This window comes from Salvelinus alpinus, chromosome 22 (genome assembly GCF_045679555.1).
Source record: "Salvelinus alpinus chromosome 22, SLU_Salpinus.1, whole genome shotgun sequence".
NCBI lineage: Eukaryota > Metazoa > Chordata > Actinopteri > Salmoniformes > Salmonidae > Salvelinus > Salvelinus alpinus.
Window position 1 is genome coordinate 32,456,063 of NC_092107.1, and position 72,089 is coordinate 32,528,151.

The 72,089-nt window shown below is 44.3% G+C and overlaps 1 protein-coding gene across 2 annotated transcripts; it reads left to right on the forward strand.

Annotated features, from left to right (window-relative positions):
* The first annotated feature begins 11,600 nt into the window (after window positions 1-11,600).
* LOC139549439 (galactose-3-O-sulfotransferase 2-like) lies at window positions 11,601-28,386 on the forward strand. 2 transcript variants are annotated; one of them, XR_011669879.1, is made up of 5 exons: window positions 11,601-11,843; window positions 20,981-21,091; window positions 21,840-22,644; window positions 22,797-27,282; window positions 27,319-28,386. XR_011669879.1 is itself a non-coding variant. In XM_071359935.1 (4 exons), exons 1-4 carry the CDS (start codon window positions 11,770-11,772, stop codon window positions 23,829-23,831), a joined length of 2,025 nt encoding a protein of 674 aa, XP_071216036.1. In that variant the 5' UTR covers window positions 11,601-11,769; the 3' UTR covers window positions 23,832-28,386. The 2 variants fall into 2 exon arrangements, 1 of the variants encoding a protein (XP_071216036.1); XM_071359935.1 differs by having other exon boundaries at window positions 22,797-28,386.
* The last annotated feature ends 43,703 nt before the right edge of the window (window positions 28,387-72,089 follow it).

Sequence of the window (72,089 nt, forward strand, 5' to 3'; positions counted from 1 at the left end):
AGGACTCTGGTACACACCAGGTGGAGGGTGACACCGGTACCTACAGTAGCTAGCTAGGAGGACTCTGGTACACACCAGGTGGAGGGTGACACCGGTACCTACAGTAGCTAGCTAGGAGGACTCTGGTACACACCAGGTGGGGGGCGACACCGGTACCTACAGTAGCTAGCTAGGAGGACTCTGGTACACACCAGGTGGAGGGTGACACCGGTACCTACAGTAGCTAGCTAGGAGGACTCTGGTACACACCAGGTGGGGGGTGACACCGGTACCTACAGTAGCTAGCTAGGAGGACTCTGGTACACACCAGGTGGAGGCTGACACCGGTACCTACAGTAGCTAGCTAGGAGGACTCTGGTACACACCAGGTGGGGGGCGACACCGGTACCTACAGTAGCTAGCTAGGAGGACTCTGGTACACACCAGGTGGGGGGCGACACCGGTACCTACAGTAGCTAGCTAGGAGGACTCTGGTACACACCAGTTGGAGGGTGACACCGGTACCTACAGTAGCTAGCTAGGAGGACTCTGGTACACACCAGGTGGGGGGCGACACCGGTACCTACAGTAGCTAGCTAGGAGGACTCTGATACACACCAGTTGGAGGGTGACACCGGTACCTACAGTAGCTAGCTAGGAGGACTCTGGTACACACCAGGTGGGGGGCGACACCGGTACCTACAGTAGCTAGCTAGGAGGACTCTGATACACACCAGTTGGAGGGTGACACCGGTACCTACAGTAGCTAGCTAGGAGGACTCTGGTACACACCAGGTGGGGGGCGACACCGGTACCTACAGTAGCTAGCTAGGAGGACTCTGGTACACACCAGTTGGAGGGTGACACCGGTACCTACAGTAGCTAGCTAGGAGGACTCTGGTACACACCAGGTGGTGGGCGACACCGGTACCTACAGTAGCTAGCTAGGAGGACTCTGGTACACACCAGGTGGGGGGCGACACCGGTACCTACAGTAGCTAGCTAGGAGGACTCTGGTACACACCAGGTGGTGGGCGACACCGGTACCTACAGTAGCTAGCTAGGAGGACTCTGGTACACACCAGGTGGTGGGCGACACCGGTACCTACAGTAGCTAGCTAGGAGGACTCTGGTACACACCAGGTGGGGGGCGACACCGGTACCTACAGTAGCTAGCTAGGAGGACTCTGGTACACACCAGGTGGTGGGCGACACCGGTGCCTACAGTAGCTAGCTAGGAGGACTCTGGTACACACCAGGTGGGGGGCGACACCGGTACCTACAGTAGCTAGCTAGGAGGACTCTGGTACACACCAGGTGGGGGGCGACTCCGGTACCTACAGTAGCTAGCTAGGAGGACTCTGGTACACACCAGGTGGTGTGCGACACCGGTGCCTACAGTAGCTAGCTAGGACACTAGTAGACAGTGTCCTTCACCCCCCAAAAAATCCGATGATACTTTAATTTCCCTTTTGACCCACATTTTAATCGCATAGACAATCAGTGGAATCCAGAATATCAAAAATGTCACACAAGTATTAAGATGGCGTGCAGGAACCAATGGGATGCTCAAGAGGGGGGCGTTCCTGCAGATGCAGGAGTATCCCAAATTACGGGCCCAGTCACACTCTATTGATTCCAGGTGCATAAAACCAGAAAGACGTCACAAACCAAGAGTCAATCTTTGAAGGAGATTATTTACGTTTTAGTCATTTAGCAGACAATGTTATCCAGAGCAATTTACAGGAGCAATTAGGGTTTTGTGCCTTGCTCAAGGGTACATTGACCAATTTTTCACCTCGTCAGCACAGGATTCGAACCAGCAACCTTTTTGTTACAGGCCCAACTCTCTTGACCGCTAGGCTACCTGCCGCCGATAATCAATCCCCCATCTATTTTGAAGGCATCCATATGGTAGACTTTGGTAAACTAAATAAATTATATTGTCATCCGTTAAAATGCGAGGGAGTAATGTGTATAAACACTCTTATACTGATGTTTTAGAACATATTTTATTGCAGACATTGATTATCGTTGTTTTGCTACTTGTCTTTCATTGCGTCATAACGTGTAGCTAGCTAGCATGCTAGTTCATTCAGCTAGCGCTACTTCAGTGAGACTAGCTTTTGGCATCCATTTAAACTCAATAAAGACATGTTGTAGTAAAGACCACGCATAAAGTTGTGTACACTCATTGAACTGTCTGTAACGTGTAGATAGTTAATTTAATTAATGTTGACGTGTATGTAGCCTGTATTTGCGCACGTGCATATTGACGCATGTGGCTCATGTTAGAGAGGGGAGGGAAGAAAAACACGAGGTTAGATAGCTAGCAAAGTTCAGCTGGTTATATGCTACCTAGTAGGAATGTTGCTCACATTTTTCCAACAATTGTTTACAGACAGATTATTTCATTTATAATTCATTGTATCACAATTCCAGTGGGTCAGAAGTTTGCATACACTAAGTTGACTGTGTCTTTAAATTTCATGGCGTTAGAAGCTTCTGATAGGCTAATTGACATCATTTGAGTCAATTGGAGGTGTACCTGTGGATGTATTTCAAGGCCTATCTTCAAACTCAATGCCTCTTTGCTTGACATCATGGGAAAATCAAAAGAAATTAGCCAAGACCTCAGAAAAACAACTGTAGACCTCCACAAGTCTGGTTCATCCTTGGGAGCAATTTCCAAATGCCTGAAGGTAACACGTTCATCTGTACAAACAATAGTACGCAAGTATAAACACCATGGGACCATGCAGCCGTCATACCACCCAGGAAGGAGACGCGTTCTGTCTCCTAGAGCTGAAAGTACTTTGGTGCGATAAGTGCAAATCAATCCCAGAACAACAGCAAATTACCTTGTGAAGATGCTCGAGGAAAAAGGGGGAGGCTTGCAAGTTGAAGAACACCATCCCAACCGTGAAGCACGATGGTGGCAGCATCATGTTGTGGGGGTGCTTTGCTGCAGGAGAGACTAGTGCACTTCACAAAATAAATGGCATCATGAGGCAGGAAAATGATGTGGATATATTGAAGCAACATCTCAAGACATCAGTCAGGAAGTTAAAGCTTGGTCGCAAATGGGTCTTCCAAATGGACAATGACCCCAAGCATACTTCCAAAGTTGTGGCGAAATGGCTTAAGGACAACAAAGTCAAGGTACTGGAGTTGCCATCACAAAGTCCTGACCTCAATCTTGCAGAAAATGTGTAGGCAGAACTGAAAAAGCATGTGCGAGAAAGGAGGCCTACAAACCTGACTCAGTTACACCAGCTCTGTCAGGAGGAATGGGTCAAAATTCACCCAACTTATTGTGGGAAGCTTGTGGAAGGCTACCCGAAACGTTTGACCCAAGTTAAATAATTTAAATGCAATGCTTACCAATTGAGTGTATGTTAACTTCTGTCCCACTGGGAATGTGATGAAAGAAATAAAAGCTGAAATAAGTAATTCTCTCTACTATTATTCTGACATTTCAAATTCTTAAAATTAAGTGGTGATCCTAACTGACATAAAACAGGGAATTTTTACTAGGATTGAATGTCAGGAATTGTAAAAAACGGAGTTTAAATGTATTTGGCTAAGGTGTATGTAAAATTCCCGACTTCAACTGTATATATAAATAAGTATGTATATATAAATAGGCTACATGTCCATTACAGTAGTGCTGTGCTACATGTACATTACACTAGCGCTGTGCTTGGTATCGGCAGTGTTTGCAGCACTGTGCTGATTACTTTAATATTCTGCCACTAAATTTGTCCTGTTTTTTTCTCTCTCTCAGACTAACAAATTGGGAAACGTCGGCTTCAGTTCTGCTGCGAATGTTGGAGAATCCGGATCGTGCACATAAAGGCCTGCTTATAAGAGGTCAGTGTTACACAGGGTTGGGGAGTAACGGAATTCAAAAAACGGGAACCGGAATCTGTTACGTTACCGTTACTGCTGTCAGCATCCAAAGCTTATCCAACTTGAATAAACTCTTGGAGGTAAGGATGACAGTAGTGTTGTAATCTACGGCGATACGGATATCACCTATTATTGATATCTATATAGCTCATTGATGTGAATCACACTGCTGCTCTCTCATTTAGCTATTTGCACCTTACGGATTGTGGTTGCTGTGGATGGCCATACACAAATCTAAATGTGTATTTGAACGAAATAATGGTTGAATTCAAGAAGTTTACGCTGCCTACCTGTCATTGTTTTTGAAACCAGTGGACAGCCAGTGAAAAAATTGCTCAATATAATTCAAGCTGATAAAAAAAAGCCTAATGGACACATGCTCAAACTTGCACACTTTTGATAGAGGCAGTGGCAATCTGTAGTTGCTACATCCATTTTTGGACATAAAAATGATACATACAGTACCAGTCAAAAAATTGTCTGATACTGTATAGATCATATGTATATATAGTATATATAAAAACCACACCTACTCATTCCAGGGTATTTCTTTATTTTTACTATTTTCTACATTGTAGAATAATAGTGAAGACATCAAAACTATGAAACGAAAAAAGTGTTAAGCAAATACTTTTATATTTGAGATTCTTCAAATAGTCACCCTTTGCCTTGATGACAGCTTTGCACACTCTTGGCATCCTCTCAACCAGCTTCATGGGGTAGTCACCTGGAATGCATTTCAATTAACTGGTGTGCCTTCTTAAAAGTTCAATTGTGGAATTTCTTTCCTTCTTAATGTATTTTAGCCTTAATTTAGTAACCAAAAAAGTGTAGCACACAACCACTTACTACACACAAGTGGTTGTGGATAGTGGCTTGTTTGCAAAACTTTTGATTCAGGATTGGAAAAGATGAATGCTTGAATGATTTTGACACAAAGTTACTCCTCTGCTTCTTCTTCTCTTAGACTGAAGTTGGAAAATAAGGGCTCCAGTTAAAGTCTCAGCGATTGACTCTTCTGTCTGGAATATCTGCGTCTGTAACAAAACTCTCAAATGAGATAAAGAAGCAGTTGAGACTTAAAGCCAACTTTAGACTTCAATTCATGGAACTTGACCTCGACAGCAGATGTCCAGGTCAAAGGTACTATCAAAGTGATCTCTTTGCCTGATTCTCCCACCCCTTGTAATGCTATTGTACCCTGCTTTGCTGGTGACATTGATTTATTTAGAATTTGAGGCACACTTAACCAGCATGGCTACTACAGCATTCTGCAGTGATACGCCATCCCGTCTGGTTTGCACTTAGAGGGACTATCATTTGTTTTTCAACAGGACAATGACCCAACACAATTCCAGGCATCAATCCAAGATGGTAGCCAATCACTGTCCGTTTGTATGTGTGATCCTTGAGATCAGAGTTTTAAGAGTTGTTATGTTTTAATGACCCTGATCCTGTTTCCTGAAGCAAATAATTTTTATGTGAAGGTGGATGCTATATATAACAACTTATTTTTAGATCTCAGTCTCTATTTTACGAAATGTCTTTGTACAAAGATTTTGGATTGAGAAGGCCTTTATTTTTTTCTACACCTTTCTGGAGTTGGAGCTCGCTGTGTCAGGAGTGTCTGTCTGTGCGCAAGGCCTGCTACCTGCGAGCGCAGGTGCGCACTGAAGACTAACACGGAACCCAAACCGGCTGCGCGCGTGCGCCATCGTGCATACATTTATTTTGTCCCCTCACACCAAACGGGATCACGACATGATCAAAACAATATCAAAACAAACTCTGAACCAATTAAATTATTTGGGGACAGGTCGAAAAGCATTAAACATTTATGGCAATTTAGCTAGTTAGCTTGAACTTGCTAGCTAATTTGTCCTATTTACCTAGCTTTCTGTTGCTAGCTAATTTGTCCTGGGATATAAACATTGACACATAAACACTTTTTTGGTTACTACATGATTACTACATGATTCCATATGTGTTATTTCATGGTTTTGATGTCTTCACTATTATTCTTCAATGTACAAAATAGTAAAAATAAAGAAAAACCCTTGAATGAGTAGGTGTGTCCAAACATTTGACTGTAAGTGTTCAGACCTCTGGCAGATATGACAACCTCTCATCTTCTTGGGTATGACGCTACAAGCTTGGCACACCTGTATTTGGGGAGTTTCTCCCATTGTTCTCTGTAGATCCTCTCATGGACTGTCAGGTTGGATGGGGAGCGTCACTGCACAGCTATTTTCAGGTCTCTTCAGAGATGTTTGATTGGGTTCAAGTCCGGGCTCTGGCTGGGCCACTCAAGGACATTCAGAGACTTGTCCCGAAGCCACTCCTCTGATGTCTTGGCTGTCTGCTTAGGGTTGTTGTTCAGTTAGAAGGTGAACCTTCGCCCCAGTCTGAGGTCCGGTGCGCTCTGGAGCAGGTTTTCATCAAGGATATTATATCTGTACCTAATCTGTAAGTTTTTCCCTCAACCTGACTAGTTTCCCAGTCCCTGCCGCTGAAAAACATCCCCACAGCATGATGCTGACACCACCATTCTTCACCTTAGGGATGGTGCAAGGTTTCCTCCAGACGTGACACTTTGTTCATCAAACCAGAGAATCTTGTTTCTCATGGTCTAAGAGTCCTTTTGGTGGCTTTTGGCAAACTCCACGCGGACTGTTATGTGCCTTCTACTGAGGAGTCGCTTCCGTCTGGCCACTCTACCATAAAAGCCTGATTGGAGGAGTGCTGCAGAGATGGTTGTCCTTCTGGAAGGTTCTCCCATCTCCACAGAGGAACTCTGGAGCTCTGTCAGAGTGACCGTTGGTTTCTTGGTAATCTCCCTGACCAAGGTTCTTCTCGCCCGATTGCTCAGTTTGGCTGGGTGGCTAAATCTAGGAAATGTTGGTGGTTCCAATCTTCTTCCATTTAAGAATGATGGAGGCCACTGTGTTCTTGGTGACCTTCAATGCTGCAGAAATGTTTTGGTACCCTTCCCCAGATCTGCGCCTCGACACAATCCTGTCTCTGAGCTCTATGGACAATTCCTTTGACCTCATGACTTGGTTTTTGCTCTGACATGCACTGTCAACTGTGGGACCTTATATAGACAGGTGTGTGCCTTTCCAAATCATGTCCAATCAATTTAATATACCACAATTTGTAGAAACATCTCAAGGATGATCAATGGAAACACGATGCACCTTTGTTCAATTTCGAGTCTCATAGCAAAGGGTCTGAATACTTATGTAATAAGGTATTTTTGTTTATTTTTAATACATTTGCAAAAACATCTAAAAATCTGTTTTTGCTTTGACATTATGGGGTATTGTGTGTAGACTGATGTTTATTTTTATTTTTATCCATTTTAGAATAAGGCTGTAACGTAACAAAATGTGGAAAAAGTCAAGGGGTCTGAATACTTCCCGATGCACTAAGTGTCTGTTGACAGATGTTGCTCCGGTTTTGTGGTGAAACAAAGGTGTGGTTGAATGTATTCTGCCACTGTGTCTTATTGTCTCGGCCTTAGTTCATATGCGTTCCCTCCGTGATACATAGGCCTAACAGGTTAAGTAATCAGATTGAGTTGGATGAACATAAGTCCAATAGCTAGAAGAGAAAATGTATTCAATTTGGAGATATATGATTCAGTTGTGTTTGATAAACATGTATACATTTAGTCAATCAGACTATTTTTTATTATTATTTCTAAATTTAATACCGTTTCAATAACACAAGTAAGTTAAGTAAATCTCTAATCATCATTTCATGTAAAAATAAATGTTTTCCACTAGGCTTAACTACTATCCCCACCCCAAAAATATATTTGATTGTGTGTAGTAAGTGTGTGTATCTGTGTGCGTGTCTACATGCACACTTGTGGGAGTGCGTAAATCACAAGTTTTAAAGAATCTTTACACAACTTCCAACCAACATATTTGGGTTCTTCCTGCTCCAAATGTTTCATCATGGATTCCAAATAAACTATTCATGTTTGGGTTTGAGTGTGTATTTGACTCAGGTTTCCTTTCTTCTCCAAGAACAAGATAAACCTTGATCACATATCTGTTGTATAATTCACTGGGTACAAACATCCTAGCTAGCTTGGTGCTGTAGTTTCTACAGAACACAGATAAATATGAATCATACCAAACACTGTATGTTCCTGTGTGTGTGTTTTTATATTAGTGTGCATAGAACTGTGCAATTAGTGTGCATAGCACCGTAAGCACCCTTGGGTCATCGTGCTGTGACCCACACAATGCTACACTGCTGATAAGAATCTAAATGAATCTCCAAGCTGAGTTCTGATTACGAGAGCATGAGACCAGGGGCACTTGTTAGCTTGATAGCTAGCATCCATCCACAGCACGCAGCTGAGCATGAAATCTCAAATTACACGGCCTATACATATTGATGACTTCAGGCAATACTTGGAGCCGGGTTTTAGTGAGGCTGGTCAGGTGTTTGTTATAATATCATGCTGATCCCAGACTAGCAATTGGCTGTGGTCCCAAGGGTATTTGAGTGTGAGTTGAACTGTTCCAGGACTTGTTGTCTATAATGTTTGCATATTAAAGCTGACATTATGGAAGCTATAGCCTCTTAGAAAGAAAATGGAGAGCCCTTTTTGTTCCAGGTAGAACCCATTCCACAGCCGAAGAAACCCTTTGGAACCCTTTTTTTTCGAAGAGTGTAGGGAGGACTATACCACATTTCCGGAAGAAAATGTAGCCTGGCTTGAGCGCCAACACTGGTGTCATTATCATGATTTGGAGTCTCTGCTGTATTTCAGACTTCAAATCCCACAATCCCCCAGACACCTCAGCTGGTGATTACATCATACAAAACTCAGTAATGCGCCAGACCAACTCCCCAACAACATGGCAGCTAGCATATTACCCACTGATGGATGACAGTACCTGTGCGTGCGTGCATGTGCTCAACATTTTTGGGGGAATCGACTCCCATTCAACTCATGAGTTGAAATTGAAATTGAATTGGCCACACCCAACAGGATTTAGAATTTGAGTTAGAGTGACAGGAATTAGAATTTGTTCAGTGTAATTCAAAGAAATTCCACGAATCTGACAGTTCACACTTCCAGATACAAAGAATATATCATCTGGAAACAATGTTCATATACTCTTTTGTTTGACTTCTTTTTGAAGGCCTAATGGTCAACTTGAGGGTTAAATGAATGCATTCTTGGAAATGTTGTATTTTTTTACCCATATTTAAGAAAATATAAGTGATTAATGAATATTTGCATACAGGTTTTGTTTTCCTTGATTATTCATTTTAAGAGCTTTTCCAGGAAATCTATTTTTTCATCAATATTTTATATGCATGTATATAATGGCATGTTTGATGTTTTACGTACAAGATGTATATTTGTATAGACTACACCGAATATAGAATAGAAGAGGTATTTTAATTTCACTGAAATTCAATTCTATTTCCTTTCACTCAAATTCTAATTACAGTTCTGTATCCTGTTGACTACTTCAATTCAAATTTAAGAATTTAATAGAATTTGAGGCATTCTCAATTCAATTCTGAATTGAGCACAACCATAGTGTGTGTGTGTGTGTGTGCGTGTGTGTGTGTGTGTGTATGTGTGTGTGTGTGAACGTGCATCCATGTATGCATGCATCGCCTGTCTGTCAGTCCATTCTTTTGTCCATCCATCTGTCTGTCCTTTTCTTGGGTTGTCTGTGCAACAGCGTGCAGCTCAGCTTTCAGGTGCTTCCGAGCTGAAGGACCTCTCTGCTCCATCTCCATCTCAGGTTATATAACACCTGAACCCAGGCCAAACAGCCCAAAATCTTTCCCACAGGTTATATATACAGAGCCTTCAGAAAGTATTCACACTCCTTGACTTTTTCCTAATTTTGATGTGTTACAGCCTGAATTTAAAATTGATAAAATTGCGGGGTTTTTTGTCACTGGCCTACACACAATACCCCATAATGTCAAAGTGGAATTCTGTTTTTCTAAATGTTTAAACATGTATTAAAAATGATAAGCTAAAATGTTTTGAATTAATATGTGTTCAACTCCTTTATTATGGCAAGCCTAAATAAGTTCAGGAGTAAAATTTTGCTTAACAAGTCACAATAAATTGCATGGACTCACTCTGTGTGCAATAATTGTCACGCCCTGACCGTAGATTGCTTTGTATGTTTCTATTTTTTGTTTGGTCAGGGTGTGATGTGGGTGGGCATTCTATGTTTGTATGTCTAGGTTTTGTATTTCTATGTTTTGGCCGGGTATGGTTCTTAATCAGGGACAGCTGTCTTTCGTTGTCTCTGATTGAGAACCATACTTAGGTAGCCTGTTTTCCCACTGTTAGTTGTGGGTGGTTATTTTCTGTTTAGTGTTGGTTGCACCTTGCAGAACTGTTTCGGCTATTATTTTTGTTATTTTGTATTCCGTGTTCAGTCAGTTAAGTGAATAAAGATGAACACGTACCCCGCTGCATTTTGGTCTGACGATTCCTCTTCTTCTTCCGATGAATGCCGTGACAATAATAGTGTTTAACATGAGTTTTGAATGACTACTTCATCTCTGTGCCCCACACATCCAATTATCTGTAAGGTCCTTCAGTCGAGCAGTGAATTTCAAACACATATTCAACCACAAAGTCCAGGGAGGTGCCTCGCAAGAAGGGCACCTATTGGTAGATGGAGGGGGGGGGGGGGAATTAAGCAGACATTGAATATCCCTTTGAGCATGGTGAAGTTATGAATTACTCTTTGGATGGTGTCACAAAAAAGATACCGCCGTCTTTCCTAACTCAGTTGCCGTAGAGGAAGGAAACTGCTCAGGGATTTCACCATGAGCTGAAGCGCAGCAAGACAATGATACAAAACACACAGTCAAGTCTACATGAAAATGACAAAAAAGCATCAAATTTGAAATTTTGGAATGGCCTAGTCAAAATCCAGACGTAATACCAATCAGCATTTTGTTTTTTCAGCAGTTTGTCTGGTGATATATGTTAGTCTTTATCCCTTGGTACAGTATGGTGTCCCATATTAAACAGCTCCCTGACATGTGTGATCAATATACAGTATGCCACTGTCTGTGACTGCGCAAAATTATCACACTCTTTTTTCTGTTACAACCTGTGAAAATAGCTATTTTTAAAGATTTTTAAAGTGTTGATAGCATTTTGGAACAGTGGAGTACATTTCTGAACCTTTTTGTATTTGGTGCCACTTCAAATACAGAGTCTCAGCTGGAAAAATCATTATGGATATTGCAGCTATTATGTTACCAGATTTCTTCCAAAAAGGATGTATTCAGTCAAGCAGTTCTTTGGTATAAGCCTGTTGCGGTAAAGTGTTACTGGGCTATAATAATAAAAACCATCACCTCATAAAGGTAATATGTTCCTAGATATTCCACACAAAAGACTAACCTACTAACACTTACAGTATAATCCGACATGAATGGCATTTTACCCCCCAAAAACACTACAAATCTCATTTAAGGCTGAGCAAGGTTGTGTGTAACCTCAAGGCTAGTAATTGCTTTATCCTTGTGAAGAACAGTGTGACAACTACCTGGCTGGTGACAGAGAGTCACTGCCTTTGTTCTCGATTTCATCCTCCTGCCTCCTCCCCTCGCAGTAACCTCCTCCCTCTCCCCTTTCTCCATCCCTTTCTGACTCCCTCTCTTTGGTTTGTCTGCGCGTCGAGCCAATGAGTCGGCAGCGGGAGGACTTCCGAGTTGAGAGCGGGGGGAACCCTACTCTAAAAGGGGACTAGGGAGTCTGTGGCTCGGGGACCGGGTTATTGGGATAGTGAATTGGGTTGGTCGGAGTTTCATGCAGGACCGGGGTTCCTGGGCACCCCCCTCCTGGTACAGACACTCGAAATGCCACCATCCGCAAGGAAATCGATCAAGGAGCGCGAGCTGTTCTCCCTGACCTCATCCTTACCATGCGCCTCGTAAGTGAATTCATACTGACTTCTTCAGGGCTTTTGTTTTGTTTTACGTTCCTTTAGCGATAGTTCATTGGAAAGCTATTGGTCGGTGATGCTATTGCCCACAATGAATGCCTGTCCATAATAGGCGAAACAGCGATCTACTGATACATTCCGGTATTCATAGGCACGCAGCAAACCAAATCTAACAGTGGTGTGCCATATGATGAGATGCTTGTTTAGATTTGATTTAGAGTCCTTGTTGCTACAGCCGATGCCAACGTGCTCATACTTTGGGAAAATAAGCGTCAGACGCAAATTCTTTCCTTCAATTAAATAGTTATATTGCTCCCATTCACACTGACCACAAACTGTAGACTGGAGAGAAAATAATGCAACGACACTGACACATTTACGCAAATCGGCAGTTAAGAAAGATTATTCTAATGGATTTTGTGAATCTTATATTTTTGGGTTGAGAATTATTTTATTTCCATTCTAATAGAAGTAAGCTGACAAGTTACAACGACAAATAATACAGAATAGATCCAAAAAGCTCATAAATTATTTAACTTTACCATTTAGATGCCGTAGGTGTAAATTGGCGTGTTAGGGCCTTACTGAAATAATAAATAGCTAACTCAGTAAAACGGAGGGGAATCCCTGTGTTCCTAAAACATAATTTTAAAGCCTAAACTGCACTGCGAGCACATTGAAAACACTCAACTTCAATACGAAACAATTTATGTTGAAAAGGTCATTAACGGGAGTGACAGGTAGCCTAGTGGTTAGAGCGTTGGGCCAGTAACCGAAAGGTTGCTAGATCGAATAACAAATTCCTATTTACAATGACAGGCTAGAAACAGTGGGTTAACTGCTTTGTTCAGGGGTAGAATACATATTTTTACCTTGTCAGCTCAGTCTGTCATTGTAAATAAGAATTTGTTATTAACTGACTTGCCTAGTTAAATAAAATAAAAAAACAGGTACAAATCTAAATGATAGGCAGTATCTGATGTGTAATAAAGTGACCCAAAGTTCAATTTCCAATAGTCAAACCCCTCATAGTGTTGAAGAATATGGATGAAAAACAATCCTGAAATTCAGCCTACAGATAAGAACAAGATGGAGAACTTGTAGGATATCAGTACAGCCAAATACAGCTACCGGACCTTACTGCACACAAGGACACAGAATCAACCACTATACATTCTCCTTTTACTGTTACAGATAATAGCTATATTAATATTCACACAAATAGCTACTGCTATGTAATCAAATACAAATATTTTACTCCTATGGAAAGACCTTGAAGTCCTTCTTTAGGGCTGTGTGTAACGATTGTCGTTGGTGGAAGGAGAAGAGGACCAAAGTGCAGCGTGGTACGTATTCATAATAATTTAATAACGAATGAATACTGAACAAAAACAACAAACCGACAAACGAACAGTTCTGTAAGGTGCAAACAAAAACACTAAACAGAAAATAACTACCCACAACCCATAGTGGGAAAACAGGCTACCTAAGTATGATTCTCAATCAGAGACAACGATCGACACCTGCCTCTGATTGAGAACCATACTAGGCCAAACACATAGAAATATAACGACTAGAACAAAACATAGAAAAACAACATAGAATGCCCACCCCAACTCACGCCCTGACCAACTAAAATAAAGACATAAAAAAGGAACTAAGGTCAGAACGTGACACTGTGTGTAACGATACGATAGTAATCAACATCCAAGGAGATTACCACGACTCCCTTTTAACTGGTCAAGTCTGGATCAGGCAGGTAGGAGTTGAGAAATGTTATTAGAGACGTAAATGTGACTTGGGAAAGCATGCAAGCCTGCAATCCTTCATATAGGACTGGGTTCTCAGATCTCCTCACTTCGTTTAGGACCATTTCATCACTTGCAGGGAGAGTGACCAAAAGTTCAACCCCAAGAAAGTTAGAGGGAGGGAGAGTGCCGGCAAATGGTCAGTGCATGTCATAATGTATCTAGGCTATGTGCTTGTGTGAATGTATGCTTCTGTACATGCATGATCATGTCTGAGTGTACGTGTAGTGCCTTAAGTAATATATGGGAGAATCTAATATACTGTAAATGCCTGTGGGAATGTACACTACTGATCAAAGTTTGGGTTCACTTAGAAATGTCCTTGTTTTTGAAAGAAAAGCATATTTTTGGCCCATTAAAATAACATAAAATTGATCAGAAATACAGTGTAGACATTGTTAATGTTGTAAATTACTATTGTAGCTGGAAATGGCAGATTGTTTTTATGGAATATCTACATAGGCGTACAGAGGCCCATTATCAGAAACCATCACGTCCGTGTTCCAATGGCACGTTGTGTTAGCTAATCCAAGTTTATAATTTTAAAAGGCTAATTGATCATTATAAAACCCTTTTGCAATTATGTTAGCACAACTAAAAACCTTTGTCCTGATTAAAGAAGCAATAAAACTGGCCTTCTTTACGTGCCCACACACGTGCATGTGTGTGTACTGTGTATGTGTGTCGGCTAGCATGCAGGAGTGTAGCTGTGCAACAGGTCAGGCCATTTCCTGATGTCTTCATAGCCTGGGAAAACTTGAGACTATTTGGTAGAAGCCCTTATATTCATTCCTCATGTCCATGGGCTTCCATGGCCTCCTGGTTTTTATCTAGCTCTCTGTAGGCTCCTGCTGCTCAGTTTAATACCTTGGCAATATGACTGTTATTACTACTCATATCACAATAGAAGTATTGTCATAGGGTGTGTGTGTGTGTGTATGTGTGTGTGTGTGTGTGTGTGTGTGTGTGTGTGTGTGTGTGTGTGTGTGTGTGTGTGTGTGTGTGTGTGTGTGTGTGTGTGTGTGTGTGTGTGTGTGTGTGTGTGTGTGTATGTGTGTGTGTGTGTGTGTGCGTGTGGAGGAATTGGATAGAGTGCTGATCACACTATAGTCTAGACCTTAGTTTGCATGCAGTGAGTTTGCATACGTCTGCTTATCATGAATGAGTTATCCTTCTCTAAGCTGTGTGTATATTGGTCTGTGCTGATGTGTAGTGATGTAGTTTGATTAGTATCGACTGTGCTGCCCTGTAGGGGTCCTCAGTGAGACGTGGACATCGGTGGTCTTCAGTGACTTACATGTATGTGACTTATGTAGAAATATCATCAAATTTAGTTATTGTATAACAACTTTTGAATAAACTATTCTCTCTCCCTCTCTGTGGAAGGGACTTTGGGGGTGCCACGGTCCTTCAGTTAGACTCAAAGTGTGTGTTTTTATTTAGTGCATTGGAACTGGATGTGACCACAGGGCTGTAGACTGTGCGTCTATGTGTGTGTGTGTTTGTATGGGAGTGTGGTTTGTGTGCAGAGAGAGAGAGAGAGAGAGTGTGTGTGTGTGTGTGTGTGTGTGTGTGTGTGTGTGTGTGTGTGTGTGTGTGTGTGTGTGTGTGTGTGTGTGTGTGTGTGTGTGTGTGTGTGTGTGTGTGTGTGTGTGTGTGTGTGTGTGTGTGTGTGTGTGTGTGTGTGTGTTAGGGGTTGTGAGTGGAGTCAGGCAGAGTATTTGTATCCAAGCCTAGCCCACAGCTAGCGATTGCTTTCCAGGACTCTGTGGCAAAACAATGTGTTCTGATCAGTGCCTTGGCCCAGAACACACATATACTCTCTAGAGTTTGGCAAACTTCAAGAGCCAGTAAACAAAGGGAATGTGTCACTACTAGTTGAACCTAATAAAAGGAGGAGAAGAGACAAAGAGAGAAAGACAGAGAGAGAGAGATGAGAGAGAGAGAGAGAGAGAGAGAGAGAGAGAGAGAGAGAGAGAGAGAGAGAGAGAGAGAGAGAGAGAGAGAGAGAGAGAGAGAGATGGAGAGAGCGAGAGAGAGATGGATGAGAGAGAGAGAGAGAGAGAGAGAGAGAGAGAGAGAGAGAGAGAGAGAGAGAGAGAGAGAGAGAGAGAGAGAGAGAGAGAGAGAGAGAGAGAGAGAGAGAGAGAGAGAGAGATGGAGAGAGCGAGAGAGAGAGATGGATGGAGGGAGCGAGAGAGAGAGAGAGAGAGAGAGAGAGAGAGAGAGAGAGAGAGAGAGAGAGAGAGAGAGAGAGAGAGAGAGAGAGAGAGAGAGAGAGAGAGAGAGAGAGAGAGAGAGAGAGAGATGGATGGATGGAGGGAGATGTGGAGAGAGTGGTTGTCATTACTGTTACTAGTGTCTGGTAAAATGGAAAATTCATTAGGACATATCCTAACCTGATATCTTATTTCAGCTGAAGGCAGAGACAGGAATGTCTTTGGGGTAAAAGGTCACCAGAATGTTTTCTCCGACTTAAGTACAGCAGCTTCCTCCCCTGTAATTACCATGACTTTGGACAGACCTCAATTGCACACTCTCTCTCTCCTGGGAGAATTCCAACAATCTACTGTAATATCCTTTCCTATGTCCTATACCATATGAAAGTCCCATCTACTTCCTGGTTCAAGTTCCGTACTATTTTTAAATGGGCTTCAAGCTTATATCATCAACTTCATGAAAATGGGGTCTTATAAGATAGATATAAAATTATATTTGTGGATTAATATACCTTTACCTATCCAGTGCCTTCAGAAAGTATTCATACCCCTGGACTTATTACACATTTTGTTGTGTTACAGCCTGAATTCAAAATATATTAAAAAAAAAGATTATCACCCATCTACACACAATAACCCATAACGACAAATTGAAAAAATCTTTTTAGATTTATTGGCAAATGTATTGGAAATTACATACAAAAATATATAATTTACTTAATTAAGTATTCACATCCCAAAGTCAATACTTTGTAGAAGAAGCTTTGGGAGCAATTACAGCTGTGAGTCTTTCTGGGTAAATCTCTAAGAGTTTTCCACATCTGGATTGTGCAACGTTTGCCAATTATTCTTTCAAAAGTTATTCAAGCTCTGTCAGATTGGTTGTTGATCATTGCTAGGCAACCATTTTCTGGTCTTGCCGTAGATTTTCAAGTAGGTTTAAGTCAAAACTGTAACTCGGTCACTCAGGAACATTCACTGTCTTCTTGGTAAGCAGCTCCAGTGTCGATTTGGCCTTCTGTTTTAGGTTATTGTCCTGATGAAAAGGTAATTCAGTTCCCAGTATCTGGTAGAAAGCAGACTGAACCAGGTTTTCCTCAAGGATTTTTCAGGACAAAAAAGTGAGTTGCTTTGCCACATTTCTTGCAAAATTACTTTAGTGCCTTGTTGCAAACTGGATGCATGTTTTGGAATATGTTTTATTCGGCACAGGCTTCCTTCTTTTCACTCTGTCAACTAGGTTAGTACTGTGGAGTAACTACAGTGTTGTTGATCCATCCTCAGTTTTCTCCTGTCACAGCCATTAAACTTTGTAACTGTTTTAAAGCCACCATTGGCCTCATAGTGAAATCCCTGAAGAGTTTCCTTCCTCTCCGGAAACTGAGTTAGGAAGGAGACCTGTATCTTTGTAGTGACTGGGTGTATTCATACAGCATCCAAAGTGTAATGAATAACTTCACCATGCTCAAAGGGATATTCAATGCCTGCTTTTTTATTTTTTCCCATCTACCAATAGGTGCTCTTCTTTGCGAGGCATTGGAAAACCACCCTGGTCTTTGTGGTTGAATCTCTGTTTGAATTTCACTGCTCGATTTAGAGACCTTACAGATAATTGTATGTATGTGGTACAGAGATGAGGTATTTGTTCAAAAATCATGTCCATGCCACTTATTATGTGACTTCTTAAGCACATTTTTACTCCTGAACTTATTTAGGCTTGCCATAGTGTTAGAGGAATTTCATAATTAATTTATGTGCTCATTAATTAAAATCACTCTGTCTGTTTCTAAGAATTTGTAAGATCCTTATTAACATAAAATAGACAGGGAACAGTCTTATTAAAAATAGATAATAGTATTTATTCTCGGAGCACGCTCCCATTTAACCACAGTTTATATACAAAATATGACGTCATTGATTACAGAATAAAGCTCCTCCTCTTGACCAAGATAAAACACGTTCGAAAGTTCATTCCAACTCACCAGCGCACACACATGACACACAATATCATTTATTCTCCTGAAGGCTCACTACATTTATTACCACTTTAGCAGACAACTCAAGATAAAGATAATGGAAGACCTAAGAAGTTACTCACTGCCTTATCTAAACATCTCAGGGCTAAGTTGGGTCGGTTCAACCATAGTTTAACGATCCTTTTTGTTTACTTTATAACCCACAGCACATACCTCTCTAACTAAGTTGGAAGGGTGTTTATTATGTTTTAATTACTCCTTGTTCATGCTACATAATCCCTTCCTTATGAATTAACATTATTAATCAGATATAATAATACAGGGTAGAGTTTAAATTAGTTATAGTTTTATCTAAATGTAGAAATTGTTTAGTCATTATTCATAAAATTCCTAACACATAGTAAAATTGTTGAATACTTATTGACTCAAGACATTTTAGCTTTATATTTGTAATTCATTTGTAAAAATGTCAAAAAACCTAATTCCACTTTGACATTGTAGGGGCTCCCGAGTGGCGCAGCGGTCTAAGGCACTGCAGTGCTAGAGGCGTCACTACATACCCTGGTTCGATCCTGGGCTGTATCACAACCGGCCGTGATTGGGAGTACCATAGGGCGGAGCACAATTGGCCCAGCATCGTCCGGGGTAGGCCGTCATTGTAAATAAGAATTTGTTCTTAACTGACTTGCCTGGTTAAATAAATAAAATACTAATTATGGGGTGTTGTGTGTAGGCCAGTGACAAAAAATCTAAATATAATCCATTTCAAAATCAGTTTGTAACACAACAAAATGTGTAAAAGTTAAAACAACCAGCACTTTCATAGTGTTTCACTCCATTATTCATTAATGTTAACGTCATCCCTATTCTGTTTGTGTCGTAGGGGAATTATCCATGCATAGCGGAATGTACACTCACAAAACAGATCAAACGCCAACCAGATTCCCAGACAAACGCAAACCATGTTTGTAGCACAACCACTGGATTAGCATGGACATATTTAGTCAGTGACACAATGTGCAACAGAGCTCAATGTAAAACCACTACAACCAGGGAGGATGGTATGTAGCAGTATACTAAGGGCAAATGTTATACGATATGCCTAGCAACTACTTTCCCTGGTATTTTCATGTTTGTCTCGCTTGCCTTTCCTCCATTTGTGACACGGGGCAATCAGAGTTTGCCCAATAACTGCTTCCAGGGGGGGAACTGAACTAGAGGATAATGGGTCATATGTTGTCTTGTCTAGTAATGGTGGTGGCATGCCTGTTTGAGTCAATCAGCTAGCTTCACAGTGACATCATCATCCCATGTCTTGATGATGCCCCATCAGTGATGGCTGGCTGCCTCTGGTGCTGTGTGCGTCATGCTTTAACCCCGCGGTGGCCAGACTAATGTACTACACTGACAAACAGCTGGGGGCGACTGAGGGACAGTGTAGCGGCAGCATGCACTTATGGACTGTGCTCAGGGACACACACACATGCACATACTCATGCTCACATGCACAAGCAGACACACACACACACACACACACACACACACACACACACACACACACACACACACACACACACACACACACACACACACACACACACACACACACACACACACACACACACACACACACACACACACACACACACACACACACACACACACACACACACACACACACAGAGAGAGACACATCACACACATACAGCTGTACCACACATACAACATGCGTGCACGCGCGCACACACACACACTCAGTAGCAGGTGGATGTGTGAGAGAGAAGATAGGAGGAGCCGGAGATATAGGAGAAGAGGAAAGGAGGGAGAGAGGGAGGGAGAGAGAGAGGGAGGGAGAGAGAGGGAGGGGGAGATAGAGGGAGGGAGAGAGAGGGAGGGGGAGAGAGAGGGAGGGAGAGAGAGGGAGGGGGAGATAGTGAGGGAGGTAGAACTGCTGCTATCTGTCTGGCAATCATTCAGGCGCGAAGGCAGATGTGTTTTTAAGACAAGGTGAGTCTGTTGTTCCAGATGTCTCTGATGTAGTTGTAACACACGCAGAAACACACACACACACACACACACACACACACACACACACACACACACACACACACACACACACACACACACACACACACACACACACACACACACACACACACACACACACACACACACACACACACACACACACACACACACACACACACACACACACACACACACACACACACACACACACACACACACACACAGTATGGCGTACAGGTCCAGAGGGTGTATTTAGGACTGTTGTTTTTCTTCTTCTAATCTAGCCAACGCTAGTTCAATGGGCCGAATCAAACAGGGCAGCTCATTTCTCTGATTAGAACATGAAGCCCACAAACAGATGGGAAAGGACAATGAACGCACCACTACGCCACAGGCGTTCCAATTCAACAGGCTTAGTGACGTTTCCTCTATGGAGTACACACACACACACACACACACACACACACACACACACACACACACACACACACACACACACACACACACACACACACACACACACACACACACACACACACACACACACACACACACACACACTGAAATTGCTTGTACTGTATGTTTTAATAAACAGATCAGATTCACTCTGGAAATCATGCAAATACACACACAGAGGATGTTTAGTACATTGAGTAGCCTTCTGATATGTGAAAACATTGCAAGAGCTTGTGTGAATCACTGTTCCACTCTGCTGTTGGATTGTCTTGTAAATCATTGAGATTCTCGCTTCCCTCTCACACACAACATGTGCACAAACACATGCACTGCAGTCACCCTATTCATGGCCTCTAAGCCTCAAGAAAAAACATCCAACAGTACAGACATAATTTCTGTAGTCTCGCATGGATCAGTACTCATTTTAATACAAACGTTTCATGGTTATGGTTTTAAAATTTGATTTTAAAATGAAGTTACAGCTTTAGAATGAGATTAAAATTGAGTTAAAGACACATAATATCCCTGAGATTCTCTAAATGAGTTTATAGCCATAGAATCAGTCCTGTGTTCTGTAGTATTTCTGTGTCTGATGCTGCAGACTCTAATGTGGTTCCTGTGGTTGACCCCCCCTGCAGGTGGCTGAAGGTACTGCTGTGCAGCCCCCTACGCTATCTATGGATGGTCCTCATGGCCCTCACTGTGCTCTGTGTGGCCATCCAGATCCTAGGAGTCGTCTGGCAGTCCAGGTGAGTCTGGTGCTACTGTACGTACAGATGTAGGATCTCTATTTGATCACCCTGTTGCAGGAAATGTAAAACTTGTAGTATATTTTAGGTTTAAAAAGGCTTCTGAAGTTTGTTATTTCCATTTCTAAATTTTTTACTTGATTTTCCCTTCAGAAAAATGTATCAACCCCTACAAAAATCCATTCATTATAATCCACATGTCCAGTTGCTACAGGATAGTTTTCCTGCTGTAGAAAACTAGCTCAAATTAAGATCCTACATCTGTAGCCATCAGGTCAGATATTCATACTACCTGGATTAATATTACTGGCAGTGAAACCAGAGAGGAAGAGGTAAAGCGAGAGGATTTGCATTTTTTTTGTATGGAGGACTTTGAGAGAATGTTTTGAGGCTTATTTGATTGAATAGAAGTTTCGCAATGTATATTCTGTTACAAATGTGCTGATATAAGTGGATGCACATGGCATTCCGGCAACTTTGAGAAAAACGACTGTGGTTCACATGCGTATCTGCCCTCTCATTGACGACAATGGTCCTACCTGATCGCGTCTGGCTTCAATCATTGAGGACGTGTACTGTATTTCCATTGTTAGACTGGTCACTCGGCTATCTTGTTAATATAATAGATTATCTTTGGTGAAACTAATAAGCTTTTACATTCCACTTCTCTGTTCAGGATAATTGTTTTGTTTTGAAACAGGCTGACAGTGATTGGCTAACTGTAGTCTAACACTCTGTTTGGTTTCAGGAACGATAAGATAATGAGCGAGAAGCTCCTGAATGTGCGGTTTACCATCGAGATCCAGGGAACGCTCCCAACGGAGCAGAGGGACTGGGAAAACTTGCGCTCTTCGCAAGCCCCTGTCGTAGAAGAGGAAGTGAGGTCACAGGAGGAAGGAGCGCCTAAACAACCGGCCAAAGAAAATCAGAAGGTAGCAGAACATCAAGATGGCAGAGATGAGCCAGGAGTGGAGAGGAGACTCCAGGTGCATCACCAACATTTAAAGCTCTCAAACACTTTCAATAAGGTCAAAGACTCCAGGAAAGAGGCAAGGGGTAAAGTTTTAGCAGTAAAGGCAGCCCTGCCCAAAGTCACACTGGGTGATGATGGGTTGCATTTGGGGGTTCCCGGGTCTGTGGTTCTCCAGCTGGGCCACCCAGCTATCAGAGTGGTATCTACCCTGTCTCACAAACCTCTCCAGCTCCCCTTAACCAATCAGCTGAAGAGTAGAAACAGCCTTGCCCCTCTAGGCACCAACTCTGTAGTTGCCGGGGTGATAAGCGAGGTGAAACCGGGTATTGCCACCTCCACCTGTCGGCCGAAGAACCACATCGTCTTTCTAAAGACGCACAAAACGGCCAGCAGCACCATCCTGAACATCTTGTATCGCTATGGCGACAGCCGCAATCTGACCTTCGCCCTTCCGCTGAACATGCACAGCCAGCTGTTCTATCCCTTCTTCTTCGCCTCACACTTTGTGGAGGGAGTTAGGAGCCGCAGTGTCAAAAAGTTCCACATCATGTGCAACCACATGAGGTTCAGACCACCAGAGGTGAGTTCTATCATCATAGCACAGGAGGTTGGTGGCAACTTAATTGGAGAGCAGGCTTGTGATAATGGCTGGAGCCAATAATTGTTAAATGGTGACTAAGGCATCACTAACACATTTTGTTCTTGTTTTGGTCTTTTCCTGTTGTGTCTTAGGTGAGGAAGGTGATGCCCCAGGACACGTTCTACTTCTCCATCCTGAAGAACCCTGTCGCCATGATGGAGTCCATCTTCATCTACTACAAGAGCATCCCCGCCTTCCACAAGGCCCGCAGCCTGGACGACTTCCTCGACAACGGTTGGCGTAGTTACAACACGTCCCTGCCCAACAACCACTACGCCCGTAACATCCTGACCTTTGACTTTGGCTTCGACAACAACGTCGCCACAGAGACGCCCGGAGACCTAGAGACGCGGGCCACCACAGCCATTGGCGCCATCGAGGAGGACTTCCACCTTATCCTCATCTCAGAGTATTTTGACGAATCCATGATCCTGCTCAAGCGCGCCCTCTGCTGGTCTCTGGACGACATTGTGTCCTTCAAGTTGAACAGCCGGAGCGAGCGCGCACGGAACATGCTCTCCCCGCACACCGCTGACAAGATCAGAGCCTGGAACGCCCTTGACTGGCGGCTCTACCTGCACTTTAACGCCACCTTCTGGCGACGCGTGGACACTACGGTGGGGCGTGTGGAGATGAGGCGGGAGGTGACTCGGCTGCAGGAGCAACGTGCCAAACTAGCCAAAATCTGCTTGAAGGATGGTGGTGCAGTGGACCCGTCGCAGGTACAGGATGCAGGGCTGAAGCCCTTCCAGTATGGAGCGGCCATCATCCAGGGCTACAACTTGAACCCTGGGCTAGACGGGCCTACCAAAACACGCTGTCAGAACCTGATCACTCCAGAGCTGCAGTACACAGACACACTTTACACCAAGCAGTTCCCTGAGCTTGCCACTAAGCAGAGACAGGCCGCCAAACTGGTCGCCTCACAACGTCAGCCTGGTCCAGCCAAGGTCAGCCCAAACAAAGCAGCCATGGCTGGGCCGGTGAGGGTGAGGGTGAGGGAGGCCCGACACAGTAGGACAGCCAGGAGTGGACCCAGAAACCCTAATGCCCAGAACCAAAATGACCCCCGCCCAACTGTTCTGTCTAAAATCACTGCAGATAGAAGTGACAGAAACATGCCTTGAGGTGTGGCTCTTTCAACATAGACTATGGGACTAATGGGACAATCCACAGTATCTCATTGGTGCTGAGCACAGGGGTCTTTTTAAGCTGAACAGCCAATGGCTCTGTTTTGTCTGTACAGTGAGGACGTTTCGCTGCACATTATGCTTACTCTGGCTGGCTGCAGTGCACAGGGCCAGTTCGCTGACTTTGGTGGCACTAGGATAAGCTCTAGTGTTTCTACCCAACGATACTCGACCTGTGTGGGTGGAGGGGATGGAGTTGGGGGAGGAAGAGGAAGAGTAGGAAGGAGAGGGAGAGTGCAACTGGGGTGACTGTCCAGCCTTGACTGGTTGATTGGAAGTAGCATCTCATAAACCCTCTCATCTAATCTCTCCCCTTGATCTTGTCACACACTGAGGTTTACAATTTGAACCCTTGGGGTGTACTATAGTTTGAAAAGGAACAATACTTGGTCCTATTGATTAAACTGATTGGGGTTGGGTAAGGCCTGTAGTACAGTAGGCCTATGTACAGTACCAGTCAAAAGTTTGGAGACACCTCCTTATTCCAGAGTTTTTCTTTATTTTTACTATTTTCTACAATGTAGAGTAATAGTGAAGACATCAAAACTATGAAATAACACATAAGGAATCATGTAGTAATCAAAAAAGTGTTAAACAATTTGAGATTCTTCAAAGTAGCCACCCTTTGCCTTGATGACAGCTTTGCACACTCTTGGCATTCTCTCAACCATCTTCATGAGGTAATCACCTGGAATGCATTTCAATTAACAGGTGTGCCTTGTTAAAAGTTAATTTGTGGAATTTCTTTCCTTCTTAATTAATGCTTTTGAGCCAATCAGTTGTGTTGTGGCAAGGTAGGGGTGGTATACAGAAGATATCCCTATTTGGTAAAAGACCAAGTCCATATTATGGCAAGATCAGCTCAAATAAGCAAAGATAAACTATAGTCCATCATTACTTTTAGACATGACGGTCAGTCAATACGGAAAATTTGAAGAAATTTGAAAGTCACTTCAAGTGCAGTTGCAAAAACCATCAAGCACTATGATGAAACTGGCTCTCATGAGGACCGCCACAGGAAAGGAAGACTCAGAGTTATCTCTGCTGCAAAGGATAAGGTCATTAGAGTTAACTGCACCTCAAATTGCAGCCCAAATAAATGCTTCACAGAGTTCAAGTAACAGACATATCTCAACATCAACTGTTCAGAGGAGACTGCATGAATCAGGCATTCATGGTCTAATTACTGCAAAGAAAACTAAAGGACACCAATAATAAGAAGAGACTTGCATGGGCCATGAAACACGAGCAATGGACATTAGACTGGTGGAAATCTGTCTTCTGGTCTGATGAGTCCAAATTAAACATTTTGGTTCCAACCACCGTGTCTTTGTGAGACGCAGAGTAGGTGAACGGATGATCTCTGCATGTGTGGGTCCCACCGTGAAGCATGGAGGAGGACGTGCAATGGTGTGTGGGTGCTTTGCTTGTCAAACTGTCAGTGATTTATTTTGAATTCAAGGCACACTTAACCAGCATGGCTAGCACAGAATTCTGCAGCGATACGCCATCTCATCTGGTTTGCGCTTTGTTTTTCAATAGGACAATGACCCAAAACATACCTCCAGGCTCTGTAAGGGCTATTTGACCAAGGAGAGTGATGGAGTGCTGAATCAGATGACCTGGCTTCCACAATCACCTGACCTCAAAAAAATTTAGATGGTTTGGGATGCGTTGGACCGCAGAGTGAAGTAAAAGCAGCCATCAGGTGCTCAGCATATGTGGGAACTCCTTCAAGACTGTTGGAAAAGCATTCCTCATGAAGCTGGTTTAGAGAATGCCAAAAGTGTGCAAAGAAGTCATCAAAGCAAAGGGTGGTGACTTTGAAGATCTAAAATATATTTTTGTTTAACACTTTTTAGGTTACTACGTGATTCCATATGTGTTATTTCATAGTTTTGATAGTCTTCACTATTATTATACAATGTAGAAAATAGTACAAATAAAGAGAAACCCTTGAATGAGTAAGTTTGTCCAAAATTTTGACTGGTACTGTATCTGTCTGTCTGCTAACACCAAAAGACAAACAGTACCTCCACTTTACTACATCTGGTCTCTCATTTAGACAGGAAACATCTCAGGTCTCATTTCTCTGAGTTTATATAAACTTTACTCAGAGAGAAGGTGGCTCAATTTGGAGGTGAATAAAATACATGATGGTATGTTAAACATGTAGACATCATAGGACGCTGGTGTGGGGAGCTATAGGAGGACAGGCTCATTGTAATTTAGATTTTATTTATGTCACACCCTGATCTGTTTCACCTGTCCTTGTGATTGTCTCCACCCCCCTCCAGGTGTCGCCCATTATCCCCTGTGTATTTATACCTGTGTTCTCTTATTGTCTGTTGCCAGTTTGTCTTGTTTGTGAAGTCAACCAGTGTTTTTGTTCTCAGCTCCTGCTTTTCCCAGTTTCTCTTGTTCTCACCCTCCTGGTTTTGACCCTTGTCTTTCCTGACTCTGAGCCCACCTGCCTGACCACTCTACCTGAGCCTGCCTGCTGACCTGTACCTTTGCCCCACCTCTGGATTGTTTGACCTCTGCCTACCCTGACCCTGAGCTTGCCTGCCGTCCGGTACCGTTGCCCCACCTCTGGTTTACTGACCCCTGCCTGCCTTGACATGTCTATTGCCTGCCCCTGTTGGGTCTTACCTTGATTCCTGATAATTTTTTAGGATCCCCATTAGCCAACGTCAATGGCAACAGATACATTACAGACAAAAGATTTTACAATTTACATGTATTTAAAAACATTGACATGTAGTGTGTGTGTGTGCATCTATCAGTTACACATACTGTATCAGTACATACACACAACAAGTAGGTCACATGGGGGAGAGGCGTTGTGCCGTGAGGTGTTGCTTTATTTGTTTTTTGAAACCAGGTTTTCTGTTCACTTGCTCTATACGAGATGGAAGGGAGTTCCATACACTCATGGCTCTGTATAATACTGTATGTTTACTTAATTTGTTCTGGACCTGGGGACTGTGAAAAGACCCCTGGTGGCATGTCTGGTGTAGAAAATGTGTGTGTCAGTGCTAAATGCCTGGAATGGAATCAATGGAATGGTACCAAACACATGGAAACAACGTGTTTGACTCTGTTGCATTGATTCAATTCCAGTCATTAGAAGGAGCCCGTTCTCCTATAGCTCCTCCCATCAGCCTCTTCTCGTAGACATTTAAGGGAAAGATGTAATAACAGAAATACTATTACAAAATGTTTGACTTAGGAGCTCAACTGTTTCCATACCTACCTAAAGATAGCCAGAGCTTGTAACATTCTGTAATAATAGATTTGTACATTAATTCTCATGCAGATAGCAGAAAGTTCCTAGAATTTCCTCATCCTTTAAGGTTAGAAACTGAGAGAGATTCAGTTACTAAAGGTAATTCAGTAACTGAAAGACATTCAGTTACTAAAGGTAATTCAGTAACTGGGAGAGATTCAGTTACTAAAGGTAATTCAGTAACTGAAAGACATTCAGTTACTAAAGGTAATTCAGTAACTGGGAGAGATTGAGTTACTAAAGGTAATTCAGTAACTGAAAGACATTCAGTTACTAAAGGTAATTCAGTAACTGAAAGACATTCAGTTACTAAAGGTAATTCAGTAACTGAAAGACATTCAGTAGGCCACTGTGGAAAAAGATTCAGTTACTAAAGGTAATTCAGTAACTGAAAGACATTCAGTTACTAAAGGTAATTCAGTAACTGGGAGAGATTCAGTTACTAAAGGTAATTCAGTAACTGAAAGACATTCAGTTACTAAAGGTAATTCAGTAACTGAAAGACATTCAGTAGGCCACTGTGGAAAAAGATTCAGTTACTAAAGGTAATTCAGTAACTGAAAGACATTCAGTTACTAAAGGTAATTCAGTAACTGGGAGAGATTCAGTTACTAAAGGTAATTCAGTAACTGAAAGACATTCAGTTACTAAAGGTAATTCAGTAACTGAAAGACATTCAGTAGGCCACTGTGGAAAAAGATTCAGTTACTAAAGGTAATTCAGTAACTGAAAGACATTCAGTTACTAAAGGTAATTCAGTAACTGGGAGAGATTCAGTTACTAAAGGTAATTCAGTAACTGAAAGACATTCAGTAGGCCACTGTGGAAAAAGATTCAGTTACCAAGACGGAGCAATGGACCTCTCGATTCTCAGAAATGGGAATCAAATTAAAATGTTACATTTCTTAGAAGACCAAATGATTAGTCTCTTTAAATTCAAGTGTGCTTTTAAATCATACTGCACTTTAGTGTGAATATATATAAATGAGGTGTAAAGAAATGATCGTAAAATGGAAATGTAGATTTTGTATGTAGAGATGATTTTGTGATGTGAGTCCTTATCACAATACTTGCCTTTTAAAGTGGTCTGGTATGTACGTTTATTTTTCTCATTGTTGTGAGCGGTGATGTTGCCACTTGGTAAGCACAGATTTCAAATTGAAATGGTCAAATAAAAGGGTCATGAATTATAAATTGTTCTTACTTTTGTGTCTGTTCCCACTTTTGTATGATAAAACAATTTAACCTGATCAGCAGAACAGAATATAGATTGATCTTGGGTATGAGTTGCTGTACAATCGGGCTGTAGTTTGCAGATCAGACAACAGGTGGGAGCCTTGTCCTAATAAATTTACTCTCAGCTTTGCTCAATGACAAACAGCGCATTTGGAAAGTATTCAGACCCCTTCCCTTTCTCCACATTTTGTTACGTTAAAGCCTTATTCTAAAATGGATTAAAAAAAAAATCCACATCAATCTACAATACCAGTGGCCTGCTGGAGGTCATTTTGCAGGGCTCTGGCAGTGCTCCTCCTTGCACAAAGGCGGAGGTAGCGGTCCTGCTGCTGGGTTGTTGCCCTCCTACGGCCTCCTCCGCGTCTCCTGATGTACTGGCCTGTCTCCTGGTAGCGCCTCCATGCTCTGGACACTACGCTGACAGACACAGCAAACCTTCTTGCCACAGCTCGCATTGATGTGCCATCCTGGATGAGCTGCACTACCTGAGCCACTTGTGTGGGTTGTAGACTCCGTCTCATGCTACCACTAGAGTGAAAGCACCGCCAGCATTCAAAAGTGACCAAAACATCAGCCAGGAAGCATAGGAACTGAGAAGTGGTCTGTGGTCACCACCTGCAGAACCAGTCCTTTATTGGGGGTGTCTTGCTAATTGCCTATAATTTCCACCTTTTGTCTATTCCATTTGCACAACAGCATGTGAAATTTATTGTCAATCAGTGTTGCTTCCTAAGTGGACAGTTTGATTTCACAGAAGTGTGATTGACTTGGAGTTACATTGTGTTGTTTAAGTGTTCCCTTTATTTTTTTGAGCAGTGTATATACATCTCTCTCTCTCTCAGCCCTCTTTCTCATCAGTTCTTCAGACAATAGTTATATTTCTAAAGTACATCCACAGCTCCACCTAGTGTTCATTATTAGTATGTGCCGAGACCCAATCTGCAAAGGTTCCGAATAGAAGACCATTTGTTTGTGTCAATGTGTCAATCTGTGACTTGTTTACACTAGAACATGAATGATGGGTGAACATGTGTTTGTATCTGTGTGTGGTTGTTAGTAGGGTTCTGTGTGCTGTATGTGTGCTTATGCAAATTACTTGAGTAGATTTCTAACAGATGTATTATTGTGTGTGTCAGTGTAAGCATGCATGGCAGCAGGCAGGCCTAATCACCAAACCTTGTGGTACAGGAATGGCTTGACAGGACATGTTTAATATTTACTCATCAATCAAATCTGCTATAAAGGGTAGCGGCTTAAGCAAACAGAAACACACAAAGCCAACGTCTGGCCTCACATCTATCACACACCCACAGCAGGGTTTGACAAATAGCCTGTTTGGCATTTAGAGGGAATACATATGTATGTGCGGTCACACCTGAGTGTGCCTGTGAGAAACTGTTGCCAGGCGCGCCGCTAACAAGCCTTGCTATCTCGAGGCAGTCATAAAGTAGCCTCCTGGAATACTGTTCATGACTATGTTAACTATTTAACCAGCAACGAATGACACTCATTTGGTCGACACTACTGCATGAAACCTTTGATACGGACTGACAAAATGGACCACATTTACTAAGGCAAGATTGTCAGCAAAATGTGGCCTAATACGTGTTTTAATATTTACATGTTTCATAATTTGTATTGATTATTGGTTCATACCGTCTTCTGAGGTAGACTCGACTTGGGATGTGTGAGGGTTATAAAGAACACGGGGGTGCCCCGGCATCTTGTGAATTTCGGAAGGGGAGCGGTTCAATTGGGCCATAGTCGGCCCTAGATCTGGGGAAACTTTCCCCGGAGCTATCCTAGCCTTCACCTAGTGCACCACCACTACCTACATCCCCAAGGAAAAGCTTGGTGGCCATTAAGGTGGCCATTTACAGCAATGATGTTACGTGTAGTAGTGCGTTCAAACCAATTAACTGTTTGTTTTTTCTGGTCGACGTATTCGGTGTCACTTAGGATCTGTCAGTGCTTAGTCTTAATGAGGCGTTGAGTTTTAATTTCAAGCAGACAAATGGCATCATTGTTTAATCTGGTTCTTTTGATCATGTTCTTTTTCCTTTTCTAATATTCTGCTCCTAGAAAAGTATAGAACCTAGCGAACAGACAGAGGAAAATCACCATCTACCTGCATGTGTGTGGTTTTACTGCTGGACCAGGATCAGATTTTAAGCTGTTCCAATATCAGGCTTGGCTGCCTCCTCCCATTTGTCCAGCTCTACTCTGCCCTACTCTGTTCTGTTCTCTTAACAGCCTGCTAGCCCTGCTCTGCTCTACTCCGTTCTCTTAATAGCCTGCTAGCCCTGCTCTGCTCCACTCTGTTCTCTTAACAGCCTGCTAGCCCTGCTCTGCTCCACTCTGTTCTCTTAATAGCCTGCTAGCCCTGCTCTGCTCCACTCTGTTCTCTTAACAGCCTGCTAGCCCTGCTCTGCTCCACTCTGTTCTCTTAATAGCCTGCTAGCCCTGCTCTGCTCCACTCTGTTCTCTTAACAGCCTGCTAGCCCTGCTCTGCTCCACTCTGTTCTCTTAATAGCCTGCTAGCCCTGCTCTGCTCCACTCTGTTCTCTTAACGGCCTGCTAGCCCTGCTCTGCTCCACTCTGTTCTCTTAATAGCCTGCTAGCCCTGCTCTGCTCCACTCTGTTCTCTTAATGGCCTGCTAGCCCTGCTCTGCTCCACTCTGTTCTCTTAATAGCCTGCTAGCCCTGCTCTGCTCCACTCTGTTCTCTTAATAGCCTGCTAGCCCTGCTCTGCTCCACTCTGTTCTCTTAACAGCCTGCTAGCCCTGCTCTGCTCCACTCTGTTCTCTTAACAGCCTGCTAGCCCTGCTCTGCTCCACTCTGTTCTCTTAACAGCCTGCTAGCCCTGCTCTGCTCCACTATGTTCTCTTAACAGCCTGCTAGCCCTGCTCTGCTCCACTCTGTTCTCTTAATAGCCTGCTAGCCCTGCTCTGCTCCACTCTGTTCTCTTAATAGCCTGCTAGCCCTGCTCTGCTCCACTCTGTTCTCTTAACAGCTTGCTAGCCCTGCTCTGCTCCACTCTGTTCTCTTAATAGCCTGCTAGCCCTGCTCTGCTCCATTCTGTTCTCTTAATAGCCTGCTAGCCCTGCTCTGCTCCACCCTGTTCTCTTAATAGCCTGCTAGCCCTGCTCTGCTCCACTCTGTTCTCTTAATAGCCTGCTAGCCCTGCTCTGCTCCACTTTGTTCTCTTAATAGCCTGCTAGTCCTGCTCTGCTCCACTCTGTTCTCTTAATAGCCTGCTAGCCCTGCTCTGCTCCACTCTGTTCTCTTAATAGCCTGCTAGCCCTGTGCTATTCCCTCAGTCTCACAACAATCAGACAGCCTCACTCCAAATATCACTCATATCAATGTGAACCAATGTCTCCCTGATACTTTCTGCTCTAACGAGTGTGTGTGTGTCCATCCACAGAGACTTCAGACGTTTCGCAGTGCAGTTCTCGCTGTGCAGTTAGTCTGTAACATGATCAAAATTTACACACAGTATCACTCCAGTACCACCCGGCATACACACACTCTCTGTTTCTCAAACACTCTTTTTCACCACCTTGGTACTGCAGTGCATCAGACCCATTCACTGTGTGACGTGCCTCTAGTTTCTGGTGAATGCAGTATAGTTTATCTAGCTGCCGGTTGGTACACACAGCCATGGTGTCTGTAGGGTTGGACTGCTAAGGATTGATATCAGACAGCTCTCTCTCTAATCTGTGTTTGCTGACCAGGATTACCAGATTAACAAATTCACGCCTCACTGCCCACGTTCAGGCCGTTCTGTCCCTGGCTGTGCCTCGTTGCACCTCACTGCGCCCCCTGCATCCATCCATACCTCTCTCCATTCATCCTTCCCTCTCTCCATCAGTTTGTGCCCAGCCTAGTTGGAGCTGGCAGCTATCTCCAGTGTCGGACCTGAGATATGATACACTGAGCTGGCTTCTGTACTGAATGACCATGTTAGTATGTGAGCAGATGGATGTGTGAGAGAGAAGATCGGAGGAGTGGGAGTGATAGTCAGGGAGGGAGGGAGGTAGAGAGGTAGAACTACTGCTGTCTGTCTGAAAATCATTGAAGCGGGAAGGCAGATGTGTTTTTTAAACGAGGTGAGTCTTGTTCCAGATGTCTCTGATGTAGCTGTAACATACGCAGACACACACACACAAACACATATACATACACACGCACGCACGCACGCACCACACACACACACACACACACCATGCACGCACCACACACACACCACGCACACACACATACACGCACCACACACGCACACACACCACACACACACCACACCACACACACACACATAAATAGCGAAAAGTCCCAACTTGTCAAAATGTTCCTTGTTTTACTATCCTTGTGAGGACTTCTGGTCCCCACAAGGATAGTAAAACCAAACCACACACACACACACTCTCATGCAATGTTTGTACATGTGTGCATTTACTGTTGCAAATGTGTATTACCACCCAGAGACTATGCTACACCCCAGACAGAGAAGCTGTCCTTTGTTGAGCTCACTACCCGGGCTGTTGCCACAACCTGCTGTTTGATGTGTCCTGGTACAGAGCCAGCAATGAGGTAGGAGTATTGGAGCACATCAACCCAACACAGCTTCACCTTCTCTGGGCAGCTCAACCACCGTAACCCCCCCTCTGGACTGGTGGAAGATCTAGAGGGAAGAGCTAGTTGCTGTTTTGCACCAATGCTCCGGATCCTTCTAAGTTCTCTGGGTTCAAATAAAATAAAATAAAATGTTATTTGTCACATACACATGGTTAGCAGATGTTAATGCTAGTGTAGCGAAATGCTTGTGCTTCTAGTTCCGACCATGCAGTAATATCTAACAAGTAATCTAATCTAACAATTTCACAATAACTACCTTATACACACAAGTGTAAAGGAATGAATAAGAATATGTACATAAAAATATTGAATGAGTGATGGCCGAACGGCATAGGCAAGATGCAGTAGATGGTATAGAGTACAGTATATACATATGAGATGAGTGGCAGTGGCTTGGGTGGTTGTTGTCCTTGATGATCTTTTTGGCCTTCCTGTGACATTGGGTGGTGTAGGTGTCCTGGAGGGCAGGTAGTTTGCCCCCGGTGATGCGTTGTGCAGACCTCACTACCCTCTGGAGAGCCTTATGGTTATGGGCAGAGCAGTTGCCGTACCAGGCGGTGATACAGGATGCTCTCGATTGTGCATCTGTAAATGTTTGTGAGTGTTTTGGTGACAAGCTGAATTTCTTCAGCCTCCTGAGGTTGAAGAGGCGCTGCTGCGCCTTCTTCACCACACTGTCTGTGTGGGTGGACCAATTCAGTTTGTCCGTGATGTGTACACCGAGGAACTTAAAACTTTCCACCCTCTCCACTACTGTCTTGTTGATGTGGATAGGTGGCTGCTCCCTCTGCTGTTTCTTGAAGTCCACGATCATCTCCTTTGTTTTGTTGACATTGAGTGTGAGGTTATTTTCCTGACACCACACTCCGAGGGCCCTCACCTCCTCCCTGTAGGCCGTCTCGTCGTTGTTGGTAATCAAGCCTACCACTGTAGTGTCGTCTGCAAACTTGATGATTGAGTTGGAGGCGTGCATGGCCACGCAGTTGTGGGTGAACAGGGAGTACAGGAGAGGGCTGAGAACGCACCCTTGTGGGGCCCCAGTTTTGAGGATCAGCGGGGTGGAGATGTTGTTACCTACCCTCAGCACCTGGGGGCGGCCCGTCAGGAAGTCCAGGACCCAGTTGCACAGGGCTGGGTCGAGACCCTGGGTCTCGAGCTTAATGACGAGTTTGAAGGGTACTATGGTGTTAAATGCTGAGCTCTAGTTGATGAACAGCATTCTTACATAGGTATTCCTCTTGTCCAGATGTTTTAGAGCAGTGTGCAGTGTGATTGCGATTGCGCCGTCTGTGGACCTATTGGGGCGGTAAGCAAATTGGAGGGGGTCTAGGGTGTCAGGGTGGAGGTGATATGGTTCTTGACTAGTCTCTCAAAGCACTTCATGTTGACGGAAGTGAGTGCTACGGGGCGGTAGTCATTTACCTCAGTTACCTCATCTTTCTTGGGAACAGGAACAATGGTGGCCCTCTTGAAGCATGTGGGAACAGCAGACTGGGATAAGGATTAATTGAATGTGTCCGTAAACACACCAGCCAGCTGGTCTGCGCATGCTCTGAGGACGCGGCTGGGGATGCCGTCTGGGCCTGCAGGCCTGCTTTTACTCACGTTGGCTGCAGTGAAGGAGAGCCCGCAGGTTATGGTAGTGGGCCGTGTCAGTGGCACTGTATTGTCCTTAGTCTGTCTGGGAGCAAGACATCGTGGTCCGCGACGGGGCTGGTTTTCTTTTTGTAGTCCGTGATTGACTGTAGACCCTGCCACATACCTCTCGTGTCTGAGCTGTTGAATTGCGACTCTACTTTGTCTCTATACTGACGCTTAGCTTGTTTGATTGCCTTGCGGAGGGAATAGCTACACTGTTTGTATTCGGTCATGTTTCCGGTCACCTTGCCCCGATTAAAAGCAGTGGTTCACGCTTTCAGTTCTGCACGAATGCTGCCATCAATCCACGGTTTCTGGTTGGGGAATGTTTTAATAGACGCTGTGGGTACAACATCACCGATGCACTTGCTAATAAACTCGCTCACCGAATCAGCGTATTCATCAATGTTGTTGTTCGACGCTATGCGGAACATATCCCAGTCCACGTGATCGAAGTAATCTTGAAGAGTGGAATACGATTGGTCGGACCAGCGGTGAACAGACCTGAGCGCGGGTGCTTCCTGTTTTAGTTTCTGTCTATGGGCTGGGAGCATCAAAATGGAGTCGTGGTCAGCTTTTCCGAAAGGAGGGCGGGAGAGGGCCTTATATGCGTCGCGGAAGTTAGAATAACAATGATCTAGGGTTTTGCCAGCCTGGGTCGCGCAATCGATATGCTGATAGAATTTAGGGAGCCTTGTTTTCAGATTAGCCTTGTTAAAATTCCCAGCTACAATAAATGCAGCAGCAGGATATGTGGTTTCCAGTTTACATAGAGTCCAATGAAGTTCTTTCAGGGCCGTCGATATGTCTGCTTGGGGGGGAATATACACGACTGTGATTATGATCGAAGAGAATTTTCTTGGTAGATAATGCGGTCGGCATTTGATTGTGAGGAATTCTAAGTCAGGTGAACCAAGGACTTGAGTATGTTGTTATGGTTCTCTTGGTTCTTGGCACAACTAGCTCAGAGGAATGCAGTGGGCACATTTGCTGAGTATCTCTCAGCCATGCAGCACAAACTGGCCTCAGTGGGCTGGTATGGGAGGTGTGTGTGTATTCGTAAGTAAGAGTTCTGACTACATTCGAGCCAAATGGTTGCAGAGAATAATACATATTTTGTGTATGTGTGACACCTTGTGATAAACTTATCTACAGTAACATATTGATGTGTGTATTCTTGTGTCCAGTTTTGGTCACTTCTATGTGATCCTGTGAGGTCTGGCCCTGGTCGCTAAGAAGTGTGTGGACCAGCACACAGGAGAGATCAGCCACAAGACTGCTGCCTTCCTCAAGACTGGCCGGAGCTCCGGGGTCAGTTTTACTATCACTTTGACCTCTGCATCTCTTTACATTGACCAAAAATGCAAAGCAAAACTATTTTTCCAACCTTATAATATGACATTATTATCACCTTATTGTATTGTTATTGTAACCTGTCTGGAATGGTTCCAAGAGGTGTCCATTTTGAATGGTGCAAGGAGGAATGCCACTGTCATCTGTCACAACGACGTCTCCCTGCTGGGAGACTGTTTCACTCCTTCTTATCACTGTCTCACCAACTGAATGAATGTCTCACTGAATTAATGAATGAATGATTAAATGAATGACTGAATGAATGACTGGCTGAATCTCATTTATTATTATTCTGAACACTTTTTGTCCTCACCTCATTCTGAAGGACTTCAAAGACACATTTGTGAGTGTCGAAGGTAGCAATGAGCCAGAATTCCTTGACTTCCTATGAAAGATTGAGATTTTCAGGGGTTGGCCCCTGGACAAGCTCCCTACCAACAACACAGGGGTGTGTCTGCATGCTTCTTCAGGTGGGTGGATCTGTTCACACAGTTGAACTGTGGGGTTTACAGTCCTTCACACAGTAGGGGGCACTATATTTGTTTAAGAGCTCCTGGTTGGTCATAGTTGCAGACTGGGCAGTGAAACAGGCCGCTTGAAACATTGTTAACCTCTCTGGGATCGCGGCCTGTTAAAATGTAGAGCGCCAGATTTAAAAAAAAATCTATAAAATCAAACTTTATTAAATTACACATATAAGATACCAAATTAAAGCTACACTCGTTGTGAATCCAGCCAACGTGTCAGATTTCAAAAAGGCTTTTCGGCGAAAGCATAAGATGCTATTATCTGATGATAGTGCAATGGCTACACTCTCTTTGTTGACAATTTCAACCATGCCGGCGCTACTCAAAACGCAGAAATAAAATATAAAACATGCATTACCTTTGACGAGAATCTTTTGTTGGCACTCCAATATGTCCCATAAACATCACAAATGGTCCTTTAGTTCGATTAATTCCGTCCATATATATCCAAATTGTCCATTTATTTGGCGCCGTTGTACCAGGAAAAACAGGGTTCAATTTGCGCAAAATCACGACAAAATATCTAAAACATTACTTCTAAACTTTGCCAAAACATTTCAAAGTACTTTTGTAATACAACTTAAGTTATTTGTAAACGTTAATAATCGATCAAATTGAAGACGGGTCAATCTGTTTTCAATACAGGATATCAACAAACTCACGGTACTTTTCAAGTCTTGCTCAACTCTCAAACATAAACACACGACGTCACTCCACTTCCGGGTCAATATCTTTCTCTGTTTACTAAGGAAAAACCTTAACCTTTTTCCATACAATGGCGACATCCAGTGGAAGCAGTAGAAACTGCGTGGATAGTGATTAGAATTCTGGTGTGCCCATGATAACCCATTGAACATACAGGAACTTAACAATAAAAAAGTTAGTCCTCAGGGTTTTGACTGCTATATAAGTTCTGTTATACTTACAGATATGATTCAAACAGTTTTAGAAACTTCAGAGTGTTTTCTATCCAAATCTACTAATAATATGCATATCTTATATTCTGGGGAAGAGTAGCACGAAGTTGAAATTGCGCACACTATTTTTCCCTAAGTGAAAACTCTGCACCCTATCCTCAAGAAGTTTTAAGGTTACCCAGAAGGTCATAAGTATATCATAAGGCTATAGATGGGTCACAAAACACTACAAGACAGTTTCCCAGACACATATTAAGCTATATCCTGGACTAAAAATTATTCTCAATGGAAATTCTCCATTGAAAGCACTTTTTTTATCCAGGACTATGCTTAATCTCTGTCTGGGAAAACATCCCTAAAACGTTGGGAACTATTGTCTTCCGTCTTATTGTCTGAGGGCAGCTGTGCTGGCTGTACTCCGTTTGGCTTTGCTGAGATCATGTAAATGGATACTTTCTACTTCCTCCCAAGGCAACCCTATCACTGATACACACAACAGGTAGCTAACTTACTTAGCTACACAACTGTTTTCCTCAAGTTAATATACAGCCGGGAGGGAAGTATAAAATAATCTTAAACTCCAATGAAGTCTATTTTTTTTTATTTAACTAGTATCCTTAAAGGCTTCTTAGAGTTACGACTCATGAGACTTACGTACGGTTTAGTATTTAATTGTAACTTAGAATTACATTCTCTTATGCACCTGACTTAAACTACCTGAAACTTTCTTAATCATAGTTATATAGGCAGACATAGGAAATAGCTACGGATAGCGGGAAGCAAACCCCCGTCTTGAGTCAATACTGCCATCTATTGGTAAACATAAATATACCAGGTTACTACATTCCCCCCCTTTAAAGCTAATAACCCAATTTAATTCCTTTCTGAGCTATGCTATATTCTTATTTAAATTTTTTCAAAAATGATCTCCTTTAGGATCTGAAAAAGTCTGGCGAACGTCTCTCTCTAATAGAGCGTCTCAGAGGTGGTGTAGCTGGTGCCACCAGATCTTCACCCCTTGATGGTGAAACAAAGTCATTTTGTGGAGACTTCACAGGAGGAGGTTGTCCTGGACTGGTGGTCTCAGGAAGTTGAGCATTGTTGGTCTCAGGTGATTTGTCCAACTGCAACTCTGGGGAACGTTCCAATGTCCTGTCCTGCTCGTTTAAGAATTGATCCAGATCTCCGGATGGAACTGGAATTCGAGCTCGGATCTGATCCACGTGTCTCCTTAGTCTTTGTCCACTTCCGATGATCACAGTATAAGATACTGGTCCTGAGCAATCCTCAATGGTAGCTGGAATCCATGAACTCAGCCACATATTCCCCCACTGATTCGATAGGTTTTCTCATGCGTGAATCAAACTTGAATCATTTGTCCTACCCTCTTAGCTCCTCTACATCAACTGCTAAAGAAGGATGTGGCCTGGAAATGGTCAGAAAGACAGGAAGAAGCTTTTGCAAAGTCAAAGGTGTTACTGCAATCAGCTGAAGTGCTAGTGCACTACTCAGCAGACAGAGATCCCATCCTCATCGCCAAATATGTAGTATCCTTAAAGGCTTCTTAGAGTTACGACTCATGAGACTTACGTACGGTTTAGTATTTAATTGTAACTTAGAATTACATTCTCTTATGCACCCGGCTTAAACTACCTGAAGCTTTCTTAATCATAGTTAAATAGGCAGACATAGGAAATAGCTACGGATAGCGGGAAGCAAACCCCCGTCTTGAGTCAATACTGCCATCTATTGGTAAACATAAATTTACATTTACATTTAAGTCATTTAGCAGACGCTCTTATCCAGAGCGACTTACAAATTGGTGCATTCACCTTATGATATCCAGTGGAACAACCACTTTACAATAGTGCATCTAACTCTTTTAAGGGGGGGGGTTAGAAGGATTACTTTATCCTATCCTAGGTATTCCTTAAAGAGGTGGGGTTTCAGGTGTCTCCGGAAGGTGGTGATTGACTCCGCTGACCTGGCGTCGTGAGGGAGTTTGTTCCACCATTGGGGTGCCAGAGCAGCGAACAGTTTTGACTGGGCTGAGCGGGAACTGTACTTCCTCAGAGGTAGGGAGGCGAGCAGGCCAGAGGTGGATGAACGCAGTGCCCTTGTTTGGGTGTAGGGCCTGATCAGAGCCTGAAGGTACGGAGGTGCCGTTCCCCTCACAGCTCCGTAGGCAAGCACCATGGTCTTGTAGCGGATGCGAGCTTCAACTGGAAGCCAGTGGAGAGAGCGGAGGAGCGGGGTGACGTGAGAGAACTTGGGAAAGTTGAACACCAGACGGGCTGCGGCGTTCTGGATGAGTTGTAGGGGTTTAATGGCACAGGCAGGGAGCCCAGCCAACAGCGAGTTGCAGTAATCCAGACGGGAGATGACAAGTGCCTGGATTAGGACCTGCGCCGCTTCCTGCGTGAGGCAGGGTCGTACTCTGCGAATGTTGTAGAGCATGAACCTACAGGAACGGGTCACCGCCTTGATGTTAGTTGAGAACGACAGGGTGTTGTCCAGGATCACGCCAAGGTTCTTAGCACTCTGGGAGGAGGACACAATGGAGTTGTCAACCGTGATGGCGAGATCATGGAACGGGCAGTCCTTCCCCGGGAGGAAGAGCAGCTCCGTCTTGCCGAGGTTCAGCTTGAGGTGGTGATCCGTCATCCACACTGATATGTCTGCCAGACATGCAGAGATGCGATTCACCACCTGGTTATCAGAGGGGGGAAAGGAGAAGATTAATTGTGTGTCGTCTGCATAGCAATGATAGGAGAGACCATGTGAGGATATGACAGAGCCAAGTGACTTGGTGTATAGCGAGAATAGGAGAGGGCCTAGAACAGAGCCCTGGGGGACACCAGTGGTGAGAGCACGTGGTGCGGAGACAGATTCTCGCCACGCCACCTGGTAGGAGCGACCTGTCAGGTAGGACGCAATCCAAGCGTGGGCCGCGCCGGAGATGCCCAGCTCGGAGAGGGTGGAGAGGAGGATCTGATGGTTCACAGTATCAAAGGCAGCCGATAGGTCTAGAAGGATGAGAGCAGATATAAATATACCAGGTTACTACATTAACCTTTATTTAACCAGGTAGGCAAGTTGAGAACAAGTTCTCATTTACAATTGCGACCTGGCCAAGATAAAGCAAAGCAGTTCGACACATACAACAACACAGAGTTACATATGGAGTAAAACAAACATACAGTCAATAATACAGTAGAAAAAGAAGTCTATATACAATGTGAGCAAATGAGGTGAGATAAGGGAGGTAAAGGCAAAAAAAGGCCATGGTGGCGAAGTAAATACAATATAGCAAGTAAAACACTGGAATGGTAGATTTGCAGTGGAAGAATGTGCAAAGTAGAAATATAAATAATGGGGTGCAAAGGAGCAAAATAAATGAATACAGTAGAGGAAGAGGTAGTTGTTTGGGCTAAATTATAGATGGGCTATGTACAGGTGCAGTAATCTGTGAGCTGCTCTGACAGCTGGTGCTTAAAGCTAGTGAGGGAGATAAGTGTTTCTAGTTTCAAAGATGTTTGTAGTTCGTTCCAGTCGTTGGCAGCAGAGAACTGGAAGGAGAGGCGGCCAAAGGAGGAATTGGCTTTGGTGGTGACCAGAGAGATATACCTGCTGGAGTGGGTGCTGCTATGGTGACCAGCGAGCTGAGATAAGGGGGGACTTTACCTAGCAGGGTCTTGTAGATGACCTGGAGCCAGTGGGTTTGGCGACGAGTATGAAGCGAGGGCCAGCCAACGAGAGCGTACAGGTCGCTGTGGTGGGTAGTATATGGGGCTTTGGTGACAAAACGGATGGCACAGTGATAGACTGCATCCAATTTATTGAGTAGGGTATTGGAGGCTATTTTGTAAATGACATCGCCGAAGTCGAGGATCGGTAGGATGGTCAGTTTTACGAGGGTATGTTTGGCAGCATGAGTGAAGGATGCTTTGTTGCGAAATAGGAAGCCAATTCTAGGTTTAATTTTGGATTGGAGATGTTTGATGTAAGTCTGGAAGGAGAGTTTACAGTCTAACCAGACACCTAGGTATTTGTAGTTGTCCACATATTCTAGGTCAGAACCGAGTAGTGATGCTGGACGGGCGGGCAGGTGCAGGCAGCGATCGGTTGAAGAGCATGCATTTAGTTTTACTTGTATTTAAGAGCAGTTGGAAGGAGGAAGGCCACGGAGCAGTTGGAAGGCCACGGAAGGAGAGTTGTCTGGCATTGAAGCTCGTCTGGAGGGTTGTTAACACAGTGTCCAAAGAAAGGCCAGAAGTATACAGAATGGTGTTGTCTGCGTAGAGGTGGATCAGAGACTCACCAGCAGCAAGAGCGACATCATTGATGTATACAGAGAAGAGAGTCGGCCCAAGAATTGAACCCTGTGGCACCCCCATAGATACTGCCAGAGGCCCGGACAACAGGCCCTCCGATTTGACACACTGAACTCTATCAGAGAAGTAGTTGGTGAACCAGGCGAGGCAATCATTTGAAAAACCAAGGCTATTGAGTCTGCCGATGAGGATGTGGTGATTGACAGAGTCGAAAGCCTTGGCCAGGTCAATGGCGACATTGAACAGAAACATGCTAACTTATAATTAAAATAATGTGGCCACAGGTCTGTGGAAAACACACACTGTTCTGGAGGCTGACTCAGTATTCTCTGGCATGGAACTCAGAAATGCACAATGGGTTTCCTCACCATTTTGAATTTACAACTGCTTTTTATGTTATTTGGAAAATTAATTCAGATTGGATTGGTTTTACATGAATGAAATTACTGTTACAGGGAGAGTAAATAGAGGGCTATGGTAGTAAAAACAGTTTCCTTTTTTTTTTTTTTTTTTTTGTGTAATTCCGATGTAGGATCTTAATTTGAGCCAGTTTGCTACAGCAGGAAAATAATGTGAATAATGTGAGTTAATGTGTGGATTATAATTAATGGACATTTTTATAAGGGTTTTTCAAAGTGGAAAAATTTTCACCAACACATGAGTGATCAAATTAAAATCCTACATCTGTATGGACTTTTTCGGTCCCATTGAATTCTGTTTCCCTCACCTTGGTGTTGTATTCAGGAGGAGCGCAGTCATATCAATGGGCACGAGATCTTTTGTGTTCGTCTTTGTTGTTAGTTTTTTTACAATCACTTTGGCACTCATTTCAGAACATTGATGTCATTTTTCAAAACTCTAGACACTTTTTCCAATTGCTTGGATACAAAACACAAAGCTAAGATAATTTGTTCATTGAACTACAATCACCTGTTCAAAATGACACAACTTTATCTATGGATGTAATATTTCATCATCATTCTTTATCAGACACTGTTTCTATGGTCCCATGTATCACTTTTCCAGACCATGTTTTCAGATTTAGTTTCAGACCTACTTTATTAGGTAAACCTATCTAGTACTGGGTAGGATCCCCTATTGCCTCCACAACAGCCTGAATTATTCACGGTGTAGTACGTTAAGAGATGACCTTCTGCACACCACTGTTTTAAACAGAACAATAACTAAAGCCCTCTATATTGAGTTGCAGGCAGCCACATGATTCGCTGTTCGAAGGAACAGGCTATTTGAGTTACAGTTTTTTCCAACTGCTTACACACCTTTTCAAAACTGTCTCCTTTTTTCAAAACTCTACACACAATTCCCAAATCTGCACACAGAGAATGCAAAATACCTCACATCTCCTTCAAAATGTAACACTGCATTCAAAATGCCATAAACACATGTCAGAAAAGCATTTGCGTCAAATGGCAAACACTGCTTTCATAATAGTACATTTTTGGATATACCATGTAAACACTGTTGTTCTAAATCTAAAGCTCTTTGGTCTTTCATAGGCTTATATCTACATTTAAATACAATGTTCTACAGTGAAAGTAATCTGCTGAGAGGGGTAACAAGTACACTGTAAACACCAATGCAATGTAGAAACAGAAAATATTTATTAGGCCAAACATTACTGTTGTATACAGTAGCATACAACAAAACCATAAACATATGTAAACCAAAAGTATATTCTTTAGAATACAGTAAAGAACACAATTGTGTGTGTGTGGGGTCCCGGGGGGGCAGTCCAGGAATTGGTAGGGGGGGGAGCAGTCACCAGTGCTAAGCTATGCTTCATCTCTTCTCCGGCCTGGGTCTGGCCACAATACTTCGTCCACATCACAAGATACGTTTTCTCTTGCCAAACATCGAGGGAAGTATCTCCTAGCATGGCGTATCCAACCTTGGACAGAGGCAACCTCTATGTCCCCACATGCGTCCTCCATTGCCTGGAGAAGCGGCATGCGGGCATAGGGTTGACGATCATACACTTTCCAGCGCCAGGCTGAGAAGAATTCCTCTATGGGATTAGAATATGGGGGTAGGTACGAAACTACAAATTGTGGATGGGTGGCAAACTAGTTTTGGACCAGAACAGCCCGGTGAAAACTAACATTGTCCCATAAAACCACATCTAGCAGGCTCCTGATCTGGATCAGGGACAAGCATTGTGTACATTGCATCCAGAAAAGTGAGCATATGGCCGGTGTTGTAGTGTGGCATTGTGATGGAGGACCCCGTTTTGAGTGATGGCAGCACACATAGTTATATTACCCCCACTCTGTCCAGGGACATTGGTAATTGCCCTCTGTCCTATTACATTTCGGTTGAAGCCAACCTCATCCACATAAATAAATTCATGGCGAATTACATGGGCATCCAGCTCCAATACTCTCTGTAACAGACAAAAGGATATACAGATGAGTAAATATGGTATGTCTGAAGTACTGGAAGTAGTGTTGCATACATACCTCTACAAAGTCATGTCGGATATTCTTGACTCTGACAGAGTTTCTCTCAAATGGCAGCTTGTAAAGTTGTTTCATCGTCACTCGGTGCCGTTGGAGGATGCGTTGTATGGTCGACAGGCTTACAGCATTGATGTTGTTAAATATGGTGTCATTATTCAAGATATGCTCTCTTATCTCTCGAATCCTAATTGCATTGTTGGCCAAAACCATATTTATAATTGCAGTCTCTTGTACACCTGTAAACAAGCGTCCTCGTCCTCCATGATGTCTTTGCCTTTCCACTCTGTACAGAATTCAAACACAATATGTGTTCAGCATAGGAACGGTAAACAATGTACAAAATGTTTTAGTACAGCATGATAACCAACCTCATTCATTCAATGCAGTGCAGTAAATGGATGGCTTAGAGTTACAAATGTTTATGCAATACTATGCAGTCCTATGTATTTTACAGTACATTACTGTAATGCTAAAATAGTCATTAGATAGTTGCATACCTGTTCTCATTTCTGAAGGTTTTAGTTATGGACGCCACTGTAAATCGACTCAAGTTGGGCTGGACTCTCAGTCCAGCCTCTCTCATGGTCAAACCGTGGTTGATCACATGATCAACAAGTGTTGCCCTAATCTCATCAGAGATGGCTCTCCTTCCTTCTCTTCTTTGCCTTTGCCCTCATCCTCTTCTTCCTCCTACTCCTCTTGCTCTCTGTCCATTGTTGGCATCCATTGTTCAAAACAGGTAATCTGACCTTTGACCTATTTATAGGCCTATACTACAGTAAAGCAGTGATTGGTTAGTGATCACTTAAGCTATTAGTGTTTGCACATGTGAGGAGTGTGTGTGTGACCTGGTGAATAAGTGTAGCATTTTGATTGGTTGTGTTTGGAAAAGGAAAGCAAGTTACTTCCTGTTAGATTTTTGTGTTTTAGGTAGAGAATTGTGTGTAGTGTTTTGAAAAAAGTGAGTCAAAGGCTGAGAAATAGCTTATGGTTTTGGATATTTGGTGTGTAGTTTTGCACTTTGAGTGAGAGGTTTCAAAAATCGTGTGACATGAAAAGATTTTGTGTGTAAGTAGTTGGAAAAAACTGTAACACACAGGTGTACCAAATAAAGTGGCCAGTGAGTGTATGTATGCATGCCCTTGTAATTGCTTTTCCAATACTGCCAACTAGTTACTGATGATTTATATAGAATATAGTGAAATGAGTGGTATCCACCTACAACAACATAGCGATAACATGGAGCCGGCAGGTGATTCAGGTCACAATAGAGGTCAAGCAGTGGGAGGAGGAAGACATGGTGGTCAAAGGAATGGCAGGGGACAAGCACCCCTTCTGAGAGGTGGTTATGGGCCTCGTTTGAGAGGTGTGGGGGAACGTGGTAGTGGACAAGCACCCCTTCTGAGAGGTGGTTATGGGCCTCGTTTGAGAGGTGTGGGGGAACGTGGTAGAGGACAAGCACCCCTTCTGAGAGGTGGTTATGGGCCTCGTTTGAGAGGTGTGGGGGAACGTGGTAGAGGACAAGCACCCCTTCTGAGAGGTGGTTATGGGCCTCGTTTGAGAGGTGTGGGGGAACGTGGTAGAGGACAAGCACCCCTTCTGAGTGGTGGTCGTGGGCCTCGTTTGAGAGGTGTGGGGGAACGTGGTAGTGGACAAGCACCCCTTCTGAGAGGTGGTTATGGGCCTCGTTTGAGAGGTGTGGGGGAACGTGGCAGAGGACAAGGCCACAGACCAAGACATGGACAGCAACAGCAAGGAGTGTCCAAAGAAAGCCAAGAAAATGTTGTAGACCATGTCGTAAATCATGGCATGACAATGACTGAGGCAGCTAAAATGATTCAACCAAACCTCAGAAGATTAACCGTGGCCTCAATCATCAGAACTTTCCGCAATGGGAACCGGTCTTCAGCATGCACTAAACATTAGGCTACTCTCAATTGTCAAATGACTGTATACTGCATGCCAATGTGTACCACAGAGTAGGTAATGTGACTAAATGTGTTCTTACTGTAATTTTCCCTGCAGAATTGAGACCAGGACAAATAGGGGAGGCAGAGGCAAAATTCTGACTGACTAACAAGAGTGGGCTGTGGTCAATTTGGTTCGGGCCAGAAATGATATTCGCCTTACAGAAATTCGGAAGCACATCTTGGACAATGACGACATGTTCAACAATGTGGAAGCCATAAGTTTGCCGACTATTGCATGCATGCTGAAAACGCACCAGGGTCTCTATAACAGCTATACCGTGTGCCTTTTGAAAGAAATGCAGACAGAGTGAAGCAACTGAGGACTGAGTATGTTCAGGTATGTTCAGTTTCAAGATGCCTGTTGTGAAAAATTCCCCCCAAATTCTACATCATTGTAATCAGTAATTCTCTTTCCAAACTGTCTTTTTAGAGGGTGATGGAACTGGATGCTGACGAAAACCATCACAAATTCCTCTTTTTGGATGAGGCAGGCTTCAACCTGGCCAAGACAAGGAGGAGAGGTTGGAATTTCATTTGCCAGCGGATAACCATCCAAGTACCTGGACAACGTGGGGCCAACATCACCATGTGTGCGGCTATATCGGAAGATGGTGTGGTGGGATGCAGACCTCGTATTGGATCATATAATGCAGCTCTCCTTGTAACCTTCCTTGATGAGCTAAATCAGGTCAGTAGAGCTGATAGCGTGAACTATGTCATTGTGTGGGATAATGTCAGGTTCCACCATGCTCAAATGGTGCAAGCATGGTTTCAGGCCCATCCACAATTTACCACCTTGTACTTACCCCCATACTCTCCTTTCCGATTGAGGAATTTTTCTCCACATGGAGGTGGAAGGTATAAGATAGGCGCCCTCACGAACAAGCCACCCTTCTCCAGTCCATGGATGACGCAAGCAATAACATCACGGCAGACCAGTGTCAGGCCTGCATTCACCATGCCCAAAGATGTTTAGCTAATGAAAACATCCATTGTGTAAGGACCAACGCTGGAGTCGAGAAGCAGGTACGGGGAGTCAAACATTTAATGAGGAACAGACAAGGAACAAGACAGGAACAGCGTCAGCACACGGGTAACAAAACAACATACGAACGTTAATGCGGAAGCGGGGAACAGAGCTGGGGGACAGAAAGATATAGGGAAGGAAATAACAGGTGATTGAGTCCAGGTGAGTCCAAATGATCACTGATGTGCGTGACGAGGGAAGCAGGGGTGCGTAAGGATGGTGGCAGGAGTGCGTAATGCTGGGGAGCCCGGCGCCCTCGAGCACGAGGGGGGAAGAGCGGGAGCAGGCGTGACACATTATGATGTGGATGAGAAGACATGGCTGATAGAAATATAGAAGTACAGTAATCAATCCTTTGTTTTGCTTTTTACAGTAAGCCAGGTGAGGAACACTGCAGTTGATGTTTTACTGTATTTCTTTTTTTTTTTTTAGCTAATTATTTTTGCTTTGATTCAAAGAAACCTATGCTGTGATTTTATTGTACTTCATTAATAAATTTCAGATTTTGTTCAATGATTCCATTGTCTCTGTAGTGTTCTCTCTACTAGTCATTTTACAGTGATGTATTTACGTGTAGTACTATTATGAAACATGTATCACATATTTTGTACTACGATATTTAATGATTGTACGAACAACTACACAGTGAAACTCCCCGTATCTTGTGTGTGTGTGATCTAAATTAATGTTCCTATGGTATTTCATGATAAATGAGTTATTTGAACCGATGATTCTGCAATTGAAAGGTTTCTTTAAAGATATGAATGCACAATGCAATGTTTTGAACATTGGACAGCTTGTGTTACAAGTGATGACCGTTTTGAATTTTGTGTCTAGAGTTTTGAAAAATGACCACAAGGTTCTGAAATTAGTGCCAAAGTGATTGTAAATAACTGTAAATGACCTGTGTAACACATGTAGTTGTTTTATATCTAGGGCACGGTTCAGCTTCTTAAGAAACACTCAGCTGCAAAACCCTGCCTCCACTCCTCAAGAATGAGTGAGTAAGGTTGGATTACCGCTTGTGTGTGTGTGTGTGTGTGTGTGTGTTGGTGTGTGTGTGTGTGTGTGTGTGTGTGTGTGTGTGTGTGTGTGTGTGTGTGTGTGTGTGTGTGTGTGTGTGTGTGTGTGTGTGTGTGTGTGTGTGTGTGTGTATTTTGGGGCAGGGAGGGCCAGTAAACCAGCAGGACATCTGGAAGTGGCTGTTTATAGTCTATGAGGTCTAATTTGAATTATTCAAAGCCTGTTCTCAAACCATATCACTGTGGTGACAGCACACTGTCATTTACATACGCCACTATCAACTCTCACAGAGGATCTATTTAGCAATTTATTTCATAAAAATTGAAAAAACAACAACAGTATTTCATGGGTACAATTAGCTATCGAGGGGGGGGGGGCTCAAATAATTAACTCAACAGGAAGGCAATTTTACAAGGCTATGCCGTTACTTCTTTAGAGAGGGAAAATTAAGTGCTTGTGTTTACTGCTGGGTCTTAAGGGAAACTGGAGATGCAGAGTGTATTTTGGTACTACACCGGTGTTGTGGTTGAACGAGACACTTATGTAATGAAAGTTTGAGGAGCGTTTAAAGGCCATTCTGTTCTCCCGAACGGCTGGAATAGTTTGATTAAATTTCAGTGCGCCACGCTTCACAGTGGGAGGTAGAGAAATGGTAGTATATAGAGGATGATCGTCATCCAACATGAGCTTTTGTTTGGACAAAAAACATGTTCCTTTCGATTGTATTTCCTTTATAGCATGTTTTCTTGTAATTACGTTAGCCAGCACGACTGCTTGCTGAATGAATTATATGAATTGTGTTTGTGTTTTGAATGCTTTCAGGTGGTTGGAATACAAAGATAACAAAATCCAGCGGAAACCTGAGTATGGACTGCAAGATAGATGATAATAATAATAGCAATATTTAAACTACAAAAGATTAAGAGGCCGATTTACACGCCTACATTGATGATTGAATAGTAAAGAAATAAAACGAGTGGGGGGATAAAGAATATGTTTAGTTATTTAGAGTCTAAGACATGGGAGTGGGGGGTGCTAAACTGACAGAGGGAATCGTTTTTAAGATGATCATACAATGGCTATTTGATTTGGAATTTTAGGACCCCTTTAGGTATCAAAACAAATTATATAATAATTATTTGATAAAATATTGGTTTTGGACTTTACTACTAAAGCCCATATAAACGCACTGAATAACACATTCAGAAATGGCAAAAGGACAGTCAAAAAATAAATCAGAAGAATCCCTCATACTTCCATTCGTTTTTTAAATCCGGTACCGGTTACCTTCAGACGTGTCCCGTGACAATTGTAGGGGTCGTAGAGCAAAACTGGGAACACCATCGTGTTCATGAGAATCTCCCCTTTCCACTAGTCCCATTAGTTTGTAGCCCAAACGGTTCGGATGCTACCAAACAGAAGTTGGCACATCGACGGTAGCCATTTCAGACGGGTCTCCTGACACTTGCGGCGGTCATAGAACAAAACGAGATTCTCACCTGAGAGTCTCCTCTTTCCATAGAGTGGTCATGATAGCTTTGTAGTTCAAACCGTTCGTACGCTACAGAAGTTTACGTGAGAAGACTGTCCTCTGGGGGGCGCTCTAAAGAGGTGGCTACTCCCCTGCCCATGCCTGTGACTTACCAACAGACTTCCAGAGAGGGGGATGGGGGAGTCTCTCCACCCACTGAGAGGTCCCTCACTCCAGGCCACTCCCCACCATGAACCCCTAAGCTCCAGCTCCAGACCCAGACCCAGCTCTGGACCCAGACACAACGCAAGCTCTACATCAGCCTACATACACAGACCAAAGGAGATGTCTTTGTGAGTGAATCTTTCATCCCAGCCAGATATTATATCCTGATTAATCTCAAATTATCCAAACAACCCCAAACTCAGGTAAATTGTTCACATTTCAACCAATCAAAAATATAAATCCCAGCATGCAACAGCACACACTCTCCATCCCAATAACAAACCATATCCACCCACCACCCCTGTGGTAAATGTAGTCCCCTTCCCCTTTTCAGGGCCTACCTGGTGTTTGAGGACACCTGCTCCTTGACGCTGGTGTCTCAGGGGGCCGAGTGTATCCTTATCTCCAAGGACTTCATCAGGAGACACGCTGACGACATCTACATCAAATCACTGCCCAAACAGGTACCCCAACGCACTGACCAAATATCTACCTCAACACACTCACCAAACAGGTAACTCACTCACCAAACATGTACGCTACCAGTCAAAAGTTTTAGAACAGCTACTCATTCAAGAGTTTTTCTTTATTTTCACTATTTTCTATATTGTAGAATAATAGTGAAGACATCAACAATATGTAATAACAAATATGGAATTATGGAGTAACCAAAAAAGTGTTTTTCAAATAGTCAACCTTTTTCTTGATGACACCTTTGCAAACTCTTGGCATCCTCTCAACAAGCTGCATAAGATAGTCACCTGGAATGTATTTCAATTAACTGGTGTGCTTTCTTAAAAGTTAAATTGTGGAATTGCTTTCCTTCTTGATGCATTTTAGCCAATCAGTTGTGTTGTGACAAGGTATTTTTTTTAACGAGGCAAGTCAGTTAGGAACAAATTCTTATTTACAATGATGGCCTACCGGGGAACAGTGGGTTAACTGCCTTGTTCAGGGGCAGAACAACAGATTTTTACCTAGTCAGCTCAGGGTTTCAATCCAGCAACCTTTCGGTTACTGGCCCAACCCTCTAACCACTAGGCTACCTGCCACCCTGAGGTAGGGTGGGTGGGTATACAGAAGATAGCCCTATTTGGTAAAAGACTGTCCATATTATGGCAAGAACAGCTCAAATAAGCAAAGAGAAACGAGTTTTAGACATAAAGGTCAGTCAATATGGACAATTTCAAGGACTGTGAAAGTTTCTTCAAGTGCAGTCGCAAAAACCATCAAGCACTATTAAGAAACTGGCTCTCATGAGGACAGCCACAGGAATAGAAGACCCATAGTTACCTCTGCTGCAGAGGATAAGTTCATTAGAGTTACCAGCATCAGAAATTGCAGGCCAAATAAATCTCAACATCAACTGTTCAGAGGAGACTGCGTGAATCAGGCCTTCAGGGTATAATTGCTGCAAAGAAACCACTACTAAAGGACACCAATAAGAAGAAGAGACATGCTTAGGCCAAGAAACACGAGCAATGGACATTAGACCGGTGGAAATTTGTCCGTAGGTCTGCAGTCCAAATTGGAGATTTTTGGTTCCAACCACCGTGTCTTTGTGAGATGCGGTGTGGGTGAACGGATGATCTCTGCATGTGTATTTCCCACCGTGAAGCATGGAGGAGGAGGAGGTGTGATGTGTGGGGGTGCTTTGCTGGTGACACTGCCTGTGATTTATTTAGACTTCAAAGCACATTTAACCAGCATCGCAACCACAGCATTCTGCAGCGATACACCATCCCATCTGGTTTGGGCTTAGTGGGACTATCATTTGTTTTTCAACAGGACAATGACCCAACACACCTCCAGGCTGTGTAACGGCTATTTTACCAAGAAGGAGAGTAATGGAGTGCTGCATCAGATGACCTGGCCTCCACAATCCCCCGCCCCCAAACAAATTGAGATGGTTTGGGATGAGTCAGACCGCAGAGTGAAGGAAAAGCAGCCAATAATTGCTCAGCATATGTGGGAACTCCTTCAAGACTGTTGGAAAAGCATTCCAGGTGAAGCTGGTTGAGAGAATGCGGAGCGTGTGCAATGCTTTCACCAAGGCAGAGGGTGGCTATTTGAAATATACTTTGATTTGTTTTACACTTTTTTGGTGACATGATTCCATATGTGTTATTTCATAGTTTTGATGTCTTCACTATTATTCTACAATGTATAAAATAGTAAAAATAAAGAAAAACCTTTGAATGAGTAGGTGTTCTAAAACTTTTGACAAGTAGTGTACCTCAACACACTCACCAAACAGGTATCACAACACACACCAAACAGGTACCTCAACACACTCACCAAACAGGTACCTCAACACACTCACCAAACAGGTATCACAACACACACCAAACAGGTACCTCAACACACTCACCAAACAGGTATCACAACACACTCACCAAACAGGTACCTCAACACACTCACCAAACAGGTACCTCAACACACTCACCAAACAGGTACCCCAACACACTGACCAAACAGGTACCTCAACACACCCACCAAACAGGTACCTCAACACACTCACCAAACAGGTACCTCAACACACTCACCAAACAGGTACCTCAACACACTCACCAAACAGGTATCACAACACACTCACCAAACAGGTACCTCAACACACTCACCAAACAGGTATCACAATACACTCACCAAACAGGTACCTCAACACACACACCAAACAGGTACCTCAACACACACACCAAACAGGTATTATCTGTCAGTCACTGACAACCCAGATCATTTTATTTCCAGTTGAGTTGACTCTACAGTGGAGGAGCAGTCGGTTGAACACGGCTACATGGTCAGCTTCAAAGAGACATTTCATTTCTCAAGACCCTTTGATGAACTGTCTCTCCTCTGCACTGACATGTTGTTTTGGAGAGTAGAGGTAATGGCCTTCTCATCCCAACATTCTCTTCCAATGTTAGAGGATTCAAGGACAGGAAGCTTTAACTAAGCAAACAAACCTCTTGCTACTGTCGGTCATCAGTCAGTTGCACATTGCAATATGTTTTGAAGGAGTGTTTGGATCCAATCAAACACGTTACCAATGTGAAGTTAGCTTAGTAGAACCCCCTCCCAAGCTAACATAAAGGGGTCCTAAATTCCAAATCAAATAGCTAAATGATACATGGTTTAACCATCTTAAAACAATATTGTATGTATTAGTCATATGTTGTATGAAATAGGATACACAGCATGCAGTATATCACTGGGTATTTTAGGTATTAGGTATTTTCTCAGACTGTGTATCCCCCTCCCGCCCCAGATGTACCCCTCAGAGAGCTCACTACCGAGCCAGCTTCATCCCCCTCCCGCCCCAGATGTACCCCTTAGAGAGCTCACTACCGAGCCAGCTTCATCCCCCTCCCGCCCCAGATGTACCCCTTAGAGAGCTCACTACCGAGCCAGCTTCATCCCCCTCCCGCCCCAGATGTACCCCTCAGAGAGCTCACTACCGAGCCAGCTTCATCCCCCTCCCGCCCCAGATGTACCCCTTAGAGAGCTCACTACCGAGCCAGCTTCATCCCCCTCCCGCCCCAGATGTACCCCTTAGAGAGCTCACTACCGAGCCAGCTTCATCCCCCTCCCACCCCAGATGTACCCCTTAGAGAGCTCACTACCGAGCCAGCTTCATCCCCCTCCCACCCCAGATGTACCCCTTAGAGAGCTCACTACCGAGCCAGCTTCATCCCCCTCCCACCCCAGATGTACCCCTCAGAGAGCTCACTACCGAGCCAGCTTCATCCCCCTCCCACCCCAGATGTACCCCTCAGAGAGCTCACTACCGAGCCAGCTTCATCCCCCTCCCACCCCAGATGTACCCCTCAGAGAGCTCACTACCTAGCCAGCTTCATCCCCCTCCCACCCCAGATGTACCCCTCAGAGAGCTCACTACCGAGCCAGCTTCATCCCCCTCCCACCCCAGATGTACCCCTCAGAGAGCTCACTACCGAGCCAGATTCATCCCCCTCCCGCCCCAGATGTACCCCTCAGAGAGCTCACTACCGAGCCAGCTTCATCCCCCTCCCGCCCCAGATGTACCCCTCAGAGAGCTCACTACCGAGCCAGCTTCATCCCCCTCCCGCCCCAGATGTACCCCTCAGAGAGCTCACTACCGAGCCAGATTCAGGAGCATGTCAACTGGGAAGCATACAGTTACCCCCTCCTCAGAAGCATCCTCCACCGTTGATGAAGAGAAGTAGAGAATGAAACTTTGATTAAGTTTTCATTATATTGTGTGTTGGAGATAGTTATATTTTTGTATTATGGGTTGTCATTAGATATGTATTGTGTTATTGAGGAACTGAAGTGATGAAGACCATAGACAAGTCATGGATGTAGATCTATTTGATTACTAATTTGATCCCTGAATTGAGCTTTGAAAAGTGTGCTCTTTCCTTTCCGTGTAGCATTTTCATTTCACTTTGTTCTCTGGGGACATTATAGAGATTAAATTAATATACATATATGTCAAGGTGCCTTTTTTGCAGTATATGAAACCAGCAGCAAGGTGTGGTTGATAATGTATATAATGGAAGGTTTCCTGTTTCCTATTACAGAACAGGGGTATACGATCGTGTGTTGCAGAGATATTCTCATCTGTATTCAGCTCAGAGATGAGGTCAGAGATCATGCTGGGAGGGCATGTGTGTGAGAGCCCACACTGCTGACACGCACGCACGCACACACACACACACTAACCATTATCATACATTGTCAGTATGCTAAGATTCTCCAGTCAGCCATGTATGTTAACTACCAGTGTCAACGCCCAGATCCCCCTACTCCCCACTCTCCATTTTCACACACAACACAATTATCATAATAGGGGGTTTAATGGAATTGGTGCTGTTCCAAAACACTCTGCGTGTGTAGCTACAACACCTTGATTCTTACTGCGGTCCATCTGTTGCCATCTGCTCCCCCCTGGACTGCAGTAAGCACAGTCATTACCAGGCCCCTGGCTGGTCAGGGGGAAAGACGCCGCGCCTCAACACCAGAAAAGAGCAACACAGACAGGGGAGGATCAGCCAACCCCTCTTCCTCCCACTACCTCCTCTGGAAACCTGCCCAGAGTGGAGCTTGTGCAGTACGAATCGAGAGGAGAGACTGAACACAGAGTCAGCAGGACCACAGATGACAATCTGCTCTCCTGTGAAATCCAATGAGAGTGTGTGAAGGGGGGTGAGAGGTGGTTGAGGCGTGTGTTCTGTAGTCTGTGAATGTATATGTATGTAGGGGGGGGCAGGCGGTGAGGGTATATATGGAGCAGTGGAGGCTGCTGAGGGGAGAATGGGCTTGTGGTAATGATAAGGAACGGAGCAAATGGAATGGCATCAAACACCTGGAAACCATGTGTTTGGTGTATTTGATACCATTCCTCTGACATTGCTCCAGTCATTCCCATGTGCCCGTTCTCCCCAATTAAGGTGCCACAAACATCCTGTGACATGGAGAATGGTGGTTAATGAGGGTGTATATATGGAGGTTGGTGGTTAATGAGGGTATGAATGAGGGTATATATGGAGGTTGGTGGTTAATGAGGGTATAAATGAGGGTATACATGGAGCTTGGTGGTTAATGAGGGTATAAATGAGGGTATACATGGAGGTTGGTGGTTAATGAGGGTATAAATGAGGGTGTATATGGAGGTTGGTGGTTAATGGGGGTATAAATGAGGGTATACATGGAGGTTGGTGGTTAATGAGGGTATAAATGAGGGTGTATATGGAGGTTGGTGGTTAATGGGGGTATATACAGTATGTATGTGTCTGTGTATCAGGTGAGATTGTAAAAAGTTGGTGGTCAGTGCCTGCTCTGCCACTATAGCAGTATTGACTGACATGTCAGTGCGTACAGTTACAAACCAGATGAATGATATAAGGACAGATATAGGAACATGGAAACTAATAATAACAGGTGATGAGATTGTGGGGGATGAGAGGGGTATGGGGGAGGTGGATGGGAGGTGGATAGAGGGATGAGATGGGAGAAGGAGAGAGGGAGGAGTGGAGAAGGTGTCATTTGAGCCGAAAGATTGTTGCAGGTCATTTATCTGGTTCTAAATCCTGCTATTAGGTCTGTAAAATCGAAGGCCAAGCAATTCACTGTCTATGCTCAGGAGAGTCAGAGGCAAGCACATAGGTCCATCTTTTGAGCGTGTGGTGTTAGGTAAGCTGAATAGTCAAGGTTAGTGTGACTGAGTGATTATTGTTAAGGAAAATATTTTATTTGTTTAGCCAAAATGGTCAATGTCAATTTCACTCTTAACGTGTCTGGTTTCCAGCGTGCTCAGCTTAATGCTCAGTCTTCTATTGTATTCACAGCTGGTGAGAGTTCGGTGTTAAGGTGGGTTTATCCCTCAGGTCAGTGTTGAGTCAGTCCTCTGGCTGATTGCTTTGTGTTGAGGTCAGCGTAGTGTGGCTCTGCCCAATAGGAACTGTGTTTGGTGTGTGTGTGTATGTGGAAGAGAGAGAGAACGGGGAGACAGGTGAGCCCTTTCTCTAACGGACTGATGAATTGTCTCCTTTGTGAGAGATATTGGACGTGGCGAAGGCTGTCATTGAAAGTGGTGGAGGTGTTGTGTGTGTTGCCATTCCAGAACAATCTAGCCAGGCTGGGACCCTTGTAAAGACAAGTCTTGTTTTTATTTCATATTCTCTCTTTCTCCCTCTCTATATATTTTTGTAATGCGTATGTAGTTCGCCACTGCAACCGGCACCCCAGGAAACTGACAGCTGAGTTAGCTACCATTACCAAACCGGGACACGCACGCACACACACACACACACACACACACACACACACACACACACACACACACACACACACACACACACACACACACACACACACACACACACGCACACGAACACGCACGCGCACGCGCACACACACGCACACACGCACACACGCACACACAGACATACAGTACATACCCTCACCCATTACATATTCATTACACACATGCTGTGCAGACACCCTCTCAAAAATATATCTCAGTGCATGTATTACAATTCACTCATTTACATACTCACACACATCACAATGCTCTTCTCAAATATACCACATCACATACACACTCTCTCTCTCTCTCTCTCTCTCTCTCTCTCGCTCTCTCGCTCTCTCGCTCGCTCGCTCGCTCGCTCTCTCTCTCTCTCTCTCTCTCTCTCTCTCTCTCTCTCTCTCTCTCTCTCTCTCTCTCTCTCTCTCTCTCTCTCTCTCTCTCTCTCTCTCTCTCTCTCTCTCTCTCTCTCTCGCTGTGTGTGTGTCACACACCACACTTTAACCCACACATTATTATCTCTGAACTTTCTCTGGTGTAACACACGATACTGTCCCCTGGGAACACAAGCTCAGATCAAAGGTTCCTGGCTGCATTATTACATTATTTATGAGTGTAGTGCTTAAAATAGCTATACTTTTTAGGGTGAGACGCTTCATCATGGAGCAGCTATATGCTCAGCCTCAACCTACCATCTGCTGCTGCTGTTACTGAGGATGGTGATGATGTGAGGTGCAGAGGCGTTCTGATCCCAGCCATTATGAGCTGACCTGACTAGCATCAGGATATCCACCCACCCACCCACCCACTACCTCTCTCACTCTCAACATGCTGCAGCATAATGGATCATTACAGACCAGCAGAGACATTCTATACAGGTAGGTGTTATATTGTACTAGAGTAACCAGTAACCTGGTTACTTTATTCACCACTCACTGACCACTGCACTGTTTGCATTAAACTGACTACATTGTTCAAGTGACACCTAAGCCCTTTACACCCCAGTACAGTAAAACAGCCCATCCATCTCCACCTGTATGTGCTGAACCCCTGCAGCTTCTCAGCTGTTCCCAAGGCAACAACAGATTCTAACAGCACCACAGATTCTAACAGCACAACAGATTCTAACAGCACCACAGATTCTAACAGCACAACAGATTCTAACAGCACCACAGATTCTAACAGCACAACAGATTCTAACAGCACAACAGATTCTAACAGCACAACAGATTCTAACAGCACCACAGATTCTAACAGCACCACAGATTCTAACAGCAAAACAGATTCTAACAGCACAACAGATTCTAACAGCCCAACAGATTCTAACAGCACAACAGATTCTAACAGCACCACAGATTCTAACAGCACCACAGATTCTAACAGCACAACAGATTCTAACAGCACAACAGATTCTAACAGCACAACAGATTCTAACAGCACCACAGATTCTAACAGCACCACAGATTCTAACAGCAAAACAGATTCTAACAGCACAACAGATTCTAACAGCCCAACAGATTCTAACAGCACAACAGATTCTAACAGCACAACAGATTCTAACAGCACAACAGATTCTAACAGCACAACAGATTCTAACAGCCCAACAGATTCTAACAGCCCAACAGATTCTAACAGCCCAACAGATTCTAACAGCACAACAGATTCTAACAGCACAGCAGATTCTAACAGCACAACAGATTCTAACAGCACAACAGATTCTAACAGCACAACAGATTCTAACAGCACAACAGATTCTAACAGCCCAACAGATTCTAGCAGCACAACAGATTCTAACAGCACAACAGATTCTAGCAGCACAACAGATTCTAACAGCACAACAGATTCTAACAGCACAACAGATTCTAACAGCACAGCAGATTCTAGCAGCACAACAGATTCTAACAGCACAACAGATTCTAGCAGCACAACAGATTCTAACAGCACAACAGATTCTAGCAGCACAACAGATTCTAACAGCACAACAGATTCTAACAGCACAACAGATTCTAGCAGCACAACAGATTCTAACAGCACAACAGATTCTAACAGCACAACAGATTCTAACAGCACAGCAGATTCTAACAGCACAACAGATTCTAACAGCACAACAGATTCTAACAGCACAACAGATTCTAACAGCACAACAGATTCTAACAGCACAACAGATTCTAACAGCCCAACAGATTCTAGCAGCACAACAGATTCTAACAGCACAACAGATTCTAACAGCACAACAGATTCTAACAGCACAACAGATTCTAACAGCACAACAGATTCTAACAGCACGACAGATTCTAACAGCACAACAGATTCTAACAGCACAACAGATTCTAACAGCAAAACAGATTCTAACAGCACAACAGATTCTAACAGCACAACAGATTCTAACAGCACAACAGATTCTAACAGCACAACAGATTCTAACAGCACAACAGATTCTAACAGCACAACAGATTCTAACAGCACAACAGATTCTAACAGCCCAACAGATTCTAACAGCACAACAGATTCTAACAGCACAGCAGATTCTAACAGCACAACAGATTCTAACAGCACAACAGATTCTAACAGCACAACAGATTCTAACAGCCCAACAGATTCTAGCAGCACAACAGATTCTAACAGCACAACAGATTCTAACAGCACAACAGATTCTAACAGCACAACAGATTCTAACAGCACAACAGATTCTAACAGCACAACAGATTCTAACAGCCCAACAGATTCTAACAGCACAACAGATTCTAACAGCACAACAGATTCTAACAGCACAACAGATTCTAACAGCACAACAGATTCTAACAGCACAACAGATTCTAACAGCCCAACAGATTCTAACAGCCCAACAGATTCTAACAGCCCAACAGATTCTAACAGCACAACAGATTCTAACAGCACAACAGATTCTAACAGCACAACAGATTCTAACAGCACAGCAGATTCTAACAGCACAGCAGATTCTAACAGCACAGTATATCGAAGGAACAGTGAGGCTATCCCTTTCTTTCTAACACAGTATGCATCGCTCTCATCCCTTTAATTTTAACAGGAAGACAATTCTGTGGTTCCTGTCTCAGTCTGTCAGCCCCAGTGATAGAGCTAGTGTAGCATAGCGCAGGGCTGCTAACCCCAGCTGTTTAGATGGGAGAAAGCTTTAAATTAGCGTTAGCCCACCGTGCAGTCTCCTTCTCCTCCCCAGCTGCTTTACAGAGGCAGGCAGGCAGGGGGGAGTGATCTGTCAAGCACCGGCATCTCTCCAAATGGTGGCCATGCAGGAAGGGACATATAGAAATTGGAGGAAATGGGTTATTGACACAGTGTGGTGGAGCGCACCGGCCCACAGGGATTATACTCTGCCACTACAGCACAAATACAATGTTTATATGCGACATACAGAAATAGACAAACATATTGCCCTACACACACCATTATGATACGGACAGGGTCACACACAAACAAATACTGCACATGCACACAGTCATACACAAGCAAACAAACACACACGCACATACACACACACACACACCCTGCTGTACTGTCTTTGACAGAGAGACTTTGTCATCTTCTCTGACATGGGGTTAGAGGTGTCCATTCTGTTCTATATTTCCTCTGTCACACTTGGCAGGATTGATCAATTGGAGCCTGGTGTTTTCACCCCGTCAACACCAGTCAGAGGACAATACAACACAACACTGCACATCATATTATACCAACCTTCTCTCTGTCTTTTCCCCTATCTGTCTTTTATAGATCACTGTTTTTTTCTGTTTTGACAAGCCCTCTTCTGCTCAGCTTTCTTCACTTCTCCTTTCTCTATGTACAAACATAATATCCTAATTTCATCACTCTGTTGTTGCAGCAGGAAATTCAATTTGTAGGTTTAAAAAGGCTTCAGAAGTTTGTAATTTCCACTTTAAAATGACAAACTTTATTTTCCCTACCAAAAAATGTATCAACCCCTACAAAAAATGTCCATTAATTATAATCCACATAATATTTCACAATTCCTGTCGCTGCAGGATGATTTTCCTTTTGTGGGAAGCAGGGACAAATTAAGATAGATGTACTATCTGTACTACAAGGCTACAACCCCCTTCCTCCATATTTTTTATATTTTATATCATACACCTTGCTCCCTCTGCTTATGTCTCTATCCTCCTACTCTCTCTGTTTCCATGTTTTTCTCACATCTCTCCTCTCTGCATCCTACTCTCTCTGTTAACATGTCTTTCTGACATCTCTCCTCTGCATCCTACTCTCTCTGTTTCCATGTCTTTCTGACATCTCTCCTCTCTGCATCCTACTCTCTCTGTTTCCATGTTTTTCTCACATCTCTCCTCTCTGCATCCTACTCTCTCTGTTAACATGTCTTTCCGACATCTCTCCTCTGCATCCTACTCTCTCTGTTTCCATGTCTTTCTGACATCTCTCCTCTCTGCATCCTACTCTCTCTGTTAACATGTCTTTCTGACATATCTCCTCTGCATCCTACTCTCTCTGTTTCCATGTCTTTCTCACATCTCTCCTCTGCATCCTACTCTCTCTGTTAACATGTCTTTCTCACATCTCTCCTCTGCATCCTACTCTCTCTGTTAACATGTCTTTCTCACATCTCTCCTCTCTGCATCCTACTCTCTCTGTTTACATGTCTTTCTGACATCTCTCCTCTGCATCCTACTCTCTCTGTTTCCATGTCCTTCTGACATCTCTCCTCTCTGCATCCTACTCTCTCTGTTATTAACATGTCTTTCTGACATATCTCCTCTGCATCCTACTCTCTCTGTTTCCATGTCTTTCTCACATCTCTCCTCTGCATCCTACTCTCTCTGTTAACATGTCTTTCTGACATCTCTCCTCTGCATCCTACACTCTCTCTTTCCATGTCTTTCTGACATCGCTCCTCTGCATCCTACTCTCTCTGTTTACATGTCTTTCTCACATCTCTCCTCTGCATCCTACTCTCTCTGTTTACATGTCTTTCTGACATCTCTCCTCTCTGCATCCTACTCTCTCTGTTAACATGTCTTTCTGACATCTCTCCTCTCTGCATCCTACTCTCTCTGTTTACATGTCTTTCTCACATCTCTCCTCTGCATCCTACTGTCTCTGTTAACATGTCTTTCTGACATCTCTCCTCTGCATCCTACTCTCTCTGGTTCCATGTCTTTCTGACATCTCTCCTCTGCATCCTACTCTCTCTGTTTACATGTCTTTCTGACATCTCTCCTCTCTGCATCCTACTCTCTTGGTTAACATGTCTTTCTGACATTTCTCCTCTCTGCATCCTACTCTCTCTGGTTCCATGTCATTCTGACATCTCTCATCTGCATCCTACTCTCTCTGTTTCCATGTCTTTCTCACATCTCTGCTCTCCATAATGATCATAATGCTCATGATAATTATTCTAATCTATACAGCTTTTAATTTACATCAACAATAGTGGTTCATGTGTGTAACAGTATGCATACATATTTGATCTCTGTAGTGTTATTTCTCTATTTCTCTTATGTAGTCTCAATCCTCTGCATTTCTTTGCCCTCCCTCCCTCCCTCCCTCCCTCCCTCCCTCCCTCCCTCCCTCCCTCCCTCCCTCCCTCCCTCCCTCCCTCCCTCCCTCCCTCCCCTTGATGAGTCACTTTGAGGTGCAGACAGACAATAACTTAACACCAGGGTGGTGGGTGTCGTTGAAGTCCCAGCATGGTTGGACTGCCTCCCAGGTGGATCCCAGACACAGTCACCCCCCCCCCCCCCCCCGCCCCCTTGCCTCAATAACACTGTAGAACCCTGGAGAAGACTGCCTGGCTGGCTGATTTAGAGGTGTATAGATTAAGAGGTGCGTTTCTCTAGCCTCCCACTGTCTGCCAGCCCAGAATGATTCCTGCCATTATTCTACTATAGCTACGCTTCTGCTGTTGTCCTCTCTGTCTGTTTATGACCAGAATGAATGAAATGCCGACCCTTTCTCTAGGGGTAATACCTACAGTATTTATTTTAGGACTGAGTTTGTGAACATTGCGTCTCACCACACATTCATACACACACAAACACCTAATGAATTGTAGAGCGACAGGCAGACAGAGAGAAAGACAGAAGAGACCAATGGACCGGCAGACAGAGAGAAAGACAGAAGAGACCAATGGACAGGCAGACAGAGAGAAAGACAGAAGAGACCAATGGACAGGCAGACAGAGAGAAAGACAGAAGAGACCAATGGACAGGCAGACAGAGAGAAAGACAGAAGAGACCAATGGACAGGCAGACAGAGAGATAAACAGAAGAGACAAATGGACAGGCAGACAGAGAGATAAACAGAAGAGACCAATGGACAGGCAGACAGAGAGATAAACAGCCAAGAGAGTGAAATTAACAGATGTTGGCTGAGACAGAGATTGGTAGGAGCCTGGTGCAGGGTGTCTGCTTAGACAGTGGTAGGAGCCTGGTGCAGGGTGTCAGCTGAGACAGTGGTAGGAGCCTGGTGCAGGGTGTCTGCTTAGACAGTGGTAGGAGCCTGGTGCAGGGTGTCTGCTTAGACAGTGGTAGGAGCCTGGTGCAGGGTGTCTGCTTTGACAGTGGTAGGAGCCTGGTGCAGGGTGTCTGCTTTGACAGTGGTAGGAGCCTGGTGCAGGGTGTCTGCTTAGACAGTGGTAGGAGCCTGGTGCAGGGTGTCAGCTGAGACAGTGGTAGGAGCCTGGTCAGGGTGTCAGCTGAGACAGTGGTAGGAGCCTGGTGCAGGGTGTCTACTTAGACAGTGGTAGGAGCCTGGTGCAGGGTGTCTGCTTAGACAGTGGTAGGAGCCTGGTGCAGGGTGTCAGCTGAGACAGTGGTAGGAGCCTGGTGCAGGGCGTCAGCTGAGACAGTGGTAGGAGCCTGGTGCAGGGTGTCAGCTGAGACAGTGGTAGGAGCCTGGTGCAGGGTGTCTACTTAGACAGTGGTAGGAGCCTGGTGCAGGGTGTCTGCTTAGACAGTGGTAGGAGCCTGGTGCAGGGTGTCTGCTTAGACAGTGGTAGGAGCCTGGTGCAGGGTGTCTGCTTTGACAGTGGTAGGAGCCTGGTGCAGGGTGTCTGCTTAGACAGTGGTAGGAGCCTGGTGCAGGGTGTCAGCTGAGACAGTGGTAGGAGCATGGTGCAGGGTGTCAGCTGAGACAGTGGTAGGAGCCTGATGCAGGGTGTCAGCTGAGACAGAAATTGGTAGGAGCCTGGTGCAGGGTGTCAGCTGAGACAGAGATTGGTAGGAGCCTGGTGCAGGGTGTCAGCTGAGACAGAGATTGGTAGGAGCCTGGTGCAGGGTGTCTACTTAGACAGTGGTAGGAGCCTGGTGCAGGGTGTCTGCTTAGACAGTGGTAGGAGCCTGGTGCAGGGTGTCTGCTTAGACAGTGGTAGGAGCCTGGTGCAGGGTGTCTGCTTTGACAGTGGTAGGAGCCTGGTGCAGGGTGTCTGCTTTGACAGTGGTAGGAGCCTGGTGCAGGGTGTCTGCTTAGACAGTGGTAGGAGCCTGGTGCAGGGTGTCAGCTGAGACAGTGGTAGGAGCCTGGTCAGGGTGTCAGCTGAGACAGTGGTAGGAGCCTGGTGCAGGGTGTCTACTTAGACAGTGGTAGGAGCCTGGTGCAGGGTGTCTGCTTAGACAGTGGTAGGAGCCTGGTGCAGGGTGTCAGCTGAGACAGTGGTAGGAGCCTGGTGCAGGGTGTCAGCTGAGACAGTGGTAGGAGCCTGGTGCAGGGCGTCAGCTGAGACAGTGGTAGGAGCCTGGTGCAGGGTGTCAGCTGAGGCAGTGGTAGGAGCCTGGTGCAGGGTGTCTACTTAGACAGTGGTAGGAGCCTGGTGCAGGGTGTCTGCTTAGACAGTGGTAGGAGCCTGGTGCAGGGTGTCTGCTTAGACAGTGGTAGGAGCCTGGTGCAGGGTGTCAGCTGAGACAGTGGTAGGAGCCTGGTGCAGGGTGTCTGCTTAGACAGTGGTAGGAGCCTGGTGCAGGGTGTCAGCTGAGACAGTGCTAGGAGCATGGTGCAGGGTGTCAGCTGAGACAGTGGTAGGAGCCTGGTGCAGGGTGTCAGCTGAGACAGAAATTGGTAGGAGCCTGATGCAGGGTGTCAGCTGAGACAGAGATTGGTAGGGCCTGGTGCAGGGTGTCAGCTGAGACAGAGATTGGTAGGAGCCTGGTGCAGGGTGTCTACTTAGACAGTGGTAGGAGCCTGGTGCAGGGTGTCTGCTTAGACAGTGGTAGGAGCCTGGTGCAGGGTGTCAGCTGAGACAGTGGTAGGAGCCTGGTGCAGGGTGTCAGCTGAGACAGTGGTAGGAGCCTGGTGCAGGGTGTCTGCTTAGACAGTGGTAGGAGCCTGGTGCAGGGTGTCTGCTTAGACAGTGGTAGGAGCCTGGTGCAGGGTGTCTGCTTAGACAGTGGTAGGAGCCTGGTGCAGGGTGTCTGCTTAGACAGTGGTAGGAGCCTGGTGCAGGGTGTCTGCTTAGACAGTGGTAGGAGCCTGGTGCAGGGTGTCAGCTGAGACAGTGGTAGGAGCCTGGTGCAGGGTGTCAGCTGAGACAGTGGTAGGAGCCTGGTGCAGGATGTCAGCTGAGACAGAAATTGGTAGGAGCCTGGTGCAGGGTGTCAGCTGAGACAGAGATTGGTAGGAGCCTGGTGCAGGATGTCAGCTGAGACAGTGGTAGGAGCCTGGTGCAGGGTGTCAGCTGAGACAGTGGTAGGAGCCTGGTGCAGGGTGTCAGCTGAGACAGAGATTGGTAGGAGCCTGGTGCAGGGTGTCAGCTGAGACAGAGATTGGTAGTAGCCTGGTGCAGGGTGTCTGCTTAGACAGTGGTAGGAGCCTGGTGCAGGGTGTCTGCTTAGACAGTGGTAGGAGCCTGGTGCAGGGTGTCAGCTGAGACAGTGGTAGGAGCCTGTTGCAGGGTGTCACTTGAGACAGTGGTAGGAGCCTGGTGCAGGGTGTCTGCTTAGACAGTGGTAGGAGCCTGGTGCAGGGTGTCAGCTGAGACAGAGATTAGTAGGAGCCTGGTGCGGGGTGTCAGCTGAGACAGTTGTAGGAGCCTGGTGCAGGGTGTCTGCTGAGACAGTGGTAGGGGCCTGGTGCAGGGTGTCAGCTTAGACAGTGGTAGGAGCCTGGTGCAGGGTGTATGCTTAGACAGTGGTAGGAGCCTGGTGCAGGGTGTCTGCTGAGACAGTGGTAGGAGCCTGGTGCAGGGTGTCTGCTTAGACAGTGGTAGGAGCCTGGTGCAGGGTGTCTGCTTAGACAGTGGTAGGAGCCTGGTGCAGGGTGTCTGCTTAGACAGTGGTAGGAGCCTGGTGCAGGGTGTCTGCTTAGACAGTGGTAGGAGCCTGGTGCAGAGTGTCAGCTGAGACAGTGGTAGGAGCCTGGTGCAGGGTGTCTGCTTAGACAGTGGTAGGAGCCTGGTGCAGGGTGTCTGCTTAGACAGTGGTAGGAGCCTGGTGCAGAGTGTCAGCTTAGATAGTGGTAGGAGCCTGGTGCAGGCTGTCTGCTTATACAGTGGTAGGAGCCTGGTGCAGGGTGTCTGCTTAGACAGTGGTAGGAGCCTGGTGCAGGGTGTCTGCTTAGACAGTGGTAGGAGCCTGGTGCAGAGTGTCAGCTGAGACAGTGGTAGGAGCCTGGTGCAGGGTGTCTGCTTAGACAGTGGTAGGAGCCTGGTGCAGGGTGTCTGCTTAGACAGTGGTAGGAGCCTGGTGCAGAGTGTCAGCTTAGATAGTGGTAGGAGCCTGGTGCAGGCTGTCTGCTTATACAGTGGTAGGAGCCTGGTGCAGGGTGTCTGCTTAGACAGTGGTAGGAGCCTGGTGCAGGGTGTCTGCTTAGACAGTGGTAGGAGCCTGGTGCAGGGTGTCTGCTTAGACAGTGGTAGGAGCCTGGTGCAGAGTGTCAGCTTAGATAGTGGTAGGAGCCTGGTGCAGGCTGTCTGCTTATACAGTGGTAGGAGCCTGGTGCAGGGTGTCTGCTTAGACAGTGGTAGGAGCCTGGTGCAGGGTGTCTGCTTAGACAGTGGTAGGAGCCTGGTGCAGGGTGTCAGATGAGACAGTGGTAGGAGTCTGGTGCAGGGTGTCAGCTTAGACAGTGGTAGGAGCCTGGTGCAGGGTGTCTGCTTAGACAGTGGTAGGGGTCTGGTGCAGGGTGTCAGATGAGACAGTGGTAGGAGCCTGGTGCAGGGTGTCTGCTTAGACAGTGGTAGGAGCCTGGTGCAGGGTGTCTGCTTAGACAGTGGTAGGAGCCTGGTGCAGGGTGTCAGATGAGACTGTGGTAGGAGCCTGGTGCAGGGTGTCAGATGAGACAGTGGTAGGAGCCTGGTGCAGGGTGTCAGATGAGACAGTGGTAGGAGGGAGAAGACTGGTATAGGATGCTAAAGGGATACTTCGGGATTTTGGCAAGGAGGCCCTTTATCTCCACTGAACAAAAATATAAACGCAACATGTAAAGTGTTGGTCCTATGTTTCATGAGCTGAAATAAAAGATCCCAGACATTTTCCATATGCACAAAATGCTTGTTTCTCTCCAAATGTGTGCACCAATTAGTTTATATCCGTTAGAGAGCATTTCTCCTTTGCCAAGATAATCCATCCACCTGAGAGGTGTGGCATATCAAGAAGCTGATTAAACAGCATGATCATTACACAGTTGCACTTTGTGTTGGGGATAATAAAAGGCCACTCTAAAATGTGCCGTTTTTTCACACAACACAATGCCACAGATGTCTCAAGTTTTGAGGGAGATTGCAATTGGCATGCTGACTGCAGGAATGTCCACCAGAGCTGTTGCCAGAGATCTGAAAGTTAATTTCTCTACCATAAGCTGCCTCCAACATTGTTTTAGAGAATTTGGCAGCATGTCCAACTGGCCTCACAACAGCAGACCACGTGTAAGGCGTTGTGTGGGCAAACGGTTTGCTGTTGTCAACGTGGTGATGAGGTTATGGTATGGGCATGCATAACTACAACAAACAGAATTGCATTTTAACCATGGCAATTTGAATGCGCAGAGATACTGTGATGAGATCCTGAGGACATAGGTTGTGCCATTCATCCACCGCCATCACCTCATGTTTCAGCATGATAATGCACGGTCCCACGCCTCAAGAATCTCTACACAATTCCTGGAAGCTAAAAATGTCCCAGTTCTTCATTGGCCTGCATACTCACCAGACACACATTGAGCATTTTTGGGATGCTCTGGATCGATGTGCACGACAGCGTTTTCCAGTTTCCTTCAATATCCAGCAACTTTGCACGGCCATTGAAGAGGAGTGGGACAACATTCCACAGGCCACAATCAACAGTCTGATCAACTCTATATGAAGGAGATGTGTCGCGCTGCATGAGGCAAATGGTGGTTGCACCAGATACTGACTGATTTTCTGGTCCACAACCCTGTCCTTTTTTAATAAGTATCTGTGACCAACAGATGCATATCTGTATTTCCACTCATGTGAAAGTCATAGATTAGGGCCTGATGAATTTCTTTAAATTGACTGATTTCCTTATATGAACTGTAACTCAGTAAAACCTTTGAAATTGTTGCAAGTTGCGTTAATATTTGTATTCAGTATGCTTCCCCAGAGTCAGAGGAACATGTGAATACCATTTTTATGTCTCTGTGTCCAGTACTTGAAGTTTATGGGTATCTGCTAGCATGCTAGTGGATACCCATAGACTTCTAGTGATTCCGCTAATGCTAGTTAGCATTGGCTTGCGAAACTACCTCTAAGTTCCTTCATACTGGACACAGGAACATACAAATAGTATCCACGAGTTTGGCATCATTGCCAAAATCCCGAAGTATCCTTTAAGACGGGTGTATATTTAAAGGCTGAGGCCCACCCCTGCAGACATTCAGCTGTCTGGTGTAGGGAATAGAAACAGGGGTGCAGATAGGGGTGTATATTGACAGTGCTGAGGCTCGGCCACCCCTGCAGACAGCTTTATGTGTAGGGGTAAGATGAATCTGACCCATTTGTGTCGACTCAGCACTGAGTGATGAGGATATATACCTGTCTGAGGTTGGCCAGGGGATGAGCTACAGCACACAAACACACATTTTAGTGTCTCTCAAACAGGCAAGCAAGCGCACACGCACGCATACACACACACCTTTGCTTTACTATCCTTGTGGGGATCAAACACTTGATTGATTCAAAATCCCAAGCTGTGTTCGAATAATCCTAGTAACCACACTAACCATAGTATTTGTGATGTAAATGGAGTATATAGTCTGCTTATTGGTCATAGTATGGATGAAGTTAGTATGCCAAAGTTTCCAGGTTGTCTACTATGTTCGCCAGAAAATGAAGTATACAAGCAGTGGACAATATTTCCCTGCTTTTAGGGCCCATAATGCAATTCTTCAGAAAATATGCAGCCGAAGTCCAACGAGAGTGGATACAAATTCATTGCTTTTACTAATTATGGCAAATGTTAAGGAAATGTTGAGCAATATCATAAAGCAATGACTTTTCAAAGAAGTTACCTTACACGTTATGTTGGCTGGTAATTTCTTAGCTACACTATCCTTACGAACCGCGTAGCAGTATGCACCGATATGTTAGCTAGCTACCTAACGTTGGTTGGCTACTAATAAATCAAACTTGCCAGTATATTAACTATATGCTATTTAACTAACTACCCAACGTTTATTGACTTGATTATTCCTTTCATTCTTAGTTTAGCTAAGTGGTATAGTCGTAGTGCGTTCTCAATGGACATTCGCGTGCATTCCTAAATTTGCTCTGGCTATCTACTCCGATTTCAGAGCACTCTCGTCTGAGTGTACCTGTGCCAGAGGGCAGAGTAACTGATGAATTTACGAACACTCGTATCAGTAAATAGCAGAGAAAAAGCGTAATAAAATTTTTGCCAGCAGCACAGTTACAGTCACCAATGCTCTGGATAACATAAAAACAGCCTAACCAGTTCTGTTAAGGTGAGTAAAATGGTCAGAGTGAGGTGTTCTCTCATCAGTAGCTAGCAAGCTAGCCAGTTAACTTGTGTACTTGACTGCCGTTGTGAGGCCAGAACGCTTGTTCAGATGCCCTGTGTGGACAAAGTCACGGAACCTTATGACAATCAGATTAAATGAACATTTTTCATAGACAGAACTTGTAAATCGGTCCAATTCGACCGGAACACAACAGAAGGGTTAAGTATGTATTATACTTAAGCAATAATACATGAGAGGCCTCTAGTGTATTATTGCTTTTATACAACTGACTACCAGCATTAAAAATCAAGATTATTTCCCAAACTATCATTTTTTAACAAAACATGATGCTACTTTCACTAACACTGGTTGTCAAGTGAAATTTTAAGCCATCTCTGGTCGTTAGTTATTTTCGTATTGACTGCCAAGTAAAGAAAAACTACCCAAGCGCTGGTTGATAGGTCCAGAACATTGGTTTCTAGGGACGCTGTCCATGGTTCTGAAAACAGCACACGTCTGGTCTATGCATTGGACAATTGTATGTCAGATCGTAACGTTGTATGTGGCTGCTGTCCAAGGTCCTGAAAACGGTGCTGAAACTTTGTAGCAAAGAATTTGAAACAGCAGATCAGAAGAGGCTCTAACAATGGCAATTCCAAACCACCCATTGTATAAAGTATGTTAGTATGGGTATCCGAACACAGGTCTATTTCCCCTAAACCGTAACCCTAACCACAAACCCTAACCTCTAACTCCCGACCCTAAACCTAACCCTAATCCTAATTGTAACCATTAAGCCTAAAATTGCCTTTTTCAATGTGGGGACTGGCGAAATGTCCCCAATTCTCCTTTCTTTACAATCCCTGTGAGGACTTCTGGTCCCCACAATAATAGTACAACCAAAAACACACACACACAGGCAGGCACACACAGACTCACATTTTAGTGTTTCTCACTTTCTAACACAACCTCACCGCAATGCCACTGAAGAGACTGTCAGGGTGTTGTATCTCCAGTCCACCACACAAGGGCAGTGTGTATATTTGAGCGTGTTTCTGTGCATATATACAGTAAGTTTTATTTTATTGATGGATGCCTGAGTGGATGGACACACTAATATATGTAATGATCAATGTATGAACTAACAACACATTGCTAATTTAACATACAGTGCCTTCAGAAAGTTATTCATACCCCTTGACTTATTCTACATTGTGTTGTCTTACAGCCTAAATTGAAAATGGATTGAATGCATTTTTCTCATCCATCGACATACAATACCACATAATGACAATGTGAGAACATGTTTTTAGAAATGTTTGCTAATTTATATTTTTTTTATACAGAAATATCTATACTGAACAAAAATATAAACGCAACACGCAACAATTTCAACGATTTTACTGAGTTACAGTTCATATAAGTAAATCATTCATGGGTGGGCCTGGGAGGGCATAGGCCCACCCACTGGGGAGCAGGCCCAGCCAATCAGAATGCATTTTCCCTCACAAAAGGGCTTTATTACAGACATAAATACTCCTCAGTTTCATCAGCTGTCCGTGTGGCTGGTCTCAGATGATCCTGCAGGTGAAGAAGCTGGATGTGGAGGTCCTGGGCTGGCATGGTTACACGTGGTCTACGGTTTTTAGGCCGGTTGGATGTACTGCCAAATTCTCTAAAACAACGTTGGAGGCGGCTTATGGTAAAGAAATGAACATTCAATTCTATGGCAACAGCTCTGGTTGGCATTCCTGCAGTCAACATTCCAATTGCAGGCAAATTGCACGCTCCCTCAAAACTTGAGACATCTTGGCATTGTGTTTTGTGACAAAACTGCACATTTTAGAGTGGCCTTGTATTGTCCCCAACACAAGGTGCACATGTGTAATGATCATGTTGTTTAATCAGTTTCTTGATATGCCACACCTTTCAGGTGGATGGATTATCTTAGCAAAGGAGAAATGCTCACTGTAAACAAATTTGTTCACAACATTTGAGAGAAATACGTTTTTTTGTGCGTATGGAAAAAGTCTGGGATCTTTTATTTCAGCTCAAGAAACATGGGACCAAAACATAAACACATGTTGTGTTTATGTTTTTGTTCAGTGTAATTTAGCTCTGTAAAGTTGGTTGTTGATCATTGCTAGACAGCTATTTTCAAGTCTTTGTAACGATTCTCGTGGGCTGAAGGAATAGTGGACCAAGGTGCGGCGTTTAAAGTGTTCATAATTTAATACAAAAAAACAAATTGAACAAAAACAACAAACAGGAGAACGAAAGCGAAACAGTTCTGTCTGGTGCAGACACAAAAACAGAAAACAACTACACACAAAACACAGGTGGGAAAAGGCTACCTAAGTATGGTTCT

Bases quoted from the DNA above. Each gene is read 5' to 3' on its own strand.
- LOC139549439 (XM_071359935.1), top strand. From the start codon at position 11,770: ATGCCACCATCCGCAAGGAAATCGATCAAGGAGCGCGAGCTGTTCTCC. The intron at 11,844-20,980 runs GTAAGTGAATTC...CCCCCCCTGCAG, and splicing joins TCATCCTTACCATGCGCCTC to GTGGCTGAAGGTACTGCTGT. The intron at 22,645-22,796 runs GTGAGTTCTATC...GTTGTGTCTTAG, and splicing joins TGAGGTTCAGACCACCAGAG to GTGAGGAAGGTGATGCCCCA.